Source organism: Ochotona princeps, chromosome 4 (genome assembly GCF_030435755.1).
Source record: "Ochotona princeps isolate mOchPri1 chromosome 4, mOchPri1.hap1, whole genome shotgun sequence".
In the NCBI taxonomy this organism is placed as follows: Eukaryota; Metazoa; Chordata; class Mammalia; order Lagomorpha; family Ochotonidae; genus Ochotona; species Ochotona princeps.
In genome coordinates, this window is record NC_080835.1 from 98,350,538 (window position 1) to 98,422,626 (window position 72,089).

Consider the following 72,089-nt stretch of genomic DNA (forward strand, 5'->3'; position numbering starts at 1 on the left):
AGAAGAATCAGCCGAGTGGTTCTTGTGGGAGAACAACTCCATTTGGCTCACTAACTTCACACACCATCAGGCTTCCAAGCAGCTCTCAAGGAAACTCAGTTTTCACACTCTATGCTTAATGCCCTATGAGTGCCTAGGACTGAACAGAAGCTGTGTGAGCATCCCACACAAACCAATGCTCCACATGCGGGTTTCACATGCCACCAACTCCACATTCACAGACAACTTCAGCGCCAAAGCCGTTTTCGGAGAGCCCTCAATGCAAACGCTCTGGGCAATAATATTGGTGTGAGAGCTAATTCAATCAAGGAAACACTGCATGTTAGTAAAGGGCATATTGAAGAAGAATCAGCTGAGTGGTTCTTGCTGGACAACAACTCCATTTGGCTCACTAACTTCACACACCATCAGGCTTCCAAGCAGCTCTCAAGGAAACTCAGTTTTCACACTCTATGCTTAATGCCCTTTGAGTGCATTCTCTAGGAATGAACCTGGTAGAGCATCCCACACAAACCAATGCTCCACATGCAGGTTTCACATGCCACCAACTCCACATTCACAGACAACTTCAGCGCCATTCCCGTTTTCAGATAGTCCTCAATGCAAAGGCTCGAGACACAAATATTGGTGTGAGAGCTAATTCAATCAAGGAAACACTGCATGTTGGTGAAGGGCATATTGAAGAAGAATCAGCCGAGTGGTTCTTGTGGGAGAACAACTCCATTTGGCTCACTAACTTCACACACCATCAGGCTTCCAAGCAGCTCTCAAGGAAACTCAGTTTTCACACTCTATGCTTAATGCCCTTTGAGTGCATTATCTAGGAATGAACCTCGTAGAGCATCCCACACAAACCAATGCTCCACATGCGGGTTTCACATGCCACCAACTCCACATTCACAGACAACTTCAGCGCCAAAAACGTTTTCAGATACCCCTCAATGCAAAGGCTCTAGACACAAATATTGGTGTGAGAGCTAATTGAATCAAAGAAACACTGCATGTTGGTGAAGGGCATATTGAAGAAGAGTCAGCTGAGTGGTTCTTGTGTGAGAACAACTCCATTTGGCTCACTAACTTCACACACCATCAGGCTTCCAAGCAGCTCTCAAGGAAACTCAGTTTTCACACTCCATGCTTAATGCCCTTTGAGTGCCTTATCTAGGAATGAATCTGGTAGAACATGCCACACAAACCAATGCTCCACATGCGGGTTTCACATGCCACCAACTCCACATTCACAGACAACTTCAGCGCCATACCCGTTTTCAGATAGCCCTCAATGCAAAGGCTCCAGACACAAATATTGGTGTGAGAGCTAATTCAATCAAGGAAACACTGCATGTTGGTGAAGGGCATATTGAAGAAGAATCAGCAGAGTGGTTCTTGTGGGAGAACAGCTCCATTTGGCTCACTAACTTCACAAACCATCAGGCTTCCAAGCAGCTCACAATCAAACGCAGCTTTCGCACTCTATGCTTAATTCCCTTTGAGTGCCTAGGACTGAACAGAAGCTGTGTGAGCATCGCACACAAACCAATGCTCCACATGCGGGTTTCACATGCCACCAACTCCACATTCACAGACAACTTCAGCGCCAAAGCCGTTTTCAGATAGCCCTCAATGCAAAGGCTGTAGCTGCAAATATTGGTGTGAGAGCTAATTCCATCAAGGAAACATTGCATGTTAATGAAGGGCATATTGAAGAAGAATCAGCCGAGTAGTTCTTACGTGAGAACAACTCCATTTGGCTCACTAACTTCACACACCATCAGGCTTCAAAGCAGCTCTCAAGGAAACTCAGTTTTCACACTCTATGCTTAATGCCCTTTGAGTGCATTATCTAGGAAATAACCTGGTACAGCATCCCACACAAACCAATCCTCCACATGCGGGTTTCACATGCCACAAACTCCACATTCACAGACAACTTCAGCGCCAAAAAAGTTTTCAGAGAGTCCACAATGCAAAGGCTCTAGGCGCAAATGTTGGTGTGAGAGCTAATTCAATCAAGGAAACACTGCATGTTGGTGAAGGGCGTATTAAAGAAGAATCATTCGAGTGGTTCTTGTGGGAGAACAAGTCCATTTGGCTCACTAACTTCACACACCATCAGGCTTCCAAGCAGCTCTCAAGGAAACTCAGTTTTCACACTCTATGCTTAATGCCCTTTGAGTGCCTAGCACTGAAAGAAGCTTGGTGAGCATCCCACACAAACCAATGCTCCACATGCGGGTTTCACATGCCACCAACTCCACATTCACAGACAACTTCAGCGCCAAAGCCGTTTTCAGAGAGTCCTCAATGCAAAGGCTCTATACAGAAATATTGGTGTGAGAGCTAATTCAATCAAGGAAACACTGCATGTTGGTGAAGGGCGTAATAAAGAAGAATCAGCCGAGTGGTTCTTGTGGGAGAACAACTCCATTTGGCTCACTAACTTCACACACCATCAGGCTTCCAAGCAGCTCTCAAGGAAACTCAGTTTTCACACTCTATGCTTAATGCCCTTTGAGTACCTAGGACTGAAAGAAAGCTTGGTGAGCATCCCACACAAACCAATGCTCCACATGCGGGTTTCACATGCCACCAACTCCACATTCACAGACAACTTCAGAGCCAAATAGTCTTCAGAGAGTCTTAAATGCAAAGGATCTAGGTGCAAATATTGGTGTGAGAGCTAATTCAATCAAGGAAACACTGCATGTTGGTGAAGGGCATATTGAAGAAGAATCAGCCGAGTGGTTCTTGTGGGAGAACAGCTCCATTTGGCTCACTAACTTCACACACCATCAGGCTTCCAAGCATCTCTCAAGGAAACTCAGTTTTCACACTCTATGGTTAATGCCCTTTGAGTGCATTATCTAGGAATGAACCTCGTAGAGCATCCCACACAAACCAATGCTCCACATGCGGGTTTCACATGCCACCAACTCCACATTCACAGACAACTTCAGCGCCAAAAAAGTTTTCAGAGAGTCCTCAATGCAAAGGCTCTAGGCGCAAATATTGGTGTGAGAGCTAATTCAATCAAGAAAACACTGCATGTTGGTGAAGGGCGTATTAAAGAAGAATCATTCGAGTGGTTCTTGTGGGAGAACAAGTCCATTTGGCTCACTAACTTCACACACCATCAGGCTTCCAAGCAGCTCTCAAGGAAACTCAGTTTTCACACTCTATGCTTAATGCCCTTTGAGTGCCTAGCACTGAAAGAAGCTTGGTGAGCATCCCGCACAAAACAATGCTCCACATGCGGGTTTCACATGCCACCAACTCCACATTCGAAGACTACTTCAGCGCCAAAAACGTTTTCAGAGAGTCCTCAATGCAAATGTTCTAGGCACAAATATTGGTGTGAGAGCTAATTCAATCAAGGAAACACTGCATGTTGGTGAAGGGCATATTGAAGAAGAATCAGCCGAGTGGTTCTTGTGGGAGAACAGCTCCATTTGGCTCACTAACTTCACAAACCATCAGGCTTCCAAGCAGCTCTCAAGGAACCGTGGCTTTCGCACTCTATGCTTAATGCCCTTTGAGTGCCTAGGACTGAAAGGAAGCTTGGTGAGCATCCCACACAAACCAATGCTCCACATGCGGGTTTCACATGCCACAAACTCCACATTCACAGACAACTTCAGCGCCAAAGCCGTTTTCAGAGAGTCCTCAATGCAAAGGCTCTAGACACAAATATTGGTGTGAGAGCTAATTCAATCAAGGAAACACTGCATGTTGGTGAAGGGAGTAATAAAGAAGAATCAGCCGAGTGGTTCTTGTGGGAGAACAACTCCATTTGGCTCACTAACTTCACACACCATCAGGCTTCCAAGCAGCTCTCAAGGAAACTCAGTTTTCACACTCTATGCTTAATGCCCTTTGAGTGCCTAGGACTGAAAGAAAGCTTGGTGAGCATCCCACACAAACCAATGCTCCACATGCGGGTTTCACATGCCACCAACTCCACATTCACAGACAATTTCAGAGCCAAATCGTCTTCAGAGAGTCTTAAATGCAAAGGATCTAGGAGCAAATATTGGTGTGAGAGCTAATTCAATCAAGGAAACACTGCATGTTGGTGAAGGGCATATTGAAGAAGAATCAGCCGAGTGGTTCTTGTGGGAGAACAGCTCCATTTGGCTCACTAACTTCACACATCATCAGGCTTCCAAGCATCTCTCAAGGAAACGCAGTTTTCACACTCTATGGTTAATGCCCTTTTAGTGCATTATCTAGGAATGAACCTCGTAGAGCATCCCACACAAACCAATGCTCCACATGCGGGTTTCACATGCCACCAACTCCACATTCACAGACAACTTCAGCGCCAAAGCCGTTTTCAGAGAGCCCTCAATGCAAAGGATCTGGGCAATAATATTGGTGTGAGAGCTAATTCAATCAAGGAAACACTGCATGTTGGTGAAGGGCATATTGAAGAAGAGTCAGCCGAGTGGTTCTTGTGGGAGAACAACTCCATTTGGCTCACTAACTTCACACACCATCAGGCTTCCAAGCAGCTCTCAAGGAAACTCAGTTTTCACACTCCATGCTTAATGCCCTTTGAGTGCCTTATCTAGGAATGAACCTGGTAGAACATCCCACACAAACCAATGCTCCACATGCGGGTTTCACATGCCACCAACTCCACATTCACAGACAACTTCAGCGCCATACCCGTTTTCAGAGAGTCCTCAATGCAAAGGCTCTAGACACAAATATTTGTGTGAGAGCTAATTCAATCAAGGAAACACTGCATGTTGGTGAAGGGCATATTGAAGAAGAATCAGCCGAGTGGTTCTTGTGGGAGAACAGCTCCATTTGGCTCACTAACTTCACACACCATCAGGCTTCCAAGCAGCTCTCAAGGAAACTCAGTTTTCACACTCTATGCTTAATGCCCTTTGAATGCCTAGGACTGAAAGGAAGCTTGATGAGCATCCCACACAAACCAATGCTCCACATACGGGTTTCACATGCCACCAACTCCACATTCACAGACATCTTCAGCGCCAAAAACATTTTCAGATAGTCCTCAATGCAAAGGCTCTAGACACAAATAATGGTGTGAGAGCTAATTCAATCAAGGAAACACTGCATGTTGGTGAAGGGCATATTGAAGAAGAATCAGCCGAGTGGTTCTTGTGGGAGAACAACTCCATTTGGCTCACTAACTTCACAAACCATCAGGCTTCCAAGCAGCTCTCAAGGAAACTCAGTTTTCACACTCCATGCTTAATGCTCTTTGAGTGCCTAGCACTGAAAGAAGCTTGGTGAGCATCCCACACAAACCAATGCTCCACATGCGGGTTTCACATGCCACCAACTCCACATTCACAGACAACTTCAGCACCAAAAACGTTTTCAGAGAGTCCTCAATGCAAAGGTTCTAGACACAAATATTGATGTGAGAGCTAACTCAATCAAGGAAACACTGCATGTTGGTGAAGGGCATATTGAAGAAGAATCAGCCGATTGGTTCTTGTGGAGAACAACTCCATTTGGCTCACTAACTTCACACACCATCAGGCTTCAAAGCAGCTCTCAAGGAAACTCAGTTTTCACACTCTATGCTTAATGCCCTTTGAATGCATTATCTAGGAATGAACCTGGTAGAGCATCCCACACAAACCGATGCTTCACATGCGGGTTTCGCATGCCACCAACTCCAATTCTTCAGACAACTTCAGCGCCAAAGTCGTTTTCGGATAGTCCTCAATGCAAAGGCTCTAGACACAAATATTGGTGTGAGAGCTAATTCAATCAAGGAAACACCGCATGTTGGTGAAGGGCATATTGAAGAAGAATCAGCCGAGTGGTTCTTGTGGGAGAACAGCTCCATTTGGCTCACTAACTTCACACACCATCAGGCTTCCAAGCAGCTCTCAAGGAAACGCAGTTTTCACACTCTATGCTTAATGCCGTTTGAGCGCCTAGGACTGAATGGAAGCTTGGTGAGCATCCCACAAAAAACCAATGCTCCACATGCGGGTTTCACATGCCACCAACTCCACATTCACAGACAACTTCAGCGCCAAAGCCGTTTTCAGAGAGTCCTCAATGCAAAGGCTCTATGCGCAAATATTGGTGTGAGAGCTAATTCAATCAAGGAAACACTGCATGTTGGTGAAGGGCATATTGAAGAAGAATCAGCCGAGTGGTTCTTGTGGGAGAACAACTCCATTTGGCTCACTAACTTCACACACCATCAGGCTTCCAAGCAGCTCTCAAGGAAACGCAGTTTTCACACTCTATGCTTAATGCCCTTTGAGTGCATTATCTAGGAATGAACCTGGTAGAACATCGCACACAAACCAAAGTTCCACATGCGGGTTTCACATGCCACCAACTCCACATTCACAGACATCTTCAGCGCCAAAGCCGTTTTCAGAGAGTCCTCAATGCAAAGGCTCTATGCGCAAATATTGGTGTGAGAGCTAATTCAATCAAGGAAACACTGCATGTTGGTGAAGGGCATATTGAAGAAGAATCAGCCGAGTGGTTCTTGTGGGAGAACAACTGCATTTGGCTCACTAACTTCACACACCATCAGGCTTCCAAGCAGCTCTCAAGGAAACTCAGTTTTCACACTCTATGCTTAATGCCCTTTGAGTGCATTATCTAGGAATTAACCTGGTAGAGCATCCCACACAAACCAATGCTCCACATGCGGGTTTCACATGCCACCAACTCCACATTCACAGACAACTTCAGCGCCAAAGGCTTTTTCAGAGAGTCCTCAATGCAAAGGCTCTAGACACAAATATTGGTGTGAGAGCTAATTCAATCAAGGAAACACTGCATGTTGGTGAAGAGCATATTGAAGAAGAATCAGCCGAGTGGTTCTTGTGGGACAACAACTCCATTGGGCTCACGAACTTCACACACCATCAGGCTTCCAAGCAGCTCTCAAGGAAACTCAGTTTTCACACTCTATGCTTAATGCCCTTTGAGTGCATTATCTAGGAATTAACCTGGTAGAGCATCCCACACAAACCAATGCTCCACATGCGGGTTTCACATGCCACCAACTCCACATTCACAGACAACTTCAGCGCCAGGCCGTTTTCAGAGAGTCCTCAATGCAAAGGCTCTAGACACAAATATGGGTGTGAGAGCTAATTCAATCAAGGAAACACTGCATGTTGGTGAAGGGCATATTGAAGAAGAATCAGCCGAGTGGTTCTTGTGGGAGAACAACTCCATTTGGCTCACTAACTTCACACACCATCAGGCTTCCAAGCAGCTCTCAAGGAAACTCAGTTTTCACACTCTATGCTTAATGCCCTATGAGTGCCTAGGACTGAACAGAAGCTGGGTGAGCATCACACACAAACCAATGCTTCACATGCGGGTTTCACATGCCACCAACTCCACATTCGCAGACAACTTCAGCGCCAAAGCCGTTTTCGGAGAGCCTTCAATTCAAAGGCTCTGGGCAATAATATTGGTGTGAGAGCTGATTCAATCAAGGAAACACTGCATGTTAGTAAAGGGCATATTGAAGAAGAATCAGCCGAGTGGTTCTTGCTGGACAACAACTCCATTTGGCTCACTAACTTCACACACCATCAGGCTTCCAAGCAGCTCTCAAGGAAACTCAGTTTTCACACTCTATGCTTAATGCCCTTTGAGATCCTAGGACTGAAAGGAAGCCTGATGAGCATCGCACACAAACCAATGCTCCACATGCGGGTTTCACATGCCACCAACTCCACATTCACAGACAACTTCAGCGCCAAAGCCATTTTCAGAGAGTCCTCAATGCAAAGGCTCTAGACGCAAATATTGGTGTGAGAGCTAATTCAATCAAGGAAACACTGCATGTTGGTGATGGGCATATTGAAGAAGAATCAGCTGAGTGGTTCTTGTGGGAGAACAACTCCATTGGGCTCACTAACTTCACACACCATCAGGCTTCCAAGCAGCTCTCAAGGAAACTCAGTTTTCACACTCTATGCTTAATGCCCTTTGAGTGCCTAGGACTGAACAGAAGCTGGCTGAGCATCCCACACAAACCAATGCTCCACATGCGGGTTTCACATGCCACCAACTCCACATTCACAGACAACTTCAGCGCCAAAGTCATTTTCAGAGAGCCCTCAATGCAAAGGCTCTGGGCAATAATATTGGTGTGAGAGCTAATTCAATCAAGGAAACACCGCATGTTGGTGAAGGGCATATTGAAGAAGAATCAGCCGAGTTGTTCTTGTGGGAGAACAACTCCATTTGGCTCACTAACTTCACACACCATCAGGCTTCCAAGCAGCTCTCAAGGAAACGCAGTTTTCACACTCTATGCTTAATGCCCTTTGAGTGCCTAGGACTGAAAGGAAGCTTGGTGAGCATCGCACACAAACCAATGCTCCACATGCGGGTTTCACATGCCACCAACTCCACATTCACAGACAACTTCAGCTCCAAAAACGTTTTCAGAGAGTCCTCAATGCAAATGTCTATGCGCAAATATTGGTGTGAGAGCTAATTCAATCAAGGAAACACTGCATGTTGGTGAAGGGCATATTGAAGAAGAATCATTCGAGTGGTTCTTGTGGGAGAACAACTCCATTTGGCTCACTAACTTCACACACCATCAGGCTTCCAAGCAGCTCTCAAGGAAACTCAGTTTTCACACTCTATGCTTAATGCCCTTTGAGTGCCTAGGACTGAACTGAAGCTTGATGAGCATCGCACACAAACCAATGCTCCACATACGGGTTTCACATGCCACCAACTCCACATTCACAGACAACTTCAGCGCCAAAGTCGTTTTCAGAGAGTCCTCAATGTAAAAGCTCTAGACGCAAGTATTGGTGTGAGAGCTAATTCAATCAAGGAAACACTGCATGTTGGTGAAGGGCATATTGAAGAAGAATCAGCCGAGTGGTTCTTGTGGGAGAACAACTCCATTGGGCTCACTAACTTCACACACCATCAGGCTTCCAAGCAGCTCTCAAGGAAACTCAGTTTTCACACTCTATGCTTAATGAACTTTGAGTACATTATCTAGGAATTAACCTGGTAGAGCATCCCACACAAACCAATGCTCCACATACGGGTTTCACATGCCACCAACTCCACATTCACAGACAACTACAGCGCCAATGCCATTTTCAGATAGCCCTCAATGCAAAGGCTCTAGACACAAATATTGGTGTGAGTGCTATTTCAATCAAGGAAACACTGCATGTTGGTGAAGGGCATATTGAAGAAGAATCAGCCAAGTGGTTCTTGTTTGAGAACAACTCCATTTGGCTCACTAACTTCACACACCATCAGGCTTCCATGCAGCTCTCAAGGAAACTCAGTTTTCACACTCTATGCTTAATGCCCTTTGAGTGCCTAGGATTGAAAGCAGCTTGGTGAGCATCCCACGCAAATCAATGCTCCACATGCGGGTTTCACATGCCACCAACTCCACATTCGCAGACAACTTCAGCGCCAAAGCCGTTTTCAGATAGTCCTCAATGCAAAGGCTCTATACACAAATATTGGTGTGAGAGCTAATTCAGTAAAGAAAACACTGCATGTTGGTGGAGGGCGTAATAAAGAAGAATCAGCCGAGTGGTTCTTGTGGGAGAACAACTCCATTTGGCTCACTAACTTCACAGACCATCAGGCTTCCAAGCAGCTCTCAAGGAAACTCAGTTTTCACACTCTATGCTTAATGCCCTTTGAGTGTCTAGGACTGAAAGGAAGCTTGATGAGCATCGCACACAAACCAATGCTCCACATGCGGGTTTCACATGCCACCAACTCGACATTTACAGACAACTTCAGCGCCAAAAAAGTTTTCAGATAGCCCTCAATGCAAAGGCTCTAGACAAAAATATTGGTGTGAGAGCTAATTCAATCAAGGAAACACTGCATGTTGGTGAAGGGCATAATAAAGAAGAATCAGCCGAGTGGTTCTTGTGGCGAGAACAACTCCATTTGGCTCACTAACTTCACACACCATCAGGCTTCCAAGCAGCTCTCAAGGAAACTCAATTTTCACACTCCATGCTTAATGCCCTTTGAGTGCATTATCTAGGAATGAAGCTTGTAGAGCATCCCACACAAACCAATGCTCCACATGCGGGTTTCACATGCCACCAACTCCACATTCACAGACAACTTCAGCGCCATACCCGTTTTCAGAGAGTCCTCAATGCAAAGGCTCTATGCGCAAATATTGGTGTGAGAGCTAATTCAATCAAGGAAACACTGCATGTTGGTGAAGGGCATATTGAAGAAGAATCAGCCGAGTGGTTCTTGTGGGAGAACAACTCCATTTGGCTCACTAACTTCACACACCACCAGGCTTCCAAGCAGCTCTCAAGGAAACTCAGTTTTCACACTCTATGCTTTATGCCCTTTGAGTGCATTATCTAGGAATGAACCTCGTAGAGCATCCCACACAAACCAATGCTCCACATGCGGGTTTCACATGCCACCAACTCCACATTCACAGACAACTTCAGCCCCAAAAACGTTTTCAGATAGCCCTCAATGCAAAGGCTCTAGACACAAATATTGTTGTGAGAGCTAATTGAATCAAGGAAACACTGCATGTTGGTTAAGGGCATATTGAAGAAGAGTCAGCCGACTGGTTCTTGTGGGAGAACAACTCCATTTGGCTCACTAACTTCACACACCATCAGGCTTCCAAGCAGCTCTCAAGGAAACTCAGTTTTCACACTCCATGCTTAATGCCCTTTGAGTGCCTTATCTAGGAATGAACCTGGTAGAACATCCCACACAATCCAATGCTCCACATGCGGGTTTCACATGCCACCAACTCCACATTCACAGACAACTTCAGCGCCAAAAAAGTTTTCAGAGAGTCCTCAATGCAAAGGGTCTAGACGCAAATATTGGTGTGAGAGCTATTTCAATCAAGGAAACACTGCATGTTGGTGAAGGGCATATTGAAGAAGAATCAGCCGAGTGGTTCTTGTGGGAGAACAACTCCATTTGGCTCACTAACTTCACACAAGATCAGGCTTCCATGCAGCTCTCAAGGAAACTCAGTTTTCACACTCTATGCTTAATGCCCTTTGAGTGCCTAGGACTGAAAGAAGCTTGGTGAGCATCCCACGCAAACCAATGCTCCACATGCGGGTTTCACATGCCACCAACTCCACATTCGCAGACAACTTCAGCGCCAAAGTTGTTTTCAGATAGTCCTCAATGCAAAGGCTCTATACACAAATATTGGTGTGAGAGCTAATTCAGTCAAGAAAACACTGCATGTTGGTGACGGGCGTAATAAAGAAGAATCAGCCGAATGGTTCTTGTGGGAGAACAACTCCATTTGGCTCGCTAACTTCACAGACCATCAGGCTTCCAACAGCTCTCAAGGAAACGCAGTTTTCACACTCTATGCTTAATGCCCTTTGAGTGTCTAGGACTGAAAGGAAGCTTGATGAGCATCGCACACAAACCAATGCTCCACATGCGGGTTTCACATGCCACCAACTCCACATTCACAGACAACTTCAGCGCCCAAGCCGTTTTCAGATAGCCCTCAATGAAAAAGGCTCTAGACACACATATTGGTGTGAGAGCTAATTCAATCAAGGAAACACTGCATGTTGGTGAAGGGCATGTTGAGGAAGAATCAGCCGAGTGGTTCTTGTGGGAGAACAACTCCATTTGGCTCACTAACGTCACACACCATCAGGCTTCCAAGCAGCTCTCAAGGAAACTCAATTTTCACACTCTATGCTTAATGCCCTTAGAGTGCATTATCTAGGAATGAAGCTTGTAGAGCATCCCACACAAACCAATGCTCCACATGCGGGTTTCACATGCCACCAACTCCACATTCACAGACAACTTCAGCGCCAAAGTCATTTTCAGATAGCCCTCAATGCAAAGGCTCTAGGCGCAAATATTGGTGTGAGAGCTAATTCAATCAAGGAAAAACTGCATGTTGGTGAAGGGCATATTGAAGAAGAATCAGCCGAGTGGTTCTTGTGGGAGAACAACTCCATTTGGCTCACTAACTTCACACACCATCAGGCTTCCAAGCAGCCCTCAAGGAACCGTGGTTTTCACACTCTATGCTTAATGCCCTTTGAGTGCACAGGACTGAAAGGAAGCTTGGTGAGCATCACACAAAACAATGCTCCACATGCGGGTTTCACATGCCACCAACTCCACATTCACAGACAACGTCAGAGCAAAATCGTTTTCAGAGAGTCTTCAATGTAAAGGCTCTATGTGCAAATATTGGTGTGAGAGCTAATTCAATCAAGGAAACACTGCATGTTGGTGAAGGGCATTTTGATGAAGAATCATTCGAGTGGTTCTTGTGGGAGAACAACTCCATTTGGCTCACTAACTTCACATACCATCAGGCTTCCAAGCAGCTCTCAAGGAAACTCAGTTTTCACACTCTATGCTTAATGCCCTTTCAGTGCATTATCTAGGAATGAACCTCGTAGAGCATCCCACACAAACCAATGCTCCACATGCGGGTTTCACATGCCACCAACTCCACATTCACAGACAACTTCAGCTCCAAAAACGTTTTCAGAGAGTCCTCAATGCAAAGGCTCTATGCGCAAATATTGGTGTGAGAGCTAATTCAATCAAGGAAACACTGCATGTTGGTGAAGGGCATATTGAAGAAGAATCAGCCGAGTGGTTCTTGTGGGAGAACAACTCCATTTGGCTCACTAACTTCACACACCATCAGGCTTCCAAGCAGCTCTCAAGGAAACTCAGTTTTCACACTCTATGCTTAATGCCCTATGAGTGCCTAGGACTGAACAGAAGCTGGGTGAGCATCACACGCAAACCAATGCTCCACATGCGGGTTTCACATGCCACCAACTCCACATTCGCAGACAACTTCAGCGCCAAAGCCGTTTTCGGAGAGCCTTCAATTCAAATTCTCTGGGCAATAATATTTGTGTGAGAGCTGATTCAATCAAGGAAACACTGCATGTTAGTAAAGGGCATATTGAAGAAGAATCAGCCGAGTGGTTCTTGCTGGACAACAACTCCATTTGGCTCACTAACTTCACACACCATCAGGCTTCCAAGCAGCTCTCAAGGAAACTCAGTTTTCACACTCTATGCTTAATGCCCTTTCAGTGCATTATCTAGGAATGAACCTCGTAGAGCATCCCACACAAACCAATGCTCCACATGCGGGTTTCACATGCCACCAACTCCACATTCACAGACAACTTCAGCTCCAAAAACGTTTTCAGAGAGTCCTCAATGCAAAGGCTCTATGCGCAAATATTGGTGTGAGAGCTAATTCAATCAAGGAAACACTGCATGTTGGTGAAGGGCATATTGAAGAAGAATCAGCCGAGTGGTTCTTGTGGGAGAACAACTCCATTTGGCTCACTAACTTCACACACCATCAGGCTTCCAAGCAGCTCTCAAGGAAACTCAGTTTTCACACTCTATGCTTAATGCCCTATGAGTGCCTAGGACTGAACAGAAGCTGGGTGAGCATCACACACAAACCAATGCTCCACATGCGGGTTTCACATGCCACCAACTCCACATTCGCAGACAACTTCAGCGCCAAAGCCGTTTTCGGAGAGCCTTCAATTCAAATTCTCTGGGCAATAATATTTGTGTGAGAGCTGATTCAATCAAGGAAACACTGCATGTTAGTAAAGGGCATATTGAAGAAGAATCAGCCGAGTGGTTCTTGCTGGACAACAACTCCATTTGGCTCACTAACTTCACACACCATCAGGCTTCCAAGCAGCTCTCAAGGAAACTCAGTTTTCACACTCTATGCTTAATGCCCTTTGAGTGCCTAGGACTGAACAGAAGCTGGCTGAGCATCCCACACAAACCAATGCTCCACATGCGGGTTTCACATGCCACCAACTCCACATTCACAGACAACTTCAGCGCCAAAGTCATTTTCAGAGAGCCCTCAATGCAAAGGCTCTGGGCAATAATATTGGTGTGAGAGCTAATTCAATCAAGGAAACACTGCATGTTGGTGAAGGGCATATTGAAGAAGAATCAGCCGAGTGGTTCTTGTGGGAGAACAACTCCATTTGGCTCACTAACTTCACACACCATCAGGCTTCCAAGCAGCTCTCAAAGAAACTCAGTTTTCACACTCTATGCTTAATGCCCTTTGAGTGCATTATCTAGAAATGAACATGGGAACGCATCCCACACAAACCAATGTTCCACATGCGGGTTTCACATGCCACCAACTCCACATTCACAGACAACTTCAGCGCCTAAGCCGTTTTCAGATAGCCCTCAAAGCAAAGGCTCTATGTGCAAATACTGGTGTGAGAGCTAATTCAATCAAGGAAACATTGCATGTTGGTGAATGGCATATTGAAGAGGAATCATTCGAGTGGTTCTTGTGGGAGAACAACTCCATTTCGCTCACTAATTTCACAAACCATCAGGCTTCCAAGCAGCTCTCAAGGAAACTCAGTTTTCACACTCTATGCTTAATGCCCTTTGACTGGATATTAGCCCTCTATCACCTATGTCGTGTGAGATCTTCTCCCATTCTTTGGGTTGCCTTTTTACTTTGTTGATTGTTTCTCTAGCTGTACAGAAGCTTCTTAGTTTGATGAGGTCCCAATTGTTTATTTTGGTCTTGATTTCTACTGCATCTGGAGTCTTTTTTAGGAAGTGAAGGCCTACCCCTAAGTGTTCCAGTGTGTTTCCAACATTTTCTTCCAAAAGTTTGAAGGTTTCTGGATGTAGGTTTACATCTGTTATCCATTTAGATCTGATCTTAGTGTATGGTGAGAGATGTGGATCTATTTTTTTGTTTCTGCAGGCTATCAACCAGTTGTCCCAACAGCATTTATTGAACAGACCTTCCCATTTGCCTGGGTTGTCGTTTGTCTTTTTGTCAAAGATTATTTGGCTGTATCTGTGTGGGTTTCCTTCTGGCGTTTCTATTCTGCTCCATTGATCTTCCTCTCTATCTTTGTGCCAGTACCACGCTGTTTTGATTACCACTGCCCTATAGTATGTCCAGAGGTCCAGAACTGTGATTCCCCCTGCTAACTTCCTGTTGTTCAGGATAGTTCTAGCTATCCGTGGTTTTTTGTGCTTCCAGATGAACCTTTGGATCATTGTTTCCAGTTCCATGAAGAATGTTTTGGGCAATTTGATTGGGATTGCGTTGAATGTATATATTGCTTTTGGCAGTATAGACATTTTAATGATATTGATTTTACCTATCCAGGAGCATGGAATGTTACTCCATCTTTTGAGGTCTTGTTCAATTTCTTTTTTAAGCAGTTTGTAGTTTTCTTCAAATAAGTCTCCTACATTTTTGGTTAGATTTATTCCCAGATATTTCATACTTTTCTCTGTTATTTTGAATGGTATCTTGCTGGTAAGTCTTTTTCCATCTTGGGGCTGTTCGCATACACTATGGCTGTTGATTTTTGTTCATTAATTTTGTACCCTGCCACTCTACCAAACTCTCGTACAAGATCTAGCAGTCTCTGTATTGAGTCTCTTGGCTCTTCTACATAAAGAATCATATCATCTGCGTATAGTGAGAGCTTGACTTCTTCGTTTCCCATTTGGATTCCTCTGATTTCTTTTTCTTGTCTTATGGCCTCAGCGAGTACCTCTAGGACTATGTTGAATAGTAGTGGAGAAAGTGGACATCCCTGTCTTGTTCCAGATCTCAGTGGGAAGGGTTCCAGCTTTTCTCCATTCAGTATGATGCTGGCGTTGGGTTTTTCATATATGGCTTTAATTATGTTGTGGATTTTTCCATCTATGCCTACCTTGGTTAGGGTTTTTAGTAGGAAGTGATGTTGGATTTTGTCGAAAGCTTTTTCTGCATCTATTGATACTATCATGTGATTCTTGTTTTTCAGTTTTTGGATGTGGTGTATCACATTTATAGATTTTCGAATGTTGAACCATCCCTGCATTCCAGGGATGAATCCTACTTGATCTGGATGAATGATCTGTCTGATGTGTTTTTGAATTCTGTTGGCTAGGATTTTGTTGAGAATCTTAGCATCAATGTTCATCAAAGAGATAGGTCTGTAGTTTTCCTTCTCTGTTAGTTCTCTGTCTGGTTTTGGGATTAAGGTAATGTTGGCTTCATAGAATGAGTTTGGAAGGGTTGCCTCTTTTTCTATTGTTTTGAAGAGTTTGTAGAGGATTGGGGTCAGCTCTGTTCGGAATGTTTTGTAGAATTCTGGAGTGAAGCTGTCTGGGCCTGGGCTTTTCCTTGTTGGGAGGTCTTTAATCACTGATTCAATCTCTACTTCAGTTATGGGTTTGTTCAGGTCGTTTGTTGCCTCTGGGCTAAGTTTTGGCAAGTGGTAGAAGTCTAAGAACTTTTCCATTTCTTGGTGGTCTTCTGATTTGTTGGAGTACAGTGCTTTGTAGTAATTTCTAATTATGGCCTTAATGGATGCGGTGTCTGTTGTTATGTTGCCTTTTTCATCTTTGATGCTGGTAATTCTTGCCTTCTCTTGTTTTTTCTTTGTCAGTCGGGCCAGTGGAGTGTCTATCTTGTTTATCTTCTCAAAAAAACAGCTTTTTGATTCATTGATTTTGTGTATGGTTTTTTTTTACTTCTATCTGGTTGATTTCCTCCCTTGTTTTGATGATTTCTTGTTTCCTATTGTGTGTGGGGCTCTTCTGCTGTTGTTTTTAGAGTTCCTGGAGGTGTGTGTTTAGTTCCTGTATTTGGCGCCTCTCTTGGGCCTTGACATGAGCTCCAATTGCGATGAGTTTACCCCGTAGCACTGCTTTGGCAGTGTCCCACAAATTTTGGAATGTTGTGTCAGAGTTTTCATTGGTTTCCATAAATTTTTTGATCTCATCTTTAATTTCTTCTCTGATCCATTGTTCGTTTAGTAGCATATATCCAGAATATACAAAGAGCTACAAAACAACCAAAATGTCAAAACAAGCAACCCACTCAAGAAATGGGCACGGGAAATGGGCAGACACTTCACAAAGGAACAAACCCAAATGGCAAATAAACATATGAAAAAATGCTCAAGTTCCCTGGCAATAAGGGAAATCCAAATTAAAACATCAATGAGGTACCACCTAACGCCAGTAAGACTGGCCCACATGAATAAAAGCACCAACGACACTTGTTGGCGAGGTTGCGGGGAAAAGGGAACCCTACTCCACTGCTGGTGGGGCTGCAGGCTGGTACAGCCTCTATGGAAATCAGTATGGAGAATATTCAAACAACTCAAATTCAACATACCGTATGATCCAGCAATAGCACTCCTAGGAATATATCCAGAACACTTGTTCTATGAGAAACCAACATGCACTCCTATGTTCATAGCAGCACAATCAGTAATTGCAAAAACATGGAAACAACCAAAATGCCCATCAACAGAGGATTGGATAAGAAAGCTATGGTTCATCTACTCCATGGAATACTACTCAGCTATTAAAAAAAACAAAATGCAGTTCTTTGTGGCCAAATGGGCCAAACTGGAAACCATAATGCTAAGGGAAATGAGCCAATCCCAAAAGGTTAAATACCACATGTTTGCCTTAATTTAAGATGATATGATGTTATGTATAACATGTTATGATTTGAATGTTATATGTTGTGTATAAACTAAAATTGAAGTATAGGTGAGGTGGTCACAGAAGGTGGCTGGGAACCCGCATTTACTTTTAACATATTGGTTACTCATTGCTATGTCAATTAATTCCATAATGATGTAAATTTTTGCTGATGGTATGTTGGAGCTTTCAATTGACTGGGATGATACTCTGCTGGCTCTGTCATCAGACCAGAGAGGGTATACCTAAGAAGCCGTTGAACTTGACTAGACAATAACATGCTGGACTCTATGTTTGGTATACGCTTGCAATGGGGAAATCTCAACTGAACTTGAGCTGGGGTTATGCAACAAGGTGGAGGAATCCACCATGGTGGGAGGGTTTGGGGAGGGGTGGGGAGAACCCAAGTATCTATGTAACTGTGTCAAATAAAACAATGTAATTACTGAAGTTAAATAATAAATAATTAAAAAAAAAAAGAACTAAAAAAAAAATGCCCTTTGACTGCATTATCTAGGAATGAACCTGGTAGAGCATCAATCACAAACCAATGTTCCACATGCGGGTTTCACATGCCACGAACTCCACATTCACAGACAACTTCAGAGCCAAAGCCGTTTTCAGATAGCCCTCAACGCAATGGCTCTATGCGTAAATACTGGTGTGAGAGCTAATTCAATCAAGGAAACACTGCATGTTGGTGAAGGGCATATTGAAGAAGAATCAGCCAAGTGGTTCTTGTGGGAGAACAACTCCACTTGGCTCACTAACTTCACACACCATCAGGCTTCCTAGCAGCTCTCAAGGAAACTCAGTTTTCACACACTTTTTGCTTAATGCCCTTTCAGTGCCTGGGACTGAAATGAAGCTTGGTGAGCATCCCACACAAACCAATGCTCCACATGCGGGTTTCACATGCCACAAACTCCACATTCACAGACAACTTCAGCGCCAAAGCCATTTTCAGATAGCCCTCAATGCAAAGGCTCTATGTGCAAATACTGGTGTGAGAGATAATTCAATCAAGGAAACATTGCATGTTGGTGAAGGGCATATTGAAGAAGAATCAGCCGAGTGGTTCTTGTGCGAGAACAACTGCATTTGGCTCACTAACTTCACACACCATCAGGCTTCCAAGCAGCTCTCAAGGAAACGCAATTTTCACACACTTTTTGCTTAATGCCCTTTGAATGCATTATCTAGGAATCAACCTGGTAGAGCATCCCGCACAAACCAATGTTCCACATGCGGGTTTCACATGCCACCAACTCCACATTCACAGACAACTTCAGCGCCAAAGTCGTTATCAGATAGCCCTCAATGCAAAGGCTCTAGACGCAAATATTGGTGTGAGAGCTAATTCAATCAAGGAAACACTGCATGTTGGTGAAGGGCATATTGAAGAAGAATCAGCCGAGTGGTTCTTGTGGGAGAACAACTCCATTTGGCACACTAACTTCACACACCATCAGGTTTCCAAGCAGCTCTCAAGGAAACTCAGTTTCACACACTTTTTGCTTAATGCCCTTTCAGTGCCTGGGACTGAAATGAAGCTTGGTGAGCATCCCACACAAACCAATGCTCCACATGCGGGTATCACATGCCACCAACTCCACATTCACAGACAACTTCGGCGTCAAAGCCGTTTTCAGATAGCCCTGAATGCAAAGGCTCTATGCGCAAATACTGGTGTGAGAGCTAAATCAATCAAGGAAACACTGCATGTTGGTGAAGGGCATATTGAAGAAGAATCAGCCGAGTGGTTCTTGTGGGAGAACAACTGCATTTGGCTCACTAACTTCACACACCATCAGGCTTCCAAGCAGCTCTCATGGAAACTCACTTTTAACACTCTATGCTTAATGCCCTTTGAGTATATTATCTAGGAATGAACCTGGTAGAGCATCCCACACAAACCAATGCTCCACATGCGGGTTTCACATGCCAAGAACTCCACATTCACAGACAACTTCGGCGTCAAAGCCGTTTTCAGATAGCCATCAATGCAAAGGCTCTAGACACAAACACTGGTGTGAGATCTAATGCAATCAAGAAAACACTGCATGTTGGTGAAGGGCATATTGAAGAAGAATCAGCCGAGTGGTTCTTGTTTGAGAATAACTCCAGTTGACTCACTAACTTCACACACCATCAGGCTTCCAAGCAGCTCTCAAGGAAACTCAGTTTCACACACTTTTTGCTTAATGCCCTTTTAGTGCCTGGGACTGAAATGAAGCTTGGTGAGCATCCCACACAAACCAATGCTCCACATGCGGGTATCACATGCAACCAACTCCACATTCACAGACAACTTCGGCGTCAAAGCCGTTTTCAGATAGCCCTGAATGCAAAGGCTCTATGCGCAAATACTGGTGTGAGAGCTAAATCAATCAAAAAAAACATTGCATGTTGGTGAAGGGCATATTGAAGAAGAATCAGCCGAGTGGATCTTGTGGGAGAACAACTCCATTTGGCTCACTAACTTCACACACCATCAGGCTTCCAGGCAGCTCTCATGGAAACTCACTTTTAACACTCTATGCTTCATGCCCTTTGAGTACATTATCTAGGAAGGAACCTGGTAGAGCATCCCACAATAACCAATGCTCCACATGCGGGTTTCACATGCCAGGAACTCCACATTCACAGACAACTTCGGCGTCATGGCCGTTTTCAGATAGCCATCAATGCAAAGGCTCTAGACACAAACACTGGTGTGAGAGTTAATTCAATCAAGAAAACACTGCATGTTGGTGAAGGGCATATTGAAGAAGAATCAGCCGAGTGGTTCTTGTTTGAGAATAACTCCAGTTGGCTCACTAACTTCACACACCATCAGGCTTCCAAGCAGCTCTCAAGGAAACTCACTTTTCACACTCCATGCTTAATGCCCTTTGAGTGCATAGGACTGAAATGAAGCTTGGTGAGCATCGCACACAAAAGAAGGCTCCACATGCGGGTTTCACATGCCACAAACTCCACATTCACAAACAACTTCAGCGCCAAAGCCGTTTGCAGATTGCCCTCAATGCAAAGGCTCTAGACGCAAATATTGGTGTGAGAGATAATTCAATCAAGGAAACACTGCATGTTGGTGAAGGGCATATTGAAGAAGAATCAGTCGAGTGGTTCTTGTGGGAGAACAACTCCATTTGGCTCACTAACTTCACAAACCATCAGGCTTCCAAGCAGCTCTCAAGGAAACTCAGTTTTCACACTCTATGCTTAATGCCCTTTGACTGCATTATCTAGGAATGAACCTGGTAGAGCATCCCGCACAAACCAATGTTCCACATGCGGGTTTCACATGCCACCAACTCGACATTTACAGACAACTTCAGCACCATACCCGTTTTCAGATAGCCCTCAATGCAAAGGCTCTATGCGCAAATACTGCTGTGAGAGCTAATTCAATCAAGGAAACACTGCATGTTGGTGAAAAGCATATTGAAGAAGAATCATTCGAGTGGTTCTTGTGGGAGAACAACTCCATTCGGCTCACTAACTTCACACACCATCAGGCTTCCAGGCAGCTCTCAAGGAAACTCACTTTTCACACACTTTTTGCTTAATGCCCTTTCAGTGCCTGGGACTGAAATGAAGCTTGGTGAGCATCCCACACAAACCAATGCTCCACATGCGGGTTTCACATGCCACCAACTCCACATTCACAGACAACTTCTTCGCCAAAGCCTTTTTCAGATAGCCCTCAATGCAAAGGCTCTAGGCGCAAATACAGGTGTGAGAGGTAATTCAATCAAGGAAACATTGCATGTTGGTGAAGGGCATATTGAAGAAGAATCAGCCGAGTGGTACTTGTAGGAGAACAACTCCATTCGGCTCACTAACTTCACACACCATCAGGTTCCAAGCATCTCTCAAGGAAACTCAGTTTTCACACACTTTTTGCTTAATGCCCTTTGAGTGCATTATCTAGTATTGAACCTGGTAGAGCATCCCACACAAACCAATGCTCCACATGCGGGTTTCACATGCCATCAACTCCACTTTCACAGACATCTTCAGCGCCAAAGCCGTTTTCAGATAGCCCTCAATGCAAAGGCTCTAGACGCAAATATTGGTGTGAGAGCTAATTCAATCAAGGAAACACTTCATGTTGGTGAAGGACATATTTAAGAATCATCAGCCGAGTGGTTCTTGTGGGAGAACAACTCCATTCGGCTCACTAACTTCACACACCATCAGGCTTCCAAGCAGCTCTCAAGGAAACTCACTTTTCACACTTTTTGCTTAATGCCCTGTCAGTGCATAGGACTGAAAGGAAGCTTGGTGAGCATCCCACACAAACCAATGCTCCACATGCGGGTTTCACATGCCACCAACTCCACATTCACAGACAACTTCAGCGCCAAAGCCGTTTTCAGATAGCCCTCAAGGCAAAGGCTCTGGGCTCAAATATTGGTATGAGAGCTAATTCAATCAAGGAAACACTGCATGTTGGTGAAGGGCATATTGAAGAAGAATCATTCGAGTGGTTCTTGAGGGAGAACAACTCCATTTGGCTCACTAACTTCACACACCATCAGGCTTCCTAGCAGGTCTCAAGGAAACTCAGTCTTCACACACTTTTTGCTTAATGCCCTTTCAGTGCCTGGGACTGAAATGAAGCTTGGTGAGCATCCCACACAAACCAATGCTCCACATGCGGGTTTCACATGCCACCAACTCCACATTCACAGACATCTTCAGCTCCAAAGCCGTTTTCAGATAGCCTATCATGCAAAGGCTCTAGGCGCAAATATTGGTGTGAGAGCTAATTCAATCAAGGAAACAGTACATGTTGGTGAAGGGCATATTGAAGAAGAATCAGCCGAGTGGATCTTGTGGGAGAACAACTGCATTTGGCTCACTAACTTCACACACCATCAGGCTTCCAAGCAGCTCTCAAGGAAACTCAGTTTTCACACTCTATGCTTAATGCCCTTTGAGAGCATTATCTAGGAATGAACCTGGTAGAGCATCCCGCACAAACCAATGCTCCACATGCGGGTTTCACATGCCACAAACTCCACATTCACAGATAACTTCAGCGCCAAAGCCGTTATCAGATTGACCTCAAAGCAAAGGCTCTAGGCACAAATATTGGTGTGAGAGCTAATTCAATTAAGGAAACATTGCATGTTGGTGAAGGGCATATTGAAGAACAATCACTCGAGTGGTTCTTGTGGGAGAACAACTCCATTTGTCTCATTAACTTCACAAACCATCAGGCTTCCAAGCAGCTCTCATGGAAACTCAGTTTTCACACTCTATGCTTAATGCCCTTTGAGTGCCTAGCACTGAAAAGAATCTTGGTGAGCATCCCACACAAACCAATGCTCCACAAGCGGGTTTCACATGCCACCAACTGCACATTCACAGACAACTTCAGCGCCAGAGCCCTTTTCACATAGCCCTCAATGCAAAGTCTCTATGGGCAAATATTGGTGTGAGAGCTAATTCAATTTAGGAAACACTGCATGTTAGTGAAGGGCATATTGAAGAAGATCAGCCGAGTGGTTCTTGTGGGAGAACAACTCCATTTGGCTCACTAACTTCACACACCATCAGGCTTCCAAGCAGCTCTCAACTAAACTCAGTTTTCACACTCTATGCTTCATTTCCATTTGAGTGCATTATCTAGGAATGAACCTTGTAGAGCATCCCTCACAAACCAATGCTCCACATGCGGGTTTCACATGCCACCAACTCCACATTCACAGACAACTTCGGCGTCAAATCCGTTTTCAGATAGCCCTCAATGCAAAGGCTCTAGACACAAATGCTGGTGTGAGAGCTAATTCAATCAAAGAAACACTGCATGTTGGTGAAGCACATATTCAAGAAGAATCATTCGAGTGGTTCTTGTGGGAGAACAACTCCATTTCGTTCACTAACTTCACAAACCATCAGGCTTCCAAGCAGCTCTCAAGGAAACTCAGTTTTCACACTCTATGCTCAATGCCCTTTTAGTGCATTATCTAGGAATGAACCTGGTAGCGCATCAAACACACACTAATGCTTCACATGCGATTTCCACATGCCACCAACTCCACATTCACAGACAACTTCAGCGCCAAACCCGTTTTCAGATAGCCCTCAACGCAAAGGCTCTAGACGCAAATATTGGTGTGAGAGCTAATTCAATCAAGGTAACACTGCATTTTGGTAAATGGCATATTAAAAAAGAATCAGCCGAGTGGTTCTGGTGGGAGAACAACTCCATTTGGCTCATTAACTTCACACTCCATCAGGCTTCCAAGCAGCTCTCAAGGAAACTCACTTTTCACACTCTATGCTTAATGCCCTTTGAGTGCCTAGGACTGAAATGAAGCTTGGTGAGCATCCCACACAAACCAATGTTCCTCATGCGGGTTTCACATGCCACCAACTCCACATTCACAGACAACTTCAGTGCCAAAGCCGTTTTCAGAAAGCCCTCAATGCAAAGGCTCTATGCGCCAATACTGGTGTGAGAGCTAATTCAATCAAGGAAACATTGCATGTTGGTGAAGGGCATATTGAAGAAGAATCAGCCGAGTGGTTCTTGTGGGAGAACAACTCCATTTCGCTCACTAACTTCACACACCATCAGGCTTCCAAGCAGCTCTCAAGGAAACTCATTTCTCACACTCTATGCTTAATGCCCTTTGAGTGCAATATCTAGGAAATATCCTGGTAGAGCATCCCACACAAACCAATGCTCCACATGCGGGTTTCACATGCCACCAACTCCACATTTACAGACAACTTCAGTGCCAAAGCCGTTTTCAGATAGCCCTCAATGCAAAGGCTCTAGGTGCAAATATTTGTGTGAGAGCTAATTCAATCAAGGAAACATTGCATGTTGGTGAAGGGCATATTGAAGAAGAATCAGCCGAGTGGATCTTGTGGGAGAACAACTCCATTCGGCTCACTAACTCCACACAGCATCAGGCTTCCAAGCAGCTCTCAAGGAAACTCAGTTTTCACACTCTATGCTTAATGCCCTTTCAGTGCCCAGGACTGAAAGGAAGCTTGGTGAGCATCCCGCACAAACCAATGCTCCACATGCGGGTTTCACATGCCACCAACTCCACATTCACAGAAAACTTCAGCGCCAAAGTCGTTATCAGGTTGACCACAAAGCAAAGGCTCTAGGCACAAATATTGGTGTGAGAGCTAATTCAATCAAGGAAACACTGCATGTTGGTGAAGGGCATATTGAACAAGAATCAGCTGAGTGCTTCTTGTGGGAGAACAACTCCATTTGGCTCACTAACTTCACACACCATCAGGCTTCCAAGCAGCTCTCAAGGAAACTCAGTTTTCACACTCTATGCTTAATGCCCTTTGAGTGCGTATGACTGAAATGAAGCTTGGTGAGCATCACACACAAAAGAACGCTCCACACGCGGGTTTCACATGCCACCAACTCCACATTCACAGACAACTTTGGCGTCAAAGCCGTTATCAGCTTCACCTCAAAGCAAAGGCTCTAGGCGCAAATACTCGTACGAAAGCTAATTCAATCAAGGAAACATTCATGTTGCTGAAGGGCATATTTTAGAAGAATAAGCCGAGTGGTTCTTTGGGGAGAACAACTCCATTTGGCTCATTAACTTCACACACCATCAGGCTTCCAAGCAGCTCTCAAGGAAACTCACTTTTCACACTCTATCCTTAATGCCCTTTCTCTGCCTAGGACTGAAAAGAATCTTGGTGAGCATCCCACACAAACCAATGTTCCACATGCGGGTTACACATGCCACCAACTCCACATTCACAGACAACTTCAGCGCCAAAGCCTTTTTCAGATAGCCCTCAATGCATAGGCTCTATGCGCCAATACTGGTGTGAGAGCTAATTCAATCAAGGAAACACTGCATGTTGGTGAAGGACATATTGAAGAAGAATCAGCCGAGTGGTTCTTGTGGGAAAACAACTCCATTTGTCTCACTAACTTCACACACCATCAGGCTTCCAAGCAGCTCTCAAGGAAACTGAGTTTTCACACGCTATGCTTAATGCCGTTTGAGTGCATTATCTAGGAATGAACCTGGGAGAGCATCCCACGCAAATCAGTGCTCCTAATGCGGGTTTCACATGCCACAAACTCCACATTCACAGACAACTTCAGCGCCAAACTCATTTTCAGATAGCCTTTCATGCAAAGGCTGTAGGCACAAATATGGGTGTGAGAACTAATTCAATCAAGGAAACACTGCATTTTGGTGAAGGGCATATTGAAGAAGAATAAGCCGAGTGGAACTTGTGGGAGAACAACTTCATTTGGCACACTAACTTCACACACCATCAGGCTTCCAAGCAGCTCTCAAGGAAACTCAGTTTTCACACTCAATGCTTAATGCCCTTTGAGTGCATTATCTAAGAATGAACCTGGTAGAGCATCCCACAAAAACCAATGCTCCACATGCGGGTTTCACATGCCAACAACTTCACATTCACACACAACTTCAGCGCCAAAGCCGTTTAAAGCTTCACCTCAAAGCAAAGGCTCTATGCACAAATACTGCTGTGAGAGCTAATTCAATTAAGGAAACACTGCATGTTGGTGAAGGACATATTGAAGAAGAATCAGTCGAGGTGTTCTTGTGGGAGAACAACTCCATTTAGCTCACTAACTTCACACACCATCAGGCTTCCAAGCAGCTCTCAAAGAAACTCAGTTTTCACATTCTATGCTTATTGCCCTTTGAGTGCATTATCTAGGAATGAACCTGGTAGCGCATCAAACACACAATAATGCTTCACATGCGGGTTTCACATGCCACCAACTCCACATTCACAGACATCTTCAGCACCAAAGCTGTTTTCAGATTGCCCTCAATGCAAAGGCTATAGGCACAATTATTGGTGTGAGAGCTAATTCAATCAAGGGAACACTGCATGTTGGTGAAACGAACATGAAAGAAGAATCAACCGAGTGGTTCTTGTGGGAGAACAACTCCATTTGGCTCACTAACTTCACACACCATCAGGCTTCCAAGCAGCTCTCAAGGAAACTCAGTTTTCACACTCTCGGCTTAATGCCCTTTGAGTGCATTATCTGGGAATGAACCTGGTAGAGCATCCCACGCATATCAATGCTCCACATGCGGGTTTCACATGCCACCAACTCCACATTCACAGACAACTTCAGCGCCAAAGTCATTTTCAGATAGCCCATAAAGCAAAGGCTCTAGACGCAAATATTGGTGTGAGAGCTATTCAGTCAAGGAAACACTGCGTTTTGTAAATGGCATATTAAAGAAGAATCAGCCGAGTGGTTCTGGTGGGAGAACAACTCCATTTGGCTCACTAACTTCACACACCATCAGGCTTCCAAGCAGCTCTCAAGGAAACTCTCTTTTAACACACTTTTTGCTTAATGCCCTTTCAGTGCCTAGGACTGGAATGAAGCTTGGTGAGCATCCCACACAAACCAATGTCCCTCATGCGGGTTTCACATGCCACCAACTCCACATTCACAGACAACTTCAGCGCCAAAGCCGTTTTCAGAAAGCCCTCAATGCAAAGGTCTATGCGCCAATACTGGTGTGAGAGCTAATTCAATCAAGGAAACACTGCATGTTGGTGAAGGGCATATTGAAGAAGAATCAGCCGAGTGGTTCTTGTGGGAGAACAACTCCATTTCGCTCACTAACTTCACACACCATCAGGCTTCCAAGCAGCTCTCAAGGAAACTCAGTTTTCACACTCTATGCTTAATGCCCTTTGAGTGCAATATCTAGAAATGATCCTGGTAACGCATCCCACAAAAACCAATGTTCCACATGCGGGTTTCACATGCCACCAACTCCACATTCACAGACAACTTCAGTGTCAAAGCCGTTTTCAGATAGGCCTCAATGCAAAGGCTCTAGGTGCAAATATTTGTGTGTGAGCTAATTCAATCAAGGAAACAATACATGTTGGTGAAGGGCATATTGAAGAAGAATCAGCCGAGTGGTTCTTGTGGGAGAACAACTCCATTTGTCTCACTAACTTCACACACCATCAGGCTTCCAAGCAGCTCTCAAGGAAACTCAGTTTTCACACTTTATGCTTAATGCACTTTAAGTGCTTAGGACTGAAAGGAAGCTTGGCTTGAGAATCCAACAAAACGAATGCTCCACATGCGGGTTTCACATGCCACCAACTCCACATTCACAGACAACTTCAGCCCCAAAACCTTTTTCCGATAGCCCTCAATGCAAAGACTCTATGCGCAAATACTTGTGTGAGAGCTATTTCAATCAAGGAAACATTGCATGTTGGTGAAGGGCATATTGAAGAAGAATCAGCCGAGTGGTTCTTGTGGGAGAACAACTCCATTTGGCTCACTAACTTCACACACCATTAGGCTTCCAAGCAGCTCTCAAGGAAACTCACTTTTCACACTCTATGCTTAATGCCCTTTGAGTGCATTATCTAGGAATGAACTTGGTGGAGCATCCCACACAAACCAATGCTCCACATGCGGGTTTCACATGCCACCAACTCCACATTCACAGACAACTTCAGCGCCAAAGCCGTTTTCGGATTGACTTCAAAGCAAAGGCTCTAGGCGCAAATACTGGTGTGAGATCTAATGCAATCAAGAAAACACTGCATGTTGTTGAAGGGCATATTGAAGAAGAATCAGCTGAGTGGTTCTTGTTTGAGAATAACTCCAGTTGGCTCACTAACTTCACACACCATCAGGCTTCCAAGCAGCTCTCAAGGAAACTCACTTTTCACACTCTACACTTAATGCCCTTTGAGTGCCTAGGACTGAAAGGAAGCTTGGTGAGCATCCCACACAAAACAATGCTACACATGCGGTTTTCACATGCCAACAACTCCACATTCACAGACAACTTCAGCGCCAAAGCCGTTTTCAGATAGCCCTCAAAGCAAAGGCTATAGGCACAAATATTGGTGTGAGAGCTAATTCAATCAAGGAAACACTGCATGTTGGTGAAGGGCATTATGAAGAAGAATCAGCCGTGTGGTTCTTGTGGGAGAACAACTCCTTTTGGCTCACTAACTTCATACACCATCAGGCTTCCAAGCAGCTCTCAAGGAAACTCAGTTTTCACACTCTATGATGAATTCCCTTTAAGTGCATTATCTAGGAATGCTCCTGGTAGAGCATTCCACAAAAACCACTGCTAGACAGGCAGGTTTCACATGCCACCAACTCCACATTCACAGACAACTTCAGCGCCAAAGCCGTTATCAGATTCACTTCAAAGCATAGGCTCTATGCACAAATACTGGTGTGAGAGCTAATTCACACAAGGAAACACTGCATGTTAGTGAAGGGCATATTGAAGAAGAATCATTCGAGTGGTTCTTGTGGGAGAACAACTCCATTTGGCTCATTAACTTCACAAACCATCAGGCTTCCAAGCTGCTCTCAAGGAAACTCACTTTTCACACACTTTTTGCTTAATGCCCTTTGAGTGCATTATCTAGGAATGAACCTGGTGGAACATCCCACACAAACCAATGCTCCACATGCGAGTTTCACATGCCACTAACTCCACTTTCACAGACAACTTCAGCTTCAAAGCAGTTTTCTGATTGCCCTCAAAGCAAAGGCTCTATGCGCAAATATTGGTGTTAGCTCTACTTCAATCAAGGAAACATTGCATGTTGGCGAAGGACATATTGAAGAAGAATCATTCGAGTGGTTCTTGAGGGAGAACAACTCCATTTGTCTCACTAACTTCACACACCATCAGGCTTCCAAGCAGCTCTCAAGGAAACTCAGTTTTCGCACTCTATGCTTAATGCCCTTTGAATGCCTATGACTGAAATGAAGCTTGGTGAACATCCCACACAAAACAATGCTACACATGCGGATTTCAGATGCCACCAACTCGACATTCGCAGACAACTTCAGCTCCAAAGCCGTTTTCAGAGAGCACTCAATGCAAAGTCTCTAGACGCACATATGTGTGTGAGAGCTAATTCAATCAAGGAAACACTGCATGTTGGTGAAGGGCATATGGAAGAAGAATCAGCAGAGTGGATCTTGTGGGAGAACAACTCCATTTGGCTCACTAACTTCACACACCATCAGGCTTCCAAGCAGCTCTCAAGGAAACTCACTTTTCACAACTATGCTTAATGCCCTTTGAGTTCATTAACTAGGAATGCTCCTGGTAGAGCATAACACACAAACCAATGCTCCATATGCGGGTTTCGCATGCCAACAACTACACATTCACAGACAACTTCAGCGCCACAGCCGTTTTCAGATAGCACTCAATGCAAAGACTCTAGACGCAAATATGGGTGTGAGAGCTAATTCAATCAAGGAAACACTGCATGTTGGTGAAGCGCATATGGAAGAAGAATCAGCCCTCAATGCAAAGGCTCTAGACGCAGCACATATGTGCTCTAGCAGCACATATGTCTGAAAGTGGATATGACACCTAGGGAACTCAGGACGGTGGTGAATGGCAACTGCCCGAAGCAGCAGCACAGCTCTTCCAGTGCCAAAACAACTCCACCTGCCTCAGTCACTTCACATACCATCAGCTGTGCTAGCAGCTATCTAGGAAACCCTGTTTGGTCACTTGCGGTCCAATGCCCATTGAGCCCAGTGGGATGGAATCAAGCAGGTTGAGCACCCACACTAAACTAACATGGAGCTCCTCACTCAAGGCGCTCAAAGCTCCACAGCCAAACACAAGTTCAGCGCAAAAGCCATTTCCCGCTGCCATGGAAACCAAGTGCTCAGGCACCACATATGACTGAAAGTGGATATGACACCTAGGAAACTCTATGTGGTGAATGGCAACTGCCCGAAGCAGCAGCACAGCTCTTCCAGTGCCAAAACAACTCCACCTCAGTCATTCACTTCACATACCATCAGCTGTGCTAGCAGCTATCTAGGAAACCCTGTTTGGTCACTTCCCGTCCAATGCCCATTGAGCCCAGTGGGATGGAATCAAGCAGGTTGAGCACCCACACTAAACTCACATGGAGCTCCTCACTCAAGTCGCTCAAAACTCCACAGCCAAACACAAGTTCAGCGCAAAAACCACTTCCCTCTTCCATGGAAACCAAGTGCTCTGGCACCACATATGTCTGAAAGTGGAAATGACACCTAGGGAACTCTATGTGGTGGTGAATGGCAACTGTCCGAAGCAGCAACACAGCTATTCCAGGGCCAAAACAACTCCACCTGCCTCATGAACTTCACATACCATCAGCTGTGCAAGCAACAATCTAGGAAACCCTGTTTGGTCACTTCCGGTCCAATGCCCATTGAGCCCCGTGTGATGGAATCAAGCAGGTTGAGCACCCACACTAAACTAACATGGAGCTCCTCACTCAAGACGCTCAAAACTCCACAACAAAACACAAGTTCAGCACAAAAGCCATTTCCCGCTGCCATGGAAACCAAGTGCTCTGGCACCACATATGTCTGAAAGTGGATATGACACCTAGGGAACTCAGGGCAGTGGTGAATGGCAACTGTCCGAAGCAGCAGCACAGCTCTTCCAGTACCAAAACAACTCCACCTGCCTCAGTCACTTCACATACCATCAGCTGTGCTAGCAGCTATCTAGGAAACCCTGCTTGGTCACTTACGGTCCAATGCTCATTGAGCCCAGCGGGATGGAATCAAGCAGGATGAGCACCCACACTAAACTAACATCGAGCTCCTCACTCAAGGCGCTCAAAACTCCACAGCCAAACACTAGTTCTGCGGAAAAACCACTTCCCTGTTCTATGGCAACCAAGTGCTCTGGCACCACATATGTCTGAAAGTGGATATGACACCTAGGGAACTCATGATGCTGGTGAATGGCAACTGCCCGAAGCAGCAGCACAGCTCTTCCAGTGCCAAAACAACTCCACCTGCCTCAGTCACTAAACATACCATCAGCTGTGCTAGCAGCGTTCTAGGAAACCCTGTTTGCTCACTTTCGGTCCAATGCCCATTGAGCCCAGTGGGATGGAATCAAGCAGGTTGAGCACTCACACTAAACTATCATGGAGCTCCTCACTCAAGGCGCTCAAAACTCCACAGCCAAACACAAAATTCAGACCAAAAGCCATTTCCCACTGCCATGGAAACCAAGTGCTCTGGAACCACATATGTCTGAAAGTGGATATGACCCCTAGGGAACTCTATGTGGTGTTGAATGGCAACTGCCCGAAGCAGCAGCACAACTCTTCCAGTGGGAAAACAACTGCACCTGCCTCATGAACTACACATAACATCAGCTGTGCTAGCAGCTATCTAGGAAACCCTGTTTGGTCACGTACGGTCCAATGCCCATTGAGGACAGTGGGATGGAAAAAAGCAGATTGAGCACCCACTCTAAACTAACATGGAGCTCCTCACTCAAGGCGCTCAAAACTCCACAGCCAAACACTAGTTCAGTGCCCAAGCCATTTTCGCTGCCATGGAAACCAAGTGCTCTGGCACCACATATGTCTGAATGTGGATATGACACCTAGGGGATTCAGAGGGGTGGTGAATGGCAACTGTCCGAAGCAACAACACAGCTCTTCCAGTGCCAATACAAGTCCACGTGCCTCATTCACTAAACATACCATCAGCTGTGCTAGCAGCTATCTAGGAAACCCTGTTTGGTCACTACCGGTCCAATGCCCATTGAACCCAGTGGGATGGAATCAAGCAGGTTGAGCACCCACACTAAACTTACTGGAGCTCCTAACTCGAGGCACTGACAACTCCACAGTCAAACACAAGTTCAGCGCCCAAGCCATTTCCCGCTGCCATGGAAACCAAGTGCTCTGGCACCACATATGTCTGAAAGTGGATAAGACACCTAGGGAACTCTGGGCGATCGTGAATGGCAAGTGCCCGAAGCAGCAGCACAGCTCTTCCAGTGCCAAAACAACTCCACCTGCCTCATGAACTACACATACCATCAGCTGTGCTAGCAGCATTCTAGGAAACCCTGTTTGGTCACTTCCGGTCCAATGCCCATTGAGCCCAGTGGGATGGAATCAAGCAGGTTGAGCACCCACACTAAACTAACATGGAGCTATTAACTGAAGGCACTCAAACATCCACAGCAAAACACAAGTTCAGCGCCCAAGCCATTTCCCGCTGCCATGGAAACCAAGTGCTGTGGCACCACATATGTCTAAAAGTGGAAATGACACCTACGGGACTCAGGATGGTGGTGACTGGCAACTGTCCGAAGCAGCAGCACAGCTCTTCCAGTGCCAAAACAACTGCACCTGCCTCATTCACTTAACATACCATCAGCTGTGCTAGCAGCTATCTAGGAAACCCTGTTTGGTCACTTCCCGTCCAATGCCCATTGAGTCCAGTTTGATGGAATAAAGCAGGTTGAGCACCCACACTGAACTAGCATGGAGCTCCTCACTCAAGGCGCTCAAAACTCCACAGCGAAACACATGTTCTCCGCCCAAGCCATTTCCGCTGCCATGGAAACCAAGTGCTCTGGCACTACATATGTCTGAAAGTGGATATGACACCTAGGGGACTCAGGGCGCTGGTGAATGGCAACTGTCCGAAGCAGCACAGCTCTTCCAGTGCCAAAACAACTCCACCTGCCTCATGAACTTCACATACCATCAGCTGTGCTAGCAGCTATCTAGGAAACCCGGTTTGGTCACTTCCCGTCTAATGCCCATTGAGCCCAGTGGGATGGAATCAAGCAGGTTGAGCACCCACTCTAAACTAACATGGAGCTCCTCACTCAAGGCGCTCAAAACTCCACAGCCAAACACAAGATCAGCGCAAAAGCCATTTCCCGCTGCCATGGAAACCAAGTGCTCTGGCACCACATATGTCTGAAAGTGGATATGACACCTCGGGAACTCTATGTGGTGGTGAATGGCAACTGCCCGAAGCAGCAGCACAGCTCTTCCAGTGCCAAAACAACTCCACCTGCCTCATTCACTTCACATACCATCAGCTGTGCTAGCAGCTATCTAGGAAACCCTGTTTGGTCACTTCTGGTCCAATGCCCATTGAGCCCAGTGGGATGGAATCAAGCAGGTTGAGCACCCACACTGAACTAACATGGAGCTCCTCAGTCAAGCCGCTCAAAACTCCACAGCCAAACACAAGTTCAGCGCCCAAGCCATTTCCCGCTGCCATGGAAACCAAGTGCTCTGGAACCACATATGTCTGAAAGTGGATATGACACCTCGGGGACTCATGATGGTGGTGAATGGCAACTGCCCGAAGCAGCAGCACAGCTCTTCCAGTGCCAAAACAACTCCACCTGCCTCATTAACTTCAAAACCATCAGCTGTGCTAGCAGCTATCTAGGAAACCCTGTTTGGTCACGTCGGGTCCAATGCCCTTTAAACCCCGTGTGATTTAATCAAACAGGTTGAGCACCCACACTAAACTAACATGGAGCTCCTCACTCAAGGCACTCAAACATCCACAGCCAAACACAAGTTCAGACCAAAAGCCATTTCCCGCTGCCATGGAAAAAAACTGCTCTGGCACCACATATGTCTGAAAGTGGATATGACACCTCGGGGTCTCAGGATGGTGGTGAATGGCAACTCCCCGAAGCAGCAGCACAGCTCTCCCAGTGCCAAAACAACTCCACCTGCCTCATTCACTTCACATACCATCAGCTGTGCTAGCAGCGTTCTAGGAAACCCTGTTTGGTCACTTCCGGTCCAATGCCCATTGAGCCCAGTGGGATGGAATCAAGCAGGTTGAGCACCCACACTGAACTAATACGGAGCTCCTCACTCAAGGCGCTCAAAACTCCACAGAAAAACACAAGTTCAGCGCCCAAGCCATTTCCCGCTGCCATGGAAACCAAGTGCTCTGGCACCACATATGCATGAAAGTGGATATGACACCTAGGGAACTCAAGACATTGGTGAATGGCAACTGCCCCAAGCAGCAGCACAGCTCTTCCAGTGCCAAAACAACTGCACCTGCCTCATTCACTTCACATACCATCAGCTGTGCTAGCAGCTATCTAGGAAACCCTGTTTGGTCACTTCCGGTCCAATGCCCATTGAGCCCAGTGGGATGGAATTAAGCAGGTTGAGCACCCACACTGAACTAACATGGAGATCCTCACTCAAGCCGCTCAAAAATCCACAGCCAAACACAAGTTCAGCGCCCAAGCCATTTCCCGCTGCCATGGAAACCAAGTGCTCTGGCACCACATATGTCTGAAAGTGGATATGACACCTAGGGAACTCTATGTGGTGTTGAATGGCAAGTGCCCGAAGCAGCAGCACAGCTCTTCCAGTGCCAAAACAACTCCACCTGCCTCATGAACTTCACATACCATCAGCTGTGCTAGCAGCTATCCAGGAAACCCTGTTTGGTCACTTCCCGTCCAATGCCCATTGAGCCCAGTGGGATGGAAGCAAGCAGGTTGAGCACCCACACTAAACTAACATGGAGCTCCTCAATCAAGGTGCTCAAAACTCTACAGCCAAACACAAGTTCAGCGCAAAAGCCATTTCCCGCTGCCATGGAAACCATGTGCTGTGGCAGCACCTATGTCTGAAAGTGGATATGACACCTAGGGAACTCAGGGCGGTGATGAATGGCAAGTGCCCGAAGCAGCAGCACAGCTCTTCCAGTGCCAAAACAACTGCACCTGCCTCATTCACTTCACATACCATCAGCTGTGCTAGCAGCGTTCTAGGAAACCCTGTTTGGTCACTTCCGGTCCAATGCCCATTGAGCCCAGTGGGATGGAATCAAGCAGGTTGAGCACCCACACTGAACTAACACGGAGATCCTCACTCAAGCCGCTCAAAACTCCACAGCCAAACACAAGTTCAAAGCCCAAGCCATTTCCCGCTGCAATGGAAACCAAGTGCTCTGGCAGCACATATGTCTGAAAGTGGATATGACACCTAGGGAACTCAGGGCGGTGGTGAATGGCAAGTGCGCGAAGCAGCAGCACAGCTCTTCCAGTGCCAAAACAACTCCACCTGCCTCATTAACTTCAAAACCATCAGCTGTGCTAGCAGCTATCTAGGAAACCCTGTTTGGTCACTTCCGGTCCAATGCCCATTGAGCCCAGTGGGATGGAATCAAGCAGGTTGAGCACCCACACTGAACTAACATGGAGCCCCTCACTCAAGGCACTCAAAACTCCACAGCTAATCACAAGTTCAGCGCCCAAGCCATTTCCCGCTGCCATAGAAACCAAGTGCTCTGGCAGCACATATGTCTGAAAGTGGATATGACACCTCGGGAACTCTATGTGGTGGTGAATGGCAACTCCCCGAAGCAGCAGCACAGCTCTTCCAGTGCCAAAACAACTCCACCTGCCTCATGAACTTCACATACCATCAGCTGTGCTAGCAGCTATCTAGGAAATCCTGTTTGATCACTTCGGGTCCAATGCCCATTGAGCCCAGTGGGATGGAAGCAAGCAGGTTGAGCACCCACACTAAACTAACATGGAGCTCCTCACTCAAGCCGCTCAAAACTCCACAGCCAAACACTAGTTCAGCGCCCACGCCATTTCCCGCTGCCATGGAAACCAAGTGCTCTGGCACCACATATGTCTGAAAGTGGATATGACACCTAGGGAACTCAGGGCGGTGGTGAATGGCAACTGCCCGAAGCAGCAGCACAGCTCTTCCAGTGCCAAAACAACTCCACCTGCCTCATTCACTTCACATACCATCAGCTGTGCTAGCAGCTATCTAGGAAACCCTGTTTGGTCACTTCCGGTCAAATGCCCATTGAGCCCAGGGGGATGGAATCAAGCAGGTTGAGCACCCACACTGAACTAACACGGAGATCCTCACTCAAGCCGCTCAAAACTCCACAGCCAAACACAAGTTCAGCGCCCAAGCCATTTCCCGCTGCCATGGAAACCAAGTGCTCTGGCACCACATATGTCTGAAAGTGGATATGACACCTAGGGAACTCTATGTGGTGTTGAATGGCAACTCCCCGAAGCAGCAGCACAGCTCTTCCAGTGCCAAAAAACTGCACCTGCCTCATGAACTTCACATACAATCAGCTGTGCTAGCAGCTATCCAGGAAACCCTGTTTGGTCACTTCCGGTCCAATGCCCATTGACCCCAGTGGGATGGAATCAAGCAGGTTGAGCACCCACACTGAACTAACATGGAGCTCCTCACTCAAGGCGCTCAAAACTCCACAGCAAAACACAAGTTCAGCGCCCAAGCCATTTCCCGCTGCCATGGAAACCAAGTGCTCTGGCACCACATATGTCTGAAAGTGGATATGACACCTAGGGAACTCAGGGCGGTGGTGAATGGCAACTGCCCGAAGCAGCAGCACAGCTCTTCCAGTGCCAAAACAACTGCACCTGCCTCATTCACTACACATACCATCAGCTGTGCTAGCAGCTATCTAGGAAACCCTGTTTGGTCACTTCCGGTCCAATGCCCATTGACCCCAGTGGGATGGAATCAAGCAGGTTGAGCACCCACACTGAACTAACATGGAGCTCCTCACTCAAGCCGCTCAAAAATCCACAGCAAAACACAAGTTCAGCCCCGAAGCCATTTCCCGCTGCCATGGAAACCAAGTGCTCTGGCAGCACCTATTTCTGAAAGTGGATATGACACCTAGGGAACTCAGGGCAGTGGTGAATGGCAACTGCCCGAAGCAGCAGCACAACTCTTCCAGTGCCACAACAACTCCACCTGCCTCATTCACTTCACATACCATCAGCTGTGCTAGCAGCTATCTAGGAAACCCTGTTTGGTCACGTACGGTCCAATGCCCATTGAGCCCAGTGGGATGGAATCAAGCAGGTTGAGCACCCACACTGAACCAACATCAACCTCCTACTCAAGGCGCTCAAACCTCCACAGCCAAACACAAGTTCAGCACACAAGCCATTTCCCGCTGCCATGGAAACCAAGTGCTCTGGCACCACATATGTCTGAAAGTGGATATGACACCTAGGGAACTCTATGTGGTGGTGAATGGCAAGTGCCCGAAGCAGCAGCACAGCTCTTCCAGTGCCAAAACAACTGCACCTGCCGCATTCACTTCACATACCATCAGCTGTGCTAGCAGCTATCTAGGAAACCCTGTTTGGTCACTTCCGGTCCAATGCCCATTGAGCCCAGGGGGATGGAATCAAGCAGGTTGAGCACCCACACTAAACTAACATGGAGCTCTTCACTCACGGCGCTCAAAACTCCACAGCCAAACACAAGTTCAGCGCAAAAGCCATTTCCCACTGCCATGGAAACCAAGTGCTCTGGCACCACATATGTCTGAAAGTGGCTATGACACCTAGGGAACTCAGGGCGGTGGTGAATGGCAAGTGCCCGAAGCAGCAGCACAGCTCTTCCAGTGCCAAAACAACTCCACCTGCCTCATTAACTTCAAAACCATCAGCTGTGCTAGCAGCTATCTAGGAAACCCTGTTTGGTCACTTCCGGTCCAATGCCCATTGAGCCCAGTGGGATGGAATCAAGCAAGTTGAGCACCCACACTGAACTAACATGGAGCTCCTCACTCAAGGCGCTCAAAACTCCACAGCTAATCACAAGTTCAGCGCCCAAGCCATTTCCCGCTGCCATAGAAACCAAGTGCTCTGGCACCACATATGTCTGAAAGTGGATATGACACCTCGGGAACTCAGGGCGGTGGTGAATGGCAAGTGCCCGAAGCAGCAGCACAGCTCTTCCAGTGCCAAAACAACTCCACCTGCCGCATTCACTTCACATACCATCAGCTGTGCTAGCAGCGTTCTAGGAAACCCTGTTTGGTCACTTCCGGTCCAATGCCCATTGAGCCCAGTGGGATGGAATCAAGCAGGTTGAGCACCCACACTGAACTAACATCGAGCTCCTCACTCAAGCCGCTCAAAACTCCACAGCCAAACACAAGTTCAGCGCAAAAGCCATTTCCCGCTGCCATGGAAACCAAGTGCTCTGGCACCACATATGTCTGAAAGTGGATATGACACCTAGGGAACTCTATGTGGCTGTGGTGAATGGCAACTGCCCGAAGCAGCAGCACAGCTCTTCCAGTGCCAAAACAACTCCACCTGCCTCATTCACTTCACATACCATCAGCTGTGCTAGCAGCAATCTAGGAAACCCTGTTTGGTCACTTCCGGTCCAATGCCCATTGAGCCCAGTGGGATGGAATCAAGCAGGTTGAGCACCCACACTGAACTAACATCGAGCTCCTCACTCAAGGCGCTCATAACTCCACAGCCAAACACAAGTTCAGCGCCCAAGCCATTTCCCGCTGCCATGGAAACCAAGTGCTCTGGCACCACATATGTCTGAAAGTGGATATGACACCTAGGGAACTCTATGTGGTGTTGAATGGCAAGTGCCCGAAGCAGCAGCACAGCTCTTCCAGTGCCAAAACAACTCCACCTGCCTCATTAACTTCAAAACCATCAGCTGTGCTAGCAGCTATCTAGGAAACCCTGTTTGGTCACTTCCGGTCCAATGCCCATTGAGCCCAGTGGGATGGAATCAAGCAGGTTGAGCACCCACACTGAACTAACATGGAGCTCCTCACTCAAGGCGCTCAAAACTCCACAGCTAATCACAAGTTCAGCGCCCAAGCCATTTCCCGCTGCCATAGAAACCAAGTGCTCTGGCACCACATATGTCTGAAAGTGGATATGACACCTCGGGGACTCATGATGGTGGTGAATGGCAACTGCCCGAAGCAGCAGCACAGCTCTTCCAGTGCCAAAACAACTCCACCTGCCGCATTCACTTCACATACCATCAGCTGTGCTAGCAGCGTTCTAGGAAACCCTGTTTGGTCACTTCCGGTCCAATGCCCATTGAGCCCAGTGGGATGGAATCAAGCAGGTTGAGCACCCACACTGAACTAACATCGAGCTCCTCACTCAAGGCGCTCAAAACTCCACAGCCAAACACAAGTTCAGCGCAAAAGCCATTTCCCGCTGCCATGGAAACCAAGTGCTCTGGCACCACATATGTCTGAAAGTGGATATGACACCTCGGGAACTCTATGTGGCTGTGGTGAATGGCAACTGCCCGAAGCAGCAGCACAGCTCTTCCAGTGCCAAAACAACTCCACCTGCCTCATTCACTTCACATACCATCAGCTGTGCTAGCAGCTATCTAGGAAACCCTGTTTGGTCACTTCCGGTCCAATGCCCATTGAGCCCAGTGGGATGGAATCAAGCAGGTTGAGCACCCACACTGACCTAACATCGAGCTCCTCACTCAAGGCGCTCATAACTCCACAGCTAATCACAAGTTCAGCGCCCAAGCCATTTCCCGCTGCCATGGAAACCATGTGCTGTGGCAGCACATATGTCTGAAAGTGGATATGACACCTAGGGAACTCAGGGCCGTGATGAATGGCAACTGCCCAAAGCAGCAGCACAGCTCTTCCAGTGCCAAAACAACTGCACCTGCCTCATGAACTTCACATACCATCAGCTGTGCTAGCAGCTATCTAGGAAACCCTGTTTGGTCACTTCCGGTCCAATGCCCATTGAGCCCAGGGGGATGGAATCAAGCAGGTTGAGCACCCACACTGAACTAACACGGAGATCCTCACTCAAGGCGCTCAAAACTCCACAGCCAAACACAAGTTCAAAGCCCAAGCCATTTCCCGCTGCAATGGAAACCAAGTGCTCTGGCAGCACATATGTCTGAAAGTGGATATGACACCTAGGGAACTCAGGGCGGTGGTGAATGTCAACTGCCCGAAGCAGCAGCACAGCTCTTCCAGTGCCAAAACAACTCCACCTCAGTCATTCACTTCACATACCATCAGCTGTGCTAGCAGCTATCTAGGAAACCCTGTTGGGTCACTTCCGGTCCAATGCCCATTGAGCCCAGTGGGATGGAATCAAGCAGGTTGAGCACCCACACTGAACTAACACGGAGATCCTCACTCAAGCCGCTCAAAACTCCACAGCCAAACACAAGTTCAGCGCCCAAGCCATTTCCCGCTGCAATGGAAACCAAGTGCTCTGGCAGCACATATGTCTGAAAGTGGATATGACACCTAGGGAACTCAGGGCGGTGGTGAATGGCAAGTGCCCGAAGCAGCAGCACAGCTCTTCCAGTGCCAAAACAACTGCACCTGCCGCATCATGAACTTCACATACCATCAGCTGTGCTAGCAGCTATCTAGGAAACCCTGTTTGGTCACTTCCGGTCCAATGCCCATTGAGCCCAGTGGGATGGAATCAAACAGGTTGAGCACCCACACTGAACTAACATGGAGCTCCTCAGTCAAGGCGCTCAAAACTCCACAGCCAAACACAAGTTCAGCGCCCAAGCCATTTCCCGCTGCCATGGAAACCAAGTGCTCTGGCACCACATATGTCTGAAAGTGGATATGACACCTAGGGAACTCTATGTGGTGGTGAATGGCAAGTGCCCGAAGCAGCAGCACAGCTCTTCCAGTGCCAAAACAACTGCACCTGCCTCATGAACTTCACATACCATCAGCTGTGCTAGCAGCTATCTAGGAAACCCTGTTTGGTCACTTCCGGTCCAATGCCCATTGAGCCCAGTGGGATGGAATCAAGCAGGTTGAGCACCCACACTGAACTAACATGGAGCTCCTCAGTCAAGGCGCTCAAACCTCCACAGCAAAAGACAAGTTCAGCGCAAAAGCCATTTCCCACTGCCATGGAAACCAAGTGCTCTGGCACCACATATGTCTGAAAGTGGATATGACACCTAGGGAACTCAGGGCGGTGGTGAATGGCAACTGCCCGAAGCAGCAGCACAGCTCTTCCAGTGCCAAAACAACTCCACCTCAGTCATTCACTTCACATACCATCAGCTGTGCTAGCAGCTATCTAGGAAACCCTGTTGGGTCACTTCCGGTCCAATGCCCATTGAGCCCAGGGGGATGGAATCATGCAGGTTGAGCACCCACACTGAACTAACATGGAGCTCCTCACTCAAGGCGCTCAAAACTCCACAGCAAAACACAAGTTCAGCACCGAAGCCATTTCCCGCTGCCATGGAAACCAAGTGCTCTGGCACCACATATGTCTGAAAGTGGATATGACACCTAGGGAACTATATGTGGCTGTGGTGAATGGCAAGTGCCCGAAGCAGCAGCACAGCTCTTCCAGTGCCAAAACAACTCCACCTGCCGCATTCACTTCACATACCATCAGCTGTGCTAGCAGCTATCTAGGAAACCCTGTTTGGTCACTTCCGGTCCAATGCCCATTGAGCCCAGTGGGATGGAATCAAGCAGGTTGAGCACCCACACTGAACTAACATGGAGCTCCTCACTCAAGGCGCTCATAACTCCACAGCTAATCACAAGTTCAGCGCCCAAGCCATTTCCCGCTGCCATAGAAACCAAGTGCTCTGGCAGCACATATGTCTGAAAGTGGATATGACAGCTAGGGAACTCTATGTGGTGGTGAATGGCAACTGCCCGAAGCAGCAGCACAGCTCTTCCAGTGCCAAAACAACTGCACCTGCCTCATGAACTTCACATACCATCAGCTGTGCCAGCAGCTATCTAGGAAACCCTGTTGGGTCACTTCCGGTCCAATGCCCATTGAGCCCAGTTGGATGGAATCAAGCAGGTTGAGCACCCACACTAAACTAACATGGAGCTCTTCACTCACGGCGCTCAAAACTCCACAGCAAATACACAAGTTCAGCGCCCAAGCCATTTCCCGCTGCCATGGAAACCAAGTGCTCTGGCACCACATATGTCTGAAAGTGGATATGACACCTAGGGAACTCTATGTGATGGTGAATGGCAACTGCCCGAAGCAGCAGCACAGCTCTTCCAGTGCCAAAACAACTCCACCTGCCTCATTCACTTCACATACCATCAGCTGTGCTAGCAGCTATCTAGGAAACCCTGTTTGGTCACTTCCGGTCCAATGCCCATTGAGCCCAGTGGGATGGAATCAAGCAGGTTGAGCACCCACAGTAAACCAACATGGAGCTCCTCACTCAAGGCGCTCAAACCTGAACTGCAAATACAAAAGTTCAGCGCCCAAGCCATTTCCCGCTGCCATGGAAACCAAGTGCTCTGGCACCACATATGTCTGAAAGTGGATATGACACCTAGGGAACTCTATGTGGTGGTGAATGGCAACTGCCCGAAGCAGCAGCACAGCTCTTCCAGTGCCAAAACAACTGCACCTGCCTCATTCACTTCACATACCATCAGCTGTGCTAGCAGCGTTCTAGGAAACCCTGTTTGGTCACTTCCAGTCCAATGCTCATTGAGCCCAGTGGGATGGAATCAAGCAGGTTGAGCACCCACACTGAACTAACATGGAGCTCCTCACTCAAGGTTCTCAAAACTCCACAGCAAAACACAAGTTCAGCACCCAAGCCATTTCCCGCTGCCATGGAAACCAAGTGCTCTGGCACCACATATGTCTGAAAGTGGATATGACACCTAGGGAACTCAGGGCGGTGGTGAATGGCAACTGCCCGAAGCAGCAGCACAGCTCTTCCAGTGCCAAAACAGCTGCACCTGCCTCATTCACTTCACATACCATCAGCTGTGCTAGCAGCTATCTAGGAAACCCTGTTGGGTCACTTCCGGTCCAATGCCCATTGAGCCCAGTGGGATGGAGTCAAGCAGGTTGAGCACCCACACTGAACTAACATGGAGCTCCTCACTCAAGGCGCTCAAAACTCCACAGCCAAACACAAGTTCAGCGCAAAAGCCATTTCCCACTGCCATGGAAACTAAGTGCTCTGCAGCACATATGTCTGAAAGTGGATATGACACCTAGGGAACTCAGGGCGGTGGTGAATGGCAACTGCCCGAAGCAGCAGCACAGCTCTTCCAGTGCCAAAACAACTCCACCTGCCTCATGAACTTCACATACCATCAGCTGTGCTAGCAGCTATCTAGGAAACCCTGTTTGGTCACTTCCGGTCCAATGCCCATTGAGCCCAGTGGGATGGAATCAAACAGGTTGAGCACCCACACTGAACTAACATGGAGCTCCTCACTCAAGGCGCTCAAAACTCCACAGCTAAACACAAGTTCAGTGCCCAAGCCATTTCCCGCTGCCATGGAAACCAAGTGCTCTGGCACCACATATGTCCGAAAGTGGATATGACACCTAGGGAACTCTATGTGGTGGTGAATGGCAAGTGCCCGAAGCAGCAGCACAGCTCTTCCAATGCCAAAAAAACTCCACCTGCCTCATTAACTTCAAAACCAACAGCTGTGCTAGCAGCTATCTAGGAAACCCTGTTTGGTCACTTCCGGTCCAATGCCCATTGAGCCCAGTGGGATGGAATCAAGCAGATTGAGCACCCACACTGAACTAACATGGATCTCTTCACTCAAGGCGCTCATAACTCCACAGCAAAACACAAGTTCAGCGCCCAAGCCATTTCCCGCTGCCATAGAAACCAAGTGCTCTGGCACCACATATGTCTGAAAGTGGATATGACACCTAGGGAACTCAGGGCGGTGGTGAATGGCAACTGCCCGAAGCAGCAGCACAGCTCTTCCAGTGCCAAAACAACTGCACCTGCCTCATTCACTTCACATACCATCAGCTGTGCTAGCAGCTATCTAGGAAACCCTGTTTGGTCACTTCCGGTCCAATGCCCATTGAGCCCAGTGGGATGGAATCAAGCAGGTTGAGCACCCACACTGAACTAACATGGAGCTCCTCACTCAAGCCGCTCAAACCTCCACAGCCAAACACAAGTTCAGCGCAAAAGCCATTTCCCGCTGCCATGGAAACCAAGTGCTCTGGCACCACATATGTCTGAAAGTGGATATGACACCTAGGGAACTCAGGGCGGTGGTGAATGGCAACTGCCCGAAGCAGCAGCACAGCTCTTCCAGTGCCAAAACAACTCCACCTCAGTCATTCACTTCACATACCATCAGCTGTGCTAGCAGCTATCTAGGAAACCCTGTTGGGTCACTTCCGGTCCAATGCCCATTGAGCCCAGGGGGATGGAATCATGCAGGTTGAGCACCCACACTGAACTAACATGGAGCTCCTCACTCAAGGCGCTCAAAACTCCACAGCAAAACACAAGTTCAGCACCGAAGCCATTTCCCGCTGCCATGGAAACCAAGTGCTCTGGCACCACATATGTCTGAAAGTGGATATGACACCTAGGGAACTCTATGTGGCTGTGGTGAATGGCAACTGCCCGAAGCAGCAGCACAGCTCTTCCAGTGCCAAAACAACTCCACCTGCCGCATTCACTTCACATACCATCAGCTGTGCTAGCAGCTATCTAGGAAACCCTGTTTGGTCACTTCCGGTCCAATGCCCATTGAGCCCAGTGGGATGGAATCAAGCAGGTTGAGCACCCACACTGAACTAACATGGAGCTCCTCACTCAAGGCGCTCATAACTCCACAGCTAATCACAAGTTCAGCGCCCAAGCCATTTCCCGCTGCCATAGAAACCAAGTGCTCTGGCAGCACATATGTCTGAAAGTGGATATGACAGCTAGGGAACTCTATGTGGTGGTGAATGGCAACTGCCCGAAGCAGCAGCACAGCTCTTCCAGTGCCAAAACAACTGCACCTGCCTCATGAACTTCACATACCATCAGCTGTGCCAGCAGCTATCTAGGAAACCCTGTTGGGTCACTTCCGGTCCAATGCCCATTGAGCCCAGTTGGATGGAATCAAGCAGGTTGAGCACCCACACTAAACTAACATGGAGCTCTTCACTCACGGCGCTCAAAACTCCACAGCAAATACACAAGTTCAGCGCCCAAGCCATTTCCCGCTGCCATGGAAACCAAGTGCTCTGGCACCACATATGTCTGAAAGTGGATATGACACCTAGGGAACTCTATGTGATGGTGAATGGCAAGTGCCCGAAGCAGCAGCACAGCTCTTCCAGTGCCAAAACAACTCCACCTGCCTCATTCACTTCACATACCATCAGCTGTGCTAGCAGCGTTCTAGGAAACCCTGTTTGGTCACTTCCGGTCCAATGCCCATTGAGCCCAGTGGGATGGAATCAAGCAGGTTGAGCACCCACAGTAAACCAACATGGAGCTCCTCACTCAAGGCGCTCAAACCTGAACTGCAAATACAAAAGTTCAGCGCCCAAGCCATTTCCCGCTGCCATGGAAACCAAGTGCTGTGGCAGCACATATGTCTGAAAGTGGATATGACACCTAGGGAACTCTATGTTGTGGTGAATGGCAACTGCCCGAAGCAGCAGCACAGCTCTTCCAGTGCCAAAACAACTCCACCTGCCTCATGAACTTCACATACCATCAGCTGTGCTAGCAGCGTTCTAGGAAACCCTGTTTGGTCACTTCCGGTCCAATGCTCATTGAGCCCAGTGGGATGGAATCAAGCAGGTTGAGCACCCACACTGAACTAACATGGAGCTCCTCACTCAAGGTTCTCAAAACTCCACAGCAAAACACAAGTTCAGCACCCAAGCCATTTCCCGCTGCCATGGAAACCAAGTGCTCTGGCACCACATATGTCTGAAAGTGGATATGACACCTAGGGAACTCAGGGCGGTGGTGAATGGCAACTGCCCGAAGCAGCAGCACAGCTCTTCCAGTGCCAAAACAGCTGCACCTGCCTCATTCACTTCACATACCATCAGCTGTGCTAGCAGCTATCTAGGAAACCCTGTTGGGTCACTTCCGGTCCAATGCCCATTGAGCCCAGTGGGATGGAATCAAGCAGATTGAGCACCCACACTGAACTAACATGGATCTCTTCACTCAAGGCGCTCATAACTCCACAGCAAAACACAAGTTCAGCGCCCAAGCCATTTCCCGCTGCCATAGAAACCAAGTGCTCTGGCACCACATATGTCTGAAAGTGGATATGACACCTAGGGAACTCAGGGCGGTGGTGAATGGCAACTGCCCGAAGCAGCAGCACAGCTCTTCCAGTGCCAAAACAACTGCACCTGCCTCATTCACTTCACATACCATCAGCTGTGCTAGCAGCTATCTAGGAAACCCTGTTTGGTCACTTCCGGTCCAATGCCCATTGAGCCCAGTGGGATGGAATCAAGCAGGTTGAGCACCCACACTGAACTAACATGGAGCTCCTCACTCAAGCCGCTCAAAACTCCACAGCCAAACACAAGTTCAGCGCAAAAGCCATTTCCCGCTGCCATGGAAACCAAGTGCTCTGGCACCACATATGTCTGAAAGTGGATATGACACCTAGGGAACTCAGGGCGGTGGTGAATGGCAACTGCCCGAAGCAGCAGCACAGCTCTTCCAGTGCCAAAACAACTCCACCTCAGTCATTCACTTCACATACCATCAGCTGTGCTAGCAGCTATCTAGGAAACCCTGTTGGGTCACTTCCGGTCCAATGCCCATTGAGCCCAGGGGGATGGAATCATGCAGGTTGAGCACCCACACTGAACTAACATGGAGCTCCTCACTCAAGGCGCTCAAAACTCCACAGCAAAACACAAGTTCAGCACCGAAGCCATTTCCCGCTGCCATGGAAACCAAGTGCTCTGGCACCACATATGTCTGAAAGTGGATATGACACCTAGGGAACTCTATGTGGTGGTGAATGGCAACTGCATGAAGCAGCAGCACAGCTCTTCCAGTGCCAAAACAACTCTACCTGCCTCATGAACTTCACATACCATCAGCTGTGCTAGCAGCGTTCTAGGAAACCCTGTTTGGTCACTTCCGGTCCAATGCCCATTGAGCCCAGTGGGATGGAATCAAGCAGGTTGAGCACCCACACTGAACTAACATGGAGCTCCTCACTCAAGCCGCTCAAAACTCCACAGCCAAACACAAGTTCAGCGCCCAAGCCATTTCCCGCTGCCATGGAAACCAAGTGCTCTGGCACCACATATGTCTGAAAGTGGATATGACACCTAGGGAACTCAGGGCGGTGGTGAATGGCAACTGCCCGAAGCAGCAGCACAGCTCTTCCAGCGCCAAAACAACTGCACCTGCCTCATGAACTTCACATACCATCAGCTGTGCTAGCAGCTATCTAGGAAACCCTGTTTGGTCACTTCCGGTCCAATGCCCATTGAGCCCAGTGGGATGGAATCAAGCAGGTTGAGCACCCACACTGAACTAACATGGAGCTCCTCAGTCAAGGCGCTCAAACCTCCACAGCAAAAGACAAGTTCAGCCCCAAGCCATTTCCCACTGCCATGGAAACCAAGTGCTCTGGCACCACATATGTCTGAAAGTGGATATGACACCTAGGGAACTCTATGTGGTGGTGAATGGCAACTGCCCGAAGCAGCAGCACAGCTCTTCCAGTGCCAAAACAACTCCACCTGCCTCATGAACTTCACTTACCATCAGCTGTGCCAGCAGCTATCTAGGAAACCCTGTTTGGTCACTTCCGGTCCAATGCCCATTGAGCCCAGTGGGATGGAATCAAGCAGGTTGAGCACCCACACTAAAAAAACATGGAGCTCCTCACTCAAGGCGCTCAAAACTCCACAGCAAATACACAAGTTCAGCGCCCAAGCCATTTCCCGCTGCCATGGAAACCAAGTGCTCTGGCACCACATATGTCTGAAAGTGGATATGACACCTAGGGAACTCTATGTGATGGTGAATGGCAACTGCCCGAAGCAGCAGCACAGCTCTTCCAGTGCCAAAACAACTCCACCTGCCTCATTCACTTCACATACCATCAGCTGTGCTAGCAGCTATCTAGGAAACCCTGTTTGGTCACTTCCGGTCCAATGCCCATTGAGCCCAGTGGGATGGAATCAAGCAGGTTGAGCACCCACACTGAATTAACATCGAGCTCCTCACTCAAGGCGCTCAAAACTCCACAGCCAAACACAAGTTCAGCGCAAAAGCCATTTCCCGCTGCCATGGAAACCAAGTGCTCTGGCACCACATATGTCTGAAAGTGGATATGACACCTAGGGAACTCAGGGCGGTGGTGAATGGCAACTGCCCGAAGCAGCAGCACAGCTCTTCCAGTGCCAAAACAACTGCACCTGCCTCATTCACTTCACATACCATCAGCTGTGCTAGCAGCTATCTAGGAAACCCTGTTTGGTCACTTCCGGTCCAATGCCCATTGAGCCCAGGGGGATGGAATCATGCAGGTTGAGCACCCACACTGAACTAACATGGAGCTCCTCACTCAAGGCGCTCAAAACTCCACAGCAAAACACAAGTTCAGCACCGAAGCCATTTCCCGCTGCCATGGAAACCAAGTGCTCTGGCACCACATATGTCTGAAAGTGGATATGACACCTAGGGAACTCAGGGCGGTGGTGAATGGCAAGTGCCCGAAGCAGCAGCACAGCTCTTCCAGTGCCAAAACAACTCCACCTGCCTCATTAACTTCAAAACCATCAGCTGTGCTAGCAGCTATCTAGGAAACCCTGTTTGGTCACTTCCGGTCCAATGCCCATTGAGCCCAGTGGGATGGAATCAAACAGGTTGAGCACCCACACTAAACTAACATGGAGCTCCTCACTCAAGGCGCTCAAAACTCCACAGCCAAACACAAGTTCAGTGCCCAAGCCATTTCCCGCTGCCATGGAAACCAAGTGCTCTGGCACCACATATGTCTGAAAGTGGATATGACACCTCGGGGACTCATGATGGTGGTGAATGGCAACTGCCCGAAGCAGCAGCACAGCTCTTCCAGTGCCAAAACAACTCCACCTGCCTCATGAACTTCACATAGAATCAGCTGTGCTAGCAGCTATCTAGGAAACCCTGTTTGGTCACTTCCGGTCCAATGCCCATTGAGCCCAGTGGGAGGGAATCAAGCAGGTTGAGCACCCACACTGAAATAACATGGAGCTCCTCACTCAAGGCGCTCAAAACTCCACAGCCAAACACAAGTTCAGCGCAAAAGCCATTTCCCGCTGCCATGGAAACCAAGTGCTCTGGCCCACATATGTCTGAAAGTGGCTATGACACCTAGGGAACTCAGGGCGGTGGTGAATGGCAACTGCCCGAAGCAGCAGCACAGCTCTTCCAGTGCCAAAACAACTTCACCTGCCTCATGATCTTCACATACCATCAGCTGTGCTAGCAGCTATCTAGGAAACCCTGTTTGGTCACTTCCGGTCCAAAGCCCATTGAGCCCAGTGGGATGGAATCAAGCAGGTTGAGCACCCATGCTAAACTAACATGGAGCTCCTCACTCAAGGCGCTCAAAACTCCACAGCCAAACACAAGTTCAGTGCCCAAGCCATTTCCCGCTGCCATGGAAACCAAGTGCTCTGGCACCACATATGTCTGAAAGTTGATATGACACCTAGGGAACTCAGGGCGATGGTGAATGGCAACTGCCCGAAGCAGCAGCACAGCTCTTCCAGTGCCAAAACAACTCCTCCTGCCTCCTGAACTTCACATACCATCAGCTGTGCTAGCAGCTATCTAGGAAACCCTGTTTGGTCACTTCCGGTCCAATGCCCATTGAGCCCAGTGGGATGGAATCAAGCAGGTTGAGCACCCACACTAACCAACATGGAGCTCCTCACTCAAGGCGCTCAAAACTCCACAGCCAAACACAAGTTCAGCGCAAAAGCCATTTCCCGCTGCCATGGAAACCAAGTGCTCTGGCACCACATATGTCTGAAAGTGGCTATGACACCTAGGGAACTCAGGGCGGTGGTGAATGGCAAGTGCCCGAAGCAGCAGCACAGCTCTTCCAGTGCCAAAACAACTGCACCTGCCTCATTCACTTCACATACCATCAGCTGTGCTAGCAGCTATCTAGGAAACCCTGTTTGGTCACTTCCGGTCCAATGCCCATTGAGCCCAGTGGGATGGAATCAAGCAGGTTGAGCACCCACACTGAACTAACATGGAGCTCCTCACTCAAGGCGCTCAAAACTCCACAGCAAAACACAAGTTCAGCGCAAAAGCCATTTCCCGCTGCAATGGAAACCAAGTGCTCTGGCACCACATATGTCTGAAAGTGGATATGACACCTAGGGAACTCTATGTGGTGGTGAATGGCAACTGCCCGAAGCAGCAGCACAGCTCTTCCAATGCCAAAACAACTGCACCTGCCGCATCATGAACTTCACATACCATCAGCTGTGCTAGCAGCTATCTAGGAAACCCTGTTTGGTCACTTCCGGTCCAATGCCCATTGAGCCCAGTGGGATGGAATCAAGCAGATTGAGCACCCACACTGAACTAACATGGATCTCTTCACTCAAGGCGCTCATAACTCCACAGTTAATCACAAGTTCAGCGCCCAAGCCATTTCCCGCTGCCATAGAAACCAAGTGCTCTGGCACCACTTATGTCTGAAAGTGGATATGACACCTAGGGAACTCAGGGCGGTGGTGAATGGCAACTGCCCGAAGCAGCAGCACAGCTCTTCCAGTGCCAAAACAACTGCACCTGCCTCATTCACTTCACATACCATCAGCTGTGCTAGCAGCTATCTAGGAAACCCTGTTTGGTCACTTCGGGTCCAATGCCCATTGAGCCCAGTGGGATGGAATCAAGCAGGTTGAGCACCCACACTGAACTAACATGGAGCTCCTCACTCAAGCCGCTCAAAACTCCACAGCCAAACACAAGTTCAGCGCAAAAGCCATTTCCCGCTGCCATGGAAACCAAGTGCTCTGGCACCACATATGTCTGAAAGTGGATATGACAGCTAGGGAACTCAGGGCGGTGGTGAATGGCAACTGCCCGAAGCAGCAGCACAGCTCTTCCAGTGCCAAAACAACTCCACCTCAGTCATTCACTTCACATACCATCAGCTGTGCTAGCAGCTATCTAGGAAACCCTGTTGGGTCACTTCCGGTCCAATGCCCATTGAGCCCAGGGGGATGGAATCATGCAGGTTGAGCACCCACACTGAACTAACATGGAGCTCCTCACTCAAGGCGCTCAAAACTCCACAGCAAAACACAAGTTCAGCACCGAAGCCATTTCCCGCTGCCATGGAAACCAAGTGCTCTGGCACCACATATGTCTGAAAGTGGATATGACACCTAGGGAACTCTAAGTGGTGGTGAATGGCAACTGCATGAAGCAGCAGCACAGCTCTTCCAGTGCCAAAACAACTCTACCTGCCTCATGAACTTCACATACCATCAGCTGTGCTAGCAGCGTTCTAGGAAACCCTGTTTGGTCACTTCCGGTCCAATGCCCATTGAGCCCAGTGGGATGGAATCAAGCAGGTTGAGCACCCACACTGAACTAACATGGAGCTCCTCACTCAAGCCGCTCAAAACTCCACAGCCAAACACAAGTTCAGCGCCCAAGCCATTTCCCACTGCCATGGAAACCAAGTGCTCTGGCACCACATATGTCTGAAAGTGGATATGACACCTAGGGAACTCAGGGCGGTGGTGAATGGCAAGTGCCCGAAGCAGCAGCACAGCTCTTCCAGTGCCAAAACAACTGCACCTGCCTCATGAACTTCACATACCATCAGCTGTGCTAGCAGCTATCTAGGAAACCCTGTTTGGTCACTTCCGGTCCAATGCCCATTGAGCCCAGTGGGATGGAATCAAGCAGGTTGAGCACCCACACTGAACTAACATGGAGCTCCTCAGTCAAGGCGCTCAAACCTCCACAGCAAAAGACAAGTTCAGCCCCAAGCCATTTCCCACTGCCATGGAAACCAAGTGCTCTGGCACCACATATGTCTGAAAGTGGATATGACACCTAGGGAACTCAGGGCGGTGGTGAATGGCAACTGCCCGAAGCAGCAGCACAGCTCTTCCAGTGCCAAAACAACTCCACCTCAGTCATTCACTTCACATACCATCAGCTGTGCTAGCAGCTATCTAGGAAACCCTGTTTGGTCACTTCCGGTCCAAAGCCCATTGAGCCCAGGGGGATGGAATCATGCAGGTTGAGCACCCACACTAAACCAACATGGAGCTCCTCACTCAAGGCGCTCAAAACTCCACAGCAAAACACAAGTTCAGCACCGAAGCCATTTCCCGCTGCCATGGAAACCAAGTGCTCTGGCACCACATATGTCTGAAAGTGGATATGACACCTAGGGAACTCTATGTGGCTGTGGTGAATGGCAACTGCCCGAAGCAGCAGCACAGCTCTTCCAGTGCCAAAACAACTGCACCTGCCGCATTCACTTCACATACCATCAGCTGTGCTAGCAGCTATCTAGGAAACCCTGTTTGGTCACTTCCGGTCCAATGCCCATTGAGCCCAGTGGGATGGAATCATGCAGGTTGAGCACCCACACTGAACTAACATGGAGCTCCTCACTCAAGGCGCTCAAAACTCCACAGCTAATCACAAATTCAGCGCCCAAGCCATTTCCCGCTGCCATAGAAACCAAGTGCTCTGGCAGCACATATGTCTGAAAGTGGATATGACACCTAGGGAACTCTATGTGGTGGTGAATGGCAACTGCCCGAAGCAGCAGCACAGCTCTTCCAGTGCCAAAACAACTGCACCTGCCTCATGAACTTCACATACCATCAGCTGTGCCAGCAGCTATCTAGGAAACCCTGTTGGGTCACTTCCGGTCCAATGCCCATTGAGCCCAGTGGGATGGAATCAAGCAGGTTGAGCACCCACACTAAACCAACATGGAGCTCCTCACTCAAGGCGCTCAAAACTCCACAGCAAATACACAAGTTCAGCGCCCAAGCCATTTCCCGCTGCCATGGAAACCAAGTGCTCTGGCACCACATATGTCTGAAAGTGGATATGACACCTAGGGAACTCTATGTGATGGTGAATGGCAACTGCCCGAAGCAGCAGCACAGCTCTTCCAGTGCCAAAACAACTCCACCTGCCTCATTCACTTCACATACCATCAGCTGTGCTAGCAGCGTTCTAGGAAACCCTGTTTGGTCACTTCCGGTCCAATGCCCATTGAGCCCAGTGGGATGGAATCAAGCAGGTTGAGCACCCACAGTAAACCAACATGGAGCTCCTCACTCAAGGCGCTCAAACCTCCACTGCAAATACAAAAGTTCAGCGCCCAAGCCATTTCCCGCTGCCATGGAAACCAAGTGCTGTGGCAGCACATATGTCTGAAAGTGGATATGACACCTAGGGAACTCTATGTGGTGGTGAATGGAAACTGCCCGAAGCAGCAGCACAGCTCTTCCAGTGCCAAAACAACTCCACCTGCCTCATGAACTTCACATACCATCAGCTGTGCTAGCAGCGTTCTAGGAAACCCTGTTTGGTCACTTCCGGTCCAATGCTCATTGAGCCCAGTGGGATGGAATCAAGCAGGTTGAGCACCCACACTGAACTAACATGGAGCTCCTCACTCAAGGCGCTCAAAACTCCACAGCCAAACACAAGTTCAGCACCCAAGCCATTTCCCGCTGCCATGGAAACCAAGTGCTCTGGCACCACATATGTCTGAAAGTGGATATGACACCTAGGGAACTCAGGGCGGTGGTGAATGGCAACTGCCCGAAGCAGCAGCACAGCTCTTCCAGTGCCAAAACAGCTGCACCTGCCTCATTCACTTCACATACCATCAGCTGTGCTAGCAGCTATCTCGGAAACCCTGTTTGGTCACTTCCGGTCCAATGCCCATTGAGCCCAGTGGGATGGAATCAAGCAGGTTGAGCACCCACACTGAACTAACATGGAGCTCCTCACTCAAGGTTCTCAAAACTCCACAGCAAAACACAAGTTCAGCGCAAATGCCATTTCCCGCTGCCATGGAAACCAAGTGCTCTGGCACCACATATGTCTGAAAGTGGATATGACACCTAGGGAACTCAGGGCGGTGGTGAATGGCAACTGCCCGAAGCAGCAGCACAGCTCTTCCAGTGCCAAAACCACTGCACCTGCCTCATTCACTTCACATACCATCAGCTGTGCCAGCAGCTATCTAGGAAACCCTGTTGGGTCACTTCCGGTCCAATGCCCATTGAGCCCAGTGGGATGGAGTCAAGCAGGTTGAGCACCCACACTGAACTAACATGGAGCTCCTCACTCAAGGCGCTCAAAACTCCACAGCCAAACACAAGTTCAGCACCGAAGCCATTTCCCACTGCCATGGAAACCAAGTGCTCTGCAGCACATATGTCTGAAAGTGGATATGACACCTAGGGAACTCAGGGCGGTGGTGAATGGCAACTGCCAGAAGCAGCAGCACAGCTCTTCCAGTGCCAAAACAACTCCACCTCAGTCATTCACTTCACATACCATCAGCTGTGCTAGCAGCGTTCTAGGAAACCCTGTTTGGTCACTTCGGGTCCAATGCCCATTGAGCCCAGTGGGATGGAATCAAGCAGGTTGAGCACCCACACTGAACTAACATGGAGCTCCTCACTCAAGGCGCTCAAACCTCCACAGCAAAAGACAAGTTCAGCCCCAAGCCATTTCCCACTGCCATGGAAACCAAGTGCTCTGGCACCACATATGTCTGAAAGTGGATATGACACCTAGGGAACTCAGGGCGGTGGTGAATGGCAACTGCCCGAAGCAGCAGCACAGCTCTTCCAGTGCCAAAACAACTGCACCTCAGTCATTCACTTCACATACCATCAGCTGTGCTAGCAGCTATCTAGGAAACCCTGTTGGGTCACTTCCGGTCCAATGCCCATTGAGCCCAGGGGGATGGAATCATGCAGGTTGAGCACCCACACTGAACTAACATGGAGCTCCTCACTCAAGGCGCTCAAAACTCCACAGCAAAACACAAGTTCAGCGCCCAAGCCATTTCCCGCTGCCATGGAAACCAAGTGCTCTGGCACCACATATGTCTGAAAGTGGATATGACACCTAGGGAACTCTAAGTGGTGGTGAATGGCAACTGCATGAAGCAGCAGCACAGCTCTTCCAGTGCCAAAACAACTCTACCTGCCTCATGAACTTCACATACCATCAGCTGTGCTAGCAGCGTTCTAGGAAACCCTGTTTGGTCACTTCCGGTCCAATGCCCATTGAGCCCAGTGGGATGGAATCAAGCAGGTTGAGCACCCACACTGAACTAACATGGAGCTCCTCACTCAAGCCGCTCAAAACTCCACAGCCAAACACAAGTTCAGCGCCCAAGCCATTTCCCGCTGCCATGGAAACCAAGTGCTCTGGCACCACATATGTCTGAAAGTGGATATGACACCTAGGGAACTCAGGGCGGTGGTGAATGGCAACTGCCCGAAGCAGCAGCACAGCTCTTCCAGTGCCAAAACAACTGCACCTGCCTCCTGAACTTCACATACCATCAGCTGTGCTAGCAGCGTTCTAGGAAACCCTGTTTGGTCACTTCCGGTCCAATGCCCATTGAGCCCAGGGGGATGGAATCAAGCAGGTTGAGCACCCACACTGAACTAACATGGAGCTCCTCAGTCAAGGCGCTCAAACCTCCACAGCAAAAGACAAGTTCAGCCCCAAGCCATTTCACACTGCCATGGAAACCAAGTGCTCTGGCACCACATATGTCTGAAAGTGGATATGACACCTAGGGAACTCAGGGCGGTGGTGAATGGCAACTGCCCGAAGCAGCAGCACAGCTCTTCCAGTGCCAAAACAACTCCACCTCAGTCATTCACTTCACATACCATCAGCTGTGCTAGCAGCTATCTAGGAAACCCTGTTGGGTCACTTCCGGTCCAATGCCCATTGAGCCCAGGGGGATGGAATCATGCAGGTTGAGCACCCACACTGAACTAACATGGAGCTCCTCACTCAAGGCGCTCAAAACTCCACAGCAAAACACAAGTTCAGCACCGAAGCCATTTCCCGCTGCCATGGAAACCAAGTGCTCTGGCACCACATATGTCTGAAAGTGGATATGACACGTAGGGAACTCTATGTGGCTGTGGTGAATGGCAACTGCCCGAAGCAGCAGCACAGCTCTTCCAGTGCCAAAACAACTCCACCTGCCGCATTCACTTCACATACCATCAGCTGTGCTAGCAGCTATCTAGGAAACCCTGTTTGGTCACTTCCGGTCCAATGCCCATTGAGCCCAGTGGGATGGAATCAAGCAGGTTGAGCACCCACACTGAACTAACATGGAGCTCCTCACTCAAGGCGCTCATAACTCCACAGCTAATCACAAGTTCAGCGCAAATGCCATTTCCCGCTGCCATGGAAACCAAGTGCTCTGGCACCACATATGTCTGAAAGTGGATATGACACCTAGGGAACTCTATGTGGTGGTGAATGGCAACTGCATGAAGCAGCAGCACAGCTCTTCCAGTGCCAAAACAACTGCACCTGCCTCATGAACTTCACTTACCATCTGCTGTGCCAGCAGCTATTTAGGAAACCCTGTTTGGTCACTTCCGGTCCAATGCATATTGAGCCCAGTGGGATGGAATCAAGCAGGTTGAGCACCCACACTAAACCAACATGGAGCTCCTCACTCAAGGCGCTCAAAACTCCACAGCAAATACACAAGTTCAGCGCCCAAGCCATTTCCCGCTGCCATGGAAACCAAGTGCTCTGGCACCACATATGTCTGAAAGTGGATATGACACCTAGGGAACTCTATGTGATGGTGAATGGCAACTGCCCGAAGCAGCAGCACAGCTCTTCCAGTGCCAAAACAACTCCACCTGCCTCATGAACTTCACATACCATCAGCTGTGCTAGCAGCGTTCTAGGAAACCCTGTTTGGTCACTTCCGGTCCAATGCCCATTGAGCCCAGTGGGATGGAATCAAGCAGGTTGAGCACCCACAGTAAACCAACATGGAGCTCCTCACTCAAGGCGCTCAAACCTCCACTGCAAATACAAAAGTTCAGCGCCCAAGCCATTTCCCGCTGCCATGGAAACCAAGTGCTGTGGCAGCACATATGTCTGAAAGTGGATATGACACCTAGGGAACTCTATGTTGTGGTGAATGGCAACTGCCCGAAGCAGCAGCACAGCTCTTCCAGTGCCAAAACAACTCCACCTGCCTCATGAAATTCACATACCATCAGCTGTGCTAGCAGCGTTCTAGGAAACCCTGTTTGGTCACTTCCGGTCCAATGCTCATTGAGCCCAGTGGGATGGAATCAAGCAGGTTGAGCACCCACACTGAACTAACATGGAGCTCCTCACTCAAGCCGCTCAAAACTCCACAGCCAAACACAAGTTCAGCGCCCAAGCCATTTCCCGCTGCCATGGAAACCAAGTGCTCTGGCATCACATATGTCTGAAAGTGGATATGACACCTAGGGAACTCAGGGCGGTGGTGAATGGCAACTGCCCGAAGCAGCAGCACAGCTCTTCCAGTGCCAAAACAGCTGCACCTGCCTCATGATCTTCACATACCATCAGCTGTGCTAGCAGCTATCTAGGAAACCCTGTTTGGTCACTTCCGGTCCAATGCCCATTGAGCCCAGTGGGATGGAATCAAGCAGGTTGAGCACCCACACAGAACTAACATGGAGCTCCTCACTCAAGGCGCTCAAAACTCCACAGCCAAACACAAGTTCAGTGCCCAAGCCATTTCCGCTGCCATGGAAACCAAGTGCTCTGGCACCACATATGTCCGAAAGTGGATATGACACCTAGGGAACTCTATGTGGTGGTGAATGGCAAGTGCCCGAAGCAGCAGCACAGCTCTTCCAATGCCAAAAAAACTCCACCTGCCTCATTAACTTCAAAACCAACAGCTGTGCTAGCAGCTATCTAGGAAACCCTGTTTGGTCACTTCCGGTCCAATGCCCATTGAGCCCAGTGGGATGGAATCAAGCAGATTGAGCACCCACACTGAACTAACATGGATCTCTTCACTCAAGGCGCTCATAACTCCACAGCAAAACACAAGTTCAGCGCCCAAGCCATTTCCCGCTGCCATAGAAACCAAGTGCTCTGGCACCACATATGTCTGAAAGTGGATATGACACCTAGGGAACTCAGGGCGGTGGTGAATGGCAACTGCCCGAAGCAGCAGCACAGCTCTTCCAGTGCCAAAACAACTCCACCTGCCGCATTCACTTCACATACCATCAGCTGTGCTAGCAGCTATCTAGGAAACCCTGTTTGGTCACTTCCGGTCCAATGCCCATTGAGCCCAGTGGGATGGAATCAAGCAGGTTGAGCACCCACACTGAACTAACATGGAGCTCCTCACTCAAGCCGCTCAAAACTCCACAGCCAAACACAAGTTCAGCGCAAAAGCCATTTCCCGCTGCCATGGAAACCAAGTGCTCTGGCACCACATATGTCTGAAAGTGGATATGACACCTTGGGAACTCAGGGCGGTGGTGAATGGCAACTGCCCGAAGCAGCAGCACAGCTCTTCCAGTGCCAAAACAACTCCACCTCAGTCATTCACTTCACATACCATCAGCTGTGCTAGCAGCTATCTAGGAAACCCTGTTGGGTCACTTCCGGTCCAATGCCCATTGAGCCCAGGGGAATGGAATCATGCAGGTTGAGCACCCACACTGAACTAACATGGAGCTCCTCACTCAAGGCGCTCAAAACTCCACAGCAAAACACAAGTTCAGCACTGAAGCCATTTCCCGCTGCCATGGAAACCAAGTGCTCTGGCACCACATATGTCTGAAAGTGGATATGACACCTAGGGAACTCTAAGTGGTGGTGAATGGCAACTGCATGAAGCAGCAGCACAGCTCTTCCAGTGCCAAAACAACTCTACCTGCCTCATGAACTTCACATACCATCAGCTGTGCTAGCAGCGTTCTAGGAAACCCTGTTTGGTCACTTCCGGTCCAATGCCCATTGAGCCCAGTGGGATGGAATCAAGCAGGTTGAGCACCCACACTGAACTAACATGGAGCTCCTCACTCAAGCCGCTCAAAACTCCACAGCAAAACACAAGTTCAGCGCCCAAGCCATTTCCCGCTGCCATGGAAACCAAGTGCTCTGGCACCACATATGTCTGAAAGTGGATATGACACCTAGGGAACTCAGGGCGGTGGTGAATGGCAACTGCCCGAAGCAGCAGCACAGCTCTTCCAGTGCCAAAACAACTCCACCTGCCTCATGAACTTCACATACCATCAGCTGTGCTAGCAGCTATCTAGGAAACCCTGTTTGGTCACTTCCGGTCCAATGCAAATTGAGCCCAGTGGGATGGAATCAAGCAGGTTGAGCACCCACACTGAACTAACATGGAGCTCCTCACTCAAGGCGCTCAAACCTCCACAGCAAAAGACAAGTTCAGCGCCCAAGCCATTTCCCACTGCCATGGAAACCAAGTGCTCTGGCACCACATATGTCTGAAAGTGGATATGACACCTAGGGAACTCTATGTGGTGGTGAATGTCAACTGCCCGAAGCAGCAGCACAGCTCTTCCAGTGCCAAAACAACTCCACCTCAGTCATTCACTTCACATACCATCAGCTGTGCTAGCAGCTATCTAGGAAACCCTGTTGGGTCACTTCCGGTCCAATGCCCATTGAGCCCAGGGGGATGGAATCATGCAGGTTGAGCACCCACACTGAACTAACATGGAGCTCCTCACTCAAGGCGCTCAAAACTCCACAGCAAAACACAAGTTCAGCGCCCAAGCCATTTCCCGCTGCCATGGAAACCAAGTGCTCTGGCACCACATATGTCTGAAAGTGGATATGACACCTAGGGAACTCTAAGTGGTGGTGAATGGCAACTGCATGAAGCAGCAGCACAGCTCTTCCAGTGCCAAAACAACTCTACCTGCCTCATGAACTTCACATACCATCAGCTGTGCTAGCAGCGTTCTAGGAAACCCTGTTTGGTCACTTCCGGTCCAATGCCCATTGAGCCCAGTGGGATGGAATCAAGCAGGTTGAGCACCCACACTGAACTAACATGGAGCTCCTCACTCAAGCCGCTCAAAACTCCACAGCCAAACACAAGTTCAGCGCCCAAGCCATTTCCCGCTGCCATGGAAACCAAGTGCTCTGGCACCACATATGTCTGAAAGTGGATATGACACCTAGGGAACACTATGTGGTGGTGAATGGCAAGTGCCCGAAGCAGCAGCACAGCTCTTCCAGTGCCAAAACAACTGCACCTGCCTCATGAACTTCACTTACCATCTGCTGTGCCAGCAGCTATTTAGGAAACCCTGTTTGGTCACTTCCGGTCCAATGCCCATTGAGCCCAGTGGGATGGAATCAAGCAGGTTGAGCACCCACAGTAAACCAACATGGAGCTCCTCACTCAAGGCGCTCAAAACTCCACAGCAAATACACAAGTTCAGCCCCCAAGCCATTTCCCGCTGCCATGGAAACCAAGTGCTCTGGCACCACATATGTCTGAAAGTGGATATGACACCTAGGGAACTCTATGTGATGGTGAATGGCAACTGCCCGAAGCAGCAGCACAGCTCTTCCAGTGCCAAAACAACTCCACCTGCCTCATGAACTTCACATACCATCAGCTGTGCTAGCAGCGTTCTAGGAAACCCTGTTGGGTCACTTCCGGTCCAATGCCCATTGAGCCCAGTGGGATGGGATCAAGCAGGTTGAGCACCCACAGTAAACCAACATGGAGCTCCTCACTCAAGGCGCTCAAACCTCCACTGCAAATACAAAAGTTCAGCGCCCAAGCCATTTCCCGCTGCCATGGAAACCAAGTGCTCTGGCACCACATATGTCTGAAAGTGGATATGACACCTAGGGAACTCTATGTTGTGGTGAATGGCAACTGCCCGAAGCAGCAGCACAGCTCTTCCAGTGCCAAAACAACTCCACCTGCCTCATGAACTTCACATACCATCAGCTGTGCTAGCAGCGTTCTAGGAAACCCTGTTTGGTCACTTCCGGTCCAATGCTCATTGAGCCCAGTGGGATGGAATCAAGCAGGTTGAGCACCCACACTGAACTAACATGGAGCTCCTCACTCAAGCCGCTCAAAACTCCACAGCCAAACACAAGTTCAGCGCCCAAGCCATTTCCCGCTGCCATGGAAACCAAGTGCTCTGGCATCACATATGTCTGAAAATGGATATGACACCTAGGGAACTCAGGGCGGTGGTGAATGGCAACTGCCCGAAGCAGCAGCACAGCTCTTCCAGTGCCAAAACAGCTGCACCTGCCTCATGATCTTCACATACCATCAGCTGTGCTAGCAGCTATCTAGGAAACCCTGTTTGGTCACTTCCGGTCCAATGCCCATTGAGCCCAGTGGGATGGAATCAAGCAGGTTGAGCACCCACACTGAACTAACATGGAGCTCCTCACTCAAGGTTCTCAAAACTCCACAGCAAAACACAAGTTCAGCGCAAATGCCATTTCCCGCTGCCATGGAAACCAAGTGCTCTGGCACCACATATGTCTGAAAGTGGATATGACACCTAGGGAACTCAGGGCGGTGGTGAATGGCAACTGCCCGAAGCAGCAGCACAGCTCTTCCAGTGCCAAAACCACTGCACCTGCCTCATTCACTTCACATACCATCAGCTGTGCTAGCAGCTATCTAGGAAACCCTGTTTGGTCACTTCCGGTCCAATGCCCATTGAGCCAAGTGGGATGGAATCAAACAGGTTGAGCACCCACACTGAACTAACATGGAGCTCCTCACTCAAGGCGCTCAAAACTCCACAGCCAAACACAAGTTCAGTGCCCAAGCCATTTCCGCTGCCATGGAAACCAAGTGCTCTGGCACCACATATGTCCGAAAGTGGATATGACACCTAGGGAACTCTATGTGGTGGTGAATGGCAAGTGCCCGAAGCAGCAGCACAGCTCTTCCAATGCCAAAAAAACTCCACCTGCCTCATTAACTTCAAAACCAACAGCTGTGCTAGCAGCGTTCTAGGAAACCCTGTTTGGTCACTTCCGGTCCAATGCCCATTGAGCCCAGTGGGATGGAATCAAGCAGATTGAGCACCCACACTGAACTAACATGGATCTCTTCACTCAAGGCGCTCATAACTCCACAGCAAAACACAAGTTCAGCGCCCAAGCCATTTCCCGCTGCCATAGAAACCAAGTGCTCTGGCACCACATATGTCTGAAAGTGGATATGACACCTAGGGAACTCAGGGCGGTGGTGAATGGCAACTGCCCGAAGCAGCAGCACAGCTCTTCCAGTGCCAAAACAACTGCACCTGCCTCATGAACTTCACATACCATCAGCTGTGCTAGCAGCTATCTAGGAAACCCTGTTTGGTCACTTCCGGTCCAATGCCCATTGAGCCCAGTGGGATGGAATCAAGCAGGTTGAGCACCCACACTGAATTAACATCGAGCTCCTCACTCAAGCCGCTCAAAACTCCACAGCCAAACACAAGTTCAGCGCAAAAGCCATTTCCCGCTGCCATGGAAACCAAGTGCTCTGGCACCACATATGTCTGAAAGTGGATATGACACCTTGGGAACTCAGGGCGGTGGTGAATGGCAACTGCCCGAAGCAGCAGCACAGCTCTTCCAGTGCCAAAACAACTCCACCTCAGTCATTCACTTCACATACCATCAGCTGTGCTAGCAGCTATCTAGGAAACCCTGTTGGGTCACTTCCGGTCCAATGCCCATTGAGCCCAGGGGAATGGAATCATGCAGGTTGAGCACCCACACTGAACTAACATGGAGCTCCTCACTCAAGGCGCTCAAAACTCCACAGCAAAACACAAGTTCAGCACCGAAGCCATTTCCCGCTGCCATGGAAACCAAGTGCTCTGGCACCACATATGTCTGAAAGTGGATATGACACCTAGGGAACTCTAAGTGGTGGTGAATGGCAACTGCATGAAGCAGCAGCACAGCTCTTCCAGTGCCAAAACAACTCTACCTGCCTCATGAACTTCACATACCATCAGCTGTGCTAGCAGCGTTCTAGGAAACCCTGTTTGGTCACTTCCGGTCCAATGCCCATTGAGCCCAGTGGGATGGAATCAAGCAGGTTGAGCACCCACACTGAACTAACATGGAGCTCCTCACTCAAGCCGCTCAAAACTCCACAGCCAAACACAAGTTCAGCGCCCAAGCCATTTCCCGCTGCCATGGAAACCAAGTGCTCTGGCACCACATATGTCTGAAAGTGGATATGACACCTAGGGAACTCAGGGCGGTGGTGAATGGCAACTGCCCGAAGCAGCAGCACAGCTCTTCCAGTGCCAAAACAACTCCACCTGCCTCATGAACTTCACATACCATCAGCTGTGCTAGCAGCTATCTAGGAAACCCTGTTTGGTCACTTCCGGTCCAATGCAAATTGAGCCCAGTGGGATGGAATCAAGCAGGTTGAGCACCCACACTGAACTAACATGGAGCTCCTCACTCAAGGCGCTCAAACCTCCACAGCAAAAGACAAGTTCAGCGCCCAAGCCATTTCCCACTGCCATGGAAACCAAGTGCTCTGGCACCACATATGTCTGAAAGTGGATATGACACCTAGGGAACTCTATGTGGTGGTGAATGTCAACTGCCCGAAGCAGCAGCACAGCTCTTCCAGTGCCAAAACAACTCCACCTCAGTCATTCACTTCACATACCATCAGCTGTGCTAGCAGCTATCTAGGAAACCCTGTTGGGTCACTTCCGGTCCAATGCCCATTGAGCCCAGGGGGATGGAATCATGCAGGTTGAGCACCCACACTGAACTAACATGGAGCTCCTCACTCAAGGCGCTCAAAACTCCACAGCAAAACACAAGTTCAGCGCCCAAGCCATTTCCCGCTGCCATGGAAACCAAGTGCTCTGGCACCACATATGTCTGAAAGTGGATATGACACCTAGGGAACTCTAAGTGGTGGTGAATGGCAACTGCATGAAGCAGCAGCACAGCTCTTCCAGTGCCAAAACAACTCTACCTGCCTCATGAACTTCACATACCATCAGCTGTGCTAGCAGCGTTCTAGGAAACCCTGTTTGGTCACTTCCGGTCCAATGCCCATTGAGCCCAGTGGGATGGAATCAAGCAGGTTGAGCACCCACACTGAACTAACATGGAGCTCCTCACTCAAGCCGCTCAAAACTCCACAGCCAAACACAAGTTCAGCGCCCAAGCCATTTCCCGCTGCCATGGAAACCAAGTGCTCTGGCACCACATATGTCTGAAAGTGGATATGACACCTTGGGAACTCAGGGCTGTTGTGGGCTGAGGATCTGATTTACATTGCTTTAGCTGAGCACTCAGGAATCAGGCCTAAGGCAGTAGCACCTGGCCTTTGCAGACTCATTGGCGTCCTATTGTCCTGTTAATGGACTTGGGGGGAAGAGGAGATAATATCTAATAAGGAGGCTTTGGAGCAGATGGCTCCCAGCACTTCTACCACCACCATGGTCTCCGTGTGCTTTTCACTTGGACATTCCCCGTGCCTACTATGCCAGCTCAGCGGAAGAATTCTAATCTGTCCAGGCATTTTCATTATTGTGAGACTGGCTTTTTACACAATGTGAACTTGGAGGTTAATGTCAATGATAATGTCTTACAAAAGGGCCTTCTATTATTCCTACTGTTTTGGGTGTCCCCATTGACCTTATGCTAATCAAGGGACCTGTGTTTAGGGTTTCATCCTTTCCTTAATCTTTAGGTTCTCCTTTTCTTTGTAATACAAGATTAGGTTGTAGGATAAGAATTGTAGCAGGAATTCCTATTGTTTTTGGATAAAGCAGATGGCATGGTTGTCCTTAGAAACACCCACTTGATCATGACGTAAAAAGTCTGAGCCAGAGTTTAACTGATTCTGTATAAATAAAGCAGACAGCTTTATTGCCGTGTCCACTATCATCATGGAATCCTAGTGGTCCGTCTCTTTCTTTCTGCGCCTCGTCCACGCACCCTTCCCGAGTTCCGAAACCCAGGCTGGAGCTGGACTCCGGCAAGTGGCGCCCAACGTGAGTGACTCGACGAAGGTAGGTCTTTTCTTTCTCTTTGCGGCGTGGACAGGACTTCACCCAGGGCACTGCAGACCCCCTGACAGAAGGTCAGGTTAGGAGGGGTGAATAGTCAGAACTTATATTGAGAAGTCGTGTACCCTCTGTGCTGTAAAAATGGGCCAGAGTGATTCTAGTGAAAGAAGTTTATATGCTGATATTATTAAACATACCTTACATAGGAAGAGCATTAAAGTTAGCAGAAAGCAACTATTAGAATTTTTACAATTTGTACAAAAAGTTAGCCCGTGGTTTATTGAGCAGGGCAGTTTAGACTTACACACATGGGATCAGGTAGGGAATGATATGAAAAGGTGGTATCGGAATAATGGAAGAGTGGGCATGCCATCCTCTGCATATGCCATCTGGAATGCTTTAAGGCAGGCATTAGATGTGGGACTCGAGCCTTATCCCGCACCTTCATCTCAGCGGAGAGAACATACTCCCCTTATTGATCCTGAGAAGGGAGGCTTAGGCCTTGGTTATGGCTCAATAGAAAGTGTCTGTCCTGAAGATAATGTAAAATATTGTAAAACTGACCAGGAAGGTTTAACAGATGAGGAAGATTTTTTTAAACCAGAAATATTTGAACCAGGAGTTAGAGATTGTGAAAAGGGGCAAATGGCTGAATTACATGATAAAAGGTCTCCTGCTGTTAATCACAAGCCTTCAAGGTATTCGGCTAAGCATTCCAAGCCATTTCCAGATAGACTAGATCTAGCAAAGATTGGTTTTAAAGGAGCAATGCAGCAAGCTCATAAGGAAGGCGATTTTTTCTGTTTTCCTGTGATTTACGAATGGGATGAACCTGAATGGGAACCGTTGCCTTATAAGCTTATTAAAGAACTAAAGCATGCTGTCTCAGACTACGGGCCAAACTCCCCGTACACTATGGCAATGGTGGAGAGCTTAGGAGCAAAGTGGATGACTCCATATGATTGGTTTCAGACTGCCAAGGCTTGCCTCACAGGAGGAGACTTCCTTGTGTGGAAAATGGAGTATGAGGAATTGGCTAAGGCAGAAGTAAAGTCTCAGGGATCTGTGAGGTGTGGCAAACCTTCTTTTACCTTAGACATGCTTTTAGGACAGGGCACTCATCTTGGCATTTCAGAACAACTTACTCTGCCTAAGGAGACTCTACAGCTTATCTCCTCCCTCGCATTGGGAGCATGGAAACGCCTGCCACCTCCAGATCAAAAGTCTTCAGGTTTTATAAATGTTAAACAGAAAGCTGAGGAGCCTTTTGAAGATTTTGTAGCTCGACTCACAGAAGCGGTGAGCCGGACAGTAATTAACAGTACAGCTACAGATCTTATAGTTAAACAGTTAGCTTTTGAAAATGCTACTCCAATTTGCCAAACGTTAATTCAGCCAGTGAGAAGGAAAGGAAAGTTGTCAGACTATGTTCGAGCTTGTGCCGAGGTAACTCCATCTTACGTTCAAGGGTTAACTATTGCTGCAGCTCTTCAAGGTCAAACTGCCACTCAGATTTTAAAGAACATAAGAGGCAATCAAAGACGTAAAAAAAGAAACAATTGCTATTCTTGTGGTGGAGTAGGGCATTTTAGCCACAGTTGTCCTGCCAGAAACTCATCTCAAAATTTCAAACAGGAAGAAACTTACAAGGACACTGCTAGCCCCAATTTAAATATTCCTCGCACTGTCTGTCTGCGGTGTGAGAAGGGATTTCATTGGCAGAAGGCTTGTCAGTCTAAATTCCACAAGAATGGAACAGTTCTATTGCCTCGCAGTCGATCTAAATTGAGTAATCAGTCTGTACAGGGTCAGAAGCAGGGTAGCGGGAGGGCCCAGTCCTGGGCCCCCCAAGTAATAGGGTCATGTATGGATATTGTCTCTGAAAGGTACAAAACTAAAATGTTGAGTGCTACCTTAAGCAATGGGTTAAAGCAAAATAGATTTAAATGTCGTAATTGTGGCAAATTGGGACATACGTGGAAGGATTGTAAGAAATCAAAGGCCCAGAAGTCTGGTGAACAAGTTGTGGGTTATCTAAAGGCCTGTGGTAGCAGGGGGTGTTTCAGGCATCCTGCTCACCTTGCAGGGTTTCAAGCCAGTGGTATTCAAAAGCAAATGAATGCTAAGAGTTTTAATTGTGGGAAACCCAGCCACCTTCCAAAGCAATGCCGAACAGCATCTCTTTTAGCTCAAAAATGTGGCACCTATACTGCTAAGGATCGTTGGGCAAAAGTATGTAAATGTAAATCTAAAATTGATCCTGATGGCCAGAGCCTATGGTCAGGAAACTCCCGGCCGGGCCAGTCTTGGGCCTTGAACAATCAGAGGTTTAAAAGACAGCATTATCTTACCCAAGCTGTGCCTGTAGAAGAGTAACAGACTTAAAACCTGATATTGATTGTGGATATGCTAATTAAAAGTTTGTATTTTTATTGGCAATTAATTATACTACCTACTGTTCGTATCCCAACTGGATGCTCGTAGCAACAAGGGTTATTAGAGTGGCTCCATCTCTTTTCATGTATAAAAAATTATTACTTCTTATTGTGCTTTGAGCTCCACCTTAATTACAAAGAGCTGTCATAAGAATAAGGAGCTTTTTTGGCAAAGATGTAAATAATTATTCCTTATAGCTCTAAACAGCTTACTTTTTTTAATACCCAAGGTTGAGATAAGACAAATAGCACTCTTAACCCTGGTAGATTCAATTTCAAACCAATTAGCTGAAAATCCTCTCTTACATTTTGTTAAAAGTCATTTGGTTATATTTCAAAAGATTTGTTTCTTAACTCCTTTGTTTCTAACCTTTTTTGTTTCTTTAACCTGCTTCTTTAGTCTTTACAGATGGTCATATAACAAAACAACTTCTTCAATCATAGATTTTGAAAACGTCCTTACAGGCCAATGGGAAGGACATGGTCTCCTCGTAACTTTTGGAGGAGGGAATGCTTTCTTTTTCCACAGAGCTTGGACTTGCTGACTAGGGCTCTAGATCTTATCTAATTTACATTTCCACCTCCCTGCCATTTCACAGCAGCAAGCATCCTCTACAGAAGTTCCTCCCTGCCCAGCAACTTCAGGGTTAAATTCTCTTCTCTTCAGCAGGTATTTTGTTTTAATTCCTTTGTCAAGCATTCCTCCAACCTTTTTTTAGCAAAGAGCAGAGTGATGGGAGATAAACTAAACTGGGTCCCCAGAAGAACACCTAGCCTCTTGTACTTCATAAACAATGTTTTTTCATAATTAACATCTCTTTTCTAACTCTATTAAACTTTTATATTAAGTTTTTGAATCTTAGGAATATAACTCTTAAGGTATTGCTTAAGGTGTTGCTTTGAAAGAGTAACATTTAATTCACTGTTAAATTTTTTCCAGGTATGGGATGTACCCGTGCTTATATCTGCTAGTTTTTAATTTAGATCTATAGTCTTTAAAATACTGTTTGCAGCATTTTCTAAAATATTCATCATTGATTCATGGAATTAAAATCTGATCCTCTGTCATAACAACAAAGTTTTATAACCAAATATTATAACATCTTCTTAATTGTTTTTAATTAATTAATGATTAAATTTTTCTAGTTAGCTCCAGTGAACTCCAGATCTGACCTTGCTGAAGCGTCTCAGAATATGATAAGATTCTATATTGAAGTAATCTTTGTGTTTTCTGCCTTTCAGTATGCTCACATTGCTTAAGATTGATAAAAGTTATGTACTTATTTTATAGGTATTTAAAGTGATCACTTAATGCCAATAATTACATCTAATCTATATTGTGTTACATAAAGAAATTCTATTTCAACTAGGTGTTATAGATCTTGACATCCTTGATATGCATTTTAAAAATTCAAAAGTTTTATTTAATAGATGCAACTGAGTAAGCACTTGGATTGTATTAAAGATGCTGCCAGATGCCAAGTGGGGCAAAATTTTGTCATATCAATATACTACTATAAAACAATTTTTTTTTACAGAAGTTAATTCAAATTTCTGTATTTCCAAGAGTTCCAGGACAGGTAATGCTTAACAACAAAAAAGCCTGAAAAGGATAAATATTTACGGTTTTATAAATATGTCCAAGCTGTTGACTGCTTATCGCTTAGGCTAATTTATATTGCTCAGATAACTAAAATTAGGGTCTTCGGTAATGACCAATTTTTTCCTCTCAGGGTTTCAGTTCAGACTGAATTATCATTGTTGACTTTTACTTAGTAATTTTCTAATGGGTACTGCTATCACCAAGCTTGGTTTATAAAGGCGCCTTAGTTAATCCTAAATTTATCTGACATGATCTCTTGTGCACTTTGTAATATTTTGAAGGCCTCAGTCAGAAGGTAGTAGCCATCCTGAGTTCTAGAGCCTGACTCAGTAGTCTGGGGAGGCCACCGTGATGATTAACACGGCCCCACTGCCAGTCCTGGCTTCCTGGCTCGCAGGATTTGCACTGACCTCTGCCTATATACAGGTACCTCATCATCCAAATTTGCTTGTCTTGAGTACTTATCCGGGACTTGAGAGGACTGGATGCAACACAACTTATTGAGTCAGGATATGAGAAGTCATGGCTCATTAGCTATTTAAAATTGCGTGAGTGTGGTGGCCACATATGTCTGTCTTGCTGTACGTCTTTTTGTTAAAATTGTTTGAAATTTTACTCTTATAATCCTCTATAGTTTTCAAAAAAAAAAAAAAAGAGGGAGAATGTATATATGTGCGTGTGTTTGTTTTATTGTTTGTCTTCAATGTTCCTTGAGATCAGATGAGAAATGGGTACATGATCTTAGTTTTATGCCATTTTTTCCTAGCTAGTTATTACAGAACAATTTTTAATTGCTATTATACATTACTGCATTTGCTAGTTGGGAAATACTATACTTTTAACTAACTCTTAAAGGTTTTGTAACAAAAATTATTTAAAGAACAGATGTACTTGTCTGATATATGTTTACTAAGCCATCTTGGTAAAATCTTTACTATAATCCATTTTCTATTCTATATTTGTAAACCATCTGAATAACCATGCAAACTTATTTTACTACAAACAATAGGGTAATTCTAACCAATTTATAATTTTAAATGTCTAAAGCTCTTAGATCATTATTGAAGCTACTTTATTGTGCTAAGCTAATATTGTTTTTTGGCTCACTTAATTTCAATCTCAGACTATCATTGAAAATGTTTTTTAGTCAGCCATATGCTTTTGCTTAAGTTCACTTATGGCCAGGTTTCTCATGTTATACTCTCATTGCCTTTTTCAATGTGTTACTTGGGTATGTGCCTTTATTTTAAATTTATAACAAACATTGGACCTTTGGGCAAATATTTTCTAAGGCTGTTTTTTGATGGTTTTCACCTGATATTGTTACTGAGCGTGATCTATATAATTATTTTTAATTATTTTAACTTTTCCTTCACTTCTCTTATACTTCCTCTCCAAAAACTCCAAAGGGCCTCTCAGAATATACAGTTAAATCTCCAGAGTTTATATAGGTGTGGCTAACTTATGGACCTGAAATCCCAACGATTGCCTCTACAGCCCACTTTCCCAGAGGCCCAGAGGAAGAATAGCAAGCTAGGTACCAGGGTGCTATCTCTCCTTCTTGCCTCCCTGTGGCCATAACAACGGAAAGAGCTTCTCTAGCCTCCATGCTACGCTTGCTGGGATCGACAGACACTTCCACCCGGAACTGTTTTAAAGGCTGAGTCTGAAGATCAACACCTGCCATGAGGACACGTCATGCGTACATCTGCTGACTACCTTCTACCACGGAAGACATCTCTGCACAGAACTCAAGCCACTTCCAAAAGGACTGTTGATAAGTAACATTCCTCCCTTACAAGATGGAGCCTTAAGCTCCTTCCAGCTTCCCTGAGATGGTTCTGTATACACTGTAATTTGTACTAGTGCATTGTTAATTGTTACTTGATGCCTGATACTTTTGGTGTCTTAAGAAGGTCCTCATATGTAATGTTAGCTGTAAATTTGCCTGAACTATGGTATGATACTGCTACTGTTTTCATTTTGTATAAATTTAGGAATTGCACTAATTATTCTCCTTTTCGTATTGTTCTCCGGCCCAGTCATCCTCCTTGCTATGTTGGGGTCCGTGCAGTGGATGTGGGAGACACAAGGATGTGAGGACATTGTTCCAATGAGGCAGGGCCACAAGGAGCTTCCCATTGATGCAGGGCCCGCGGATGTCTACAGTCACCTGGATGCAGCTCCACCTTCCTTTGCTTGGATACCAGAAGCAGAAGGGTTATGTTATGTGGAAGGACCCCTTGACTGTACAGGAGACACTTCTGAAGTGAATGACACCAAGTTCCGGTGCACCCTGACAGCATGCTGGAATGGCAATTACGATTCTGCTGTTATCCTGCAGCTGCCCTGAATCCTGCCTGTGCCTGTTGGGACTGAATAAGAATAAAAGAGACTTTGGCATAACGGCAACCATCATAGCCAGTAACAAGGTCGCAGAACAGACTGCCAGAGTTATGGAACAACAGGACTTTACTGATGAACATGAGCGGGTGGGAATGCTTATGCTGTGACTGTGGATTGATTTGTTGGAAAAGAAATAGCAGATATTGTTAGATTTTGTCTAAGCCTCGTGTACTCCATCGTATGCCTTTCTGTTGTATTGTATGCATTCCTGGTGTATCATCTATGCAAGTGCAAAATGTTTTCCCAAGCCTGGGAACTGCTGTCTGCTCATTGCTACTGAGCTGTGTTGCTCCTAAGTTCATGGCCTCTTGTCTCCCATTGTGCCTTTTATATATGTTTCACCTGTGAAGTGCTTTGTTTTCTCAAGCCCGGGAACTGGTGTTTGCTCATTGCTACTGAGTTGATGTCACTCCTAGCCCTGGAACAGGTTTGCCAGCCTCCCCAAGTATGGTTTGAGCAGCTGCAGCAGACAACGCGTTGAAAGGCAGCCAGTGACGGGTAAGATGGACACAGGAACGGACCGACCTAAGACAGGGACTCCGTCATGCTACGGAGATTCCCCATGACGGGTAAGGCTGTCAAACCTGAGAGTCCACAACCTAAGACAGG